The sequence below is a fragment of the Tauraco erythrolophus genome, chromosome 13, assembly GCF_009769465.1.
Source record: "Tauraco erythrolophus isolate bTauEry1 chromosome 13, bTauEry1.pri, whole genome shotgun sequence".
Classification (NCBI taxonomy): domain Eukaryota; kingdom Metazoa; phylum Chordata; class Aves; order Musophagiformes; family Musophagidae; genus Tauraco; species Tauraco erythrolophus.
Window position 1 is genome coordinate 4,591,790 of NC_141477.1, and position 72,089 is coordinate 4,663,878.

The following is a 72,089-nucleotide window of genomic DNA, read 5'->3' on the forward strand; positions in this document are numbered from 1 at the left end:
TAAAGAGGCATCTTAGCAGAGATGCGGATCCTAACAATACCAGGGGACTCAGAATCCAACAGCACACAATACTCAGCTCAATAACTCTTTAGCAGTTACTTAAAGAATTGTCATCTTTCTCTGCAAGGTATTCCTAGAGCGCTCCTTATCATCTGTACATTTGAGGTAAAAGTACCCTGGGAGTATTGATGGTATTTTATGGTGTTTGTGGCGTCAAGAAGATTCATCACTGATACTGCAGACTGCCGAAAATTTAAAATGAAACTTAAGAGGCAGTCAGAGGTGAGAATCATGCTGTCTGTTTCTAGTCACTTTTTTAGGTCTCTCAACAGGATAAAATGCAAAATAAATGACTATGTTCCAAAAATATGAGTTATTCATACATGGTAAAAGACAGTGAATTCAAAAAGCCACAGAAGGAAGTTCTGGAAAGCTTCCTTGCCTCTTCAGTTGGGGAACGAGAGAGGTGAAGATAGATAATATTGTCACTAAGATAACTGCCACATCTTCTAGAAGTTGCTTTAGCTTTTGTAGACACCTGTCTCTCCCTTAATGACATCAGCTACCCAACATGCTTTCCAGGACTGCAGCTGAGGTGTAATAGCAGTAATTATTTTGCTGTTGTCAGCCCACAGTCTCATAATTCCTTGTGGAAATTGGCATTTCATGTTCCAACTACCAAGAACATAATTTTCTAACTATCATCAGCTCACAAATCTTCTTCAGTAGAAGAACCTTTTCCAAAGTCCCACCATGGCAGTACTCTAAAACATTCCTGGGTGACTGATTTTGTCAAGTCTAATCATCTTGGAGAAGACAGCTGAGATTTCAATTCACTTATATCCGGGGACTACAGTTTGCTCAGGCGTCAGCTTTCGGCACGAGGGAAGACTGTGTATAAGGGCGTTGTGTTGACTGCAAAGGCTTGGTGACTAAATCACCTTTTTCAGGACAATTTTTACTTTGCCAGGGAGACTCCCTAATCAGTGATCCATATAATTACTTTTCCATGTAGACTGAACTTGAGAACTATTCACTAATGCTCTAAATATATGGATATCAGTGTTTAAATATCTACAATAATAAATATCGCCAGATGCAAAATTTTTCAATGGGTTTTGTTTGGATATAGTGATGTAAAATATGCAGGAATATAAAGTCACTAGAAATCAGAAGACTCCTCGGAAATGGAGGAGAAATACTGGTGGGTGCTGCTACAGTGCTTGATTTCTACTGGGGACTTAAAGTGGACAACATCCCCACACGCTCCCAAAATGAGCGTTCTGTTCACTGGACTATCGGTTGTTCTTACTTCAGTGTTTTCCAGTGAAAGGAAAATTTTGTCACAAATATAACCTATAGAAAGTAAAATACTAAAATAATTACAGGAGAAAAATGTATAGATATAATGAAATCAGCAACAAAAAGTCTAAAACCTCCAAGTCAGGTTTTTTTTCCTCCCTGGACAGACACTTTCAAAGTGTCACAGGTTCCCTGTGCTGAGCCCCAGAGACAGAACGGTCAATCGGAGAGGCCAAAGTGGCAGCCCGACAACACTGTGTCTTTCCTTTTAGGTCACTGCTTCTGAAAAACAAAACACGTTTTTATGCAGATATGAAATAACATAAAAATGTTAAAAGCTTTATGAGAGATATGTCTTTTTTATGTATGTTTTTTTCTTACTTAGCATCTCAGTAAAAGAAGGAGCAACTACACGAAACAACGGTAGACTTTTCAGTACTGCTAATATACCCCATGATTATGTTTGTCCGTTTTTATCGCCAAAATAACTCATTTGCCCCTGTGGCCAGTATTCATTTTTATCTGTACCTAAATAAGATTTTAACTTGAGAAACAAAAGCCTCTACCTTGGATTGTTTATGCTGTAAAAGACTATCAACTGGTAACTTTTTCATATGTGATAGGGACCTCACGCGATATATTAGTCCATGCTCAGTCTGAGACCATTTACATGTCTGATGTGGTATCCAGATTAAATGATGGTATTTCTAACAGTTCAAATATTCTAATATTGCTCAATTCACAGCTATTGAAACAAAGCACACAGAAATCGTATACTCCTCTTGAGGGATAAAAACCACATTATCTCTGGTAACAAAACCAGTAGAGAAAGTAGCGTGCACTTTCTACACTTAGGGATATTCTGATTATCAAAGGTGCAAACCACCACCATTTCGTTTACATGTCAATACCAGATTATTTTGAGAATCTAAACTTAAATGGTATAGAGGTCATATTTTAGTCCTCTAAAGGGGGGTAAGTTTCACTCTCGGTGACATCCTGAATTTAAAAAATGGATTATTGCTTCAGAAGCTTCAGCAGAACTATTATTTAAGCTTATTGGCTTGGTCTTCTAGCTTTTATGTGTGCAAAGTAATAATACAATGCCATCAAGTGCAGTTCTAATATGCCTGGCAATTATGACACCAAGCTCTAATTACATTGTTATTGTTATTTTTTATGATGAGCATTTCACCTTTCTTTTTTTTTTTAGTTCAAAGCAATAGGAAGACACACAGAAAAGCATGGTCGTGAATTTTAATTGCTGAGCCTTAATCACAAAAAATAGTGAGAAAGGGAATTAGCTAAGTAACATGCAGCAGAAAAAAGTACTCCTATCTATGCAGTTTATCATAACGACATCTGGGACTGTCAAAACTGGCAGCTGAGACTCTACAGGATGAAACTTTGAAAAATATGTACATTCTGAACTCCAGCTAAGTTTAACAAATTTTCTGCACTTCTAATTTTCAATACCAAAGTCTTTGCAGTAGGTTGTAAGACAAAATAAACTCCCTCAAACCAGGCTGGAACTTCAGCTGATGAAAGTTCCCAGTCTGCTGACCTCAATGGATAATAGAAAGCAAGTAAGATTCAGACCCAACTATAAACATGGAGTTTTCCAGATAATGTTGGCCTAAATTTGAGATGCAAGATGGGAAGTAACAGAGACCAATAAATGGTTCCTATTGCCAGAGTTTTAATTCATTCGATAATACTTTGTAAAAGCATTCTTGTTTTTCTGCTTTTAACATGGTGAGCTCCTTTCTGTGAACACCAAAACCTGAATTGAATTGTAGCTACACAAATGTAAGTCTGCACCCGCTATTTCTATGCAGCATGTCACTTCACATTTTTTCCCTGTTACATACTGAACTATACCAAAATTAATTTTAGGACTGTGCACATTTTTAAACAACATTTTAGAACCTTAACAGCTGACAACCGTAATTCAATTTCATTTTTCACATATTCTAAAAACGCTAGAGAAAATTTAATTCGAAGTCCATTTCCTGCAAATTTTATCACCTGCTTTTCTCAGAAGGATGTTTTTTAGGAGCAATCTCCTTGGTACTGTTTCCAGAGAATTCTCTGGAATTCAAAGCAGATTACAAACCTCAAGATATAAAAAAAAAACAAAAACAAAAACCCACACAAACCAAATCCCACCCCCCCCCAAAAAAAAAGCAAATCCTACAGTAAAGTCAAGGAGAAAACAATAAAAACAAAGCCAAAAAGGTATAAAGTCAGGCATTATAGAAATGACTATAGTTCCTGTGAGAGATATGTTCTCCAGATGGTTTAGTACTGAAGGCAATACACTACTGTTTAGATGTACTTTATGCTTCTTCAAAAAAAGAAATTCAGTGTTTCCCCTGCTTTCTGCATTGCCTGTTTCCCCAAGAGTGCTGCTCCATGAGTAGTGCTCTCAACTTAGGAGACATACATAATTGGTCCTCCCTCTCTCACACTTGCTCGCATCCCTCTTCCATCCAGCACATTACCTCCATAACTTCCAACCATTTACTGACTCATCAAACGTCTTGTCAAGCCTCATAAGTCTCACCAGAAGTAAACTATTTCCTTAGTACTCATTCAACCTTTATTGCATGAACTGGTTTTTCCTTTTCTTTATTGACCTGAATTTGGAGACACAGACAGTCATGCTATTGCAGCATACATTATTTCTCTAATGCATTTTATAGCTAAGAGGTGATTAACTGCTGGAACATTTCTACATAAAACCGCTAAGAATTTGCAAACCAGTATTACTATTATGGCTGTAATATCCAGGATAAAAATGCCTTAAGGAATTTTTTTTTGGTTAATTGTTTCACAAAAGGTCTGGATTTATTTTTCTTTCCCTAAGTTTATACTGTAAAAGTGAAAAAAAATTACTTATGTATCCAAATATTCTTTACTCTTTAAGTCATTAAAAGGTATGTGGTTTTTATTAGTAGTTTGACCCCTTTCAAAGATTAGCAAATACTGAATTTTCCTTTTATCATCCTATAGTATGTTAATAGAGGAAATACTTACTATTTCCTTGTTCTGTCAAATATTCTATATGTGAAAAACAAATAGAGGTAAAAGGGACAACCTGAGAGGTCAGAGATGAGACAACAGTACTTACTGGTGAAGCCTGAGTTGCGAGTCTTTATCCGGGCTGCTGCTATCTAGAGTTTATCCTGTGTATCTCGAACAATTTAGTCTTCCTTACTGTATTTTTCATACATATATTCATTACAACTATTTCACTGTGAAAAAGTCACTGATGATGAAGTCTTCTGTCTCTAGCAGACAGTGCAATCTATTATATATCATCTTTCCTAATGCTTAAAGTTTACTCGTGAGACAAACCACAGTCTTGATGTAAGCTGGTACCTAACCCTAAAATTAAATCTAATTTCAGCTGCATACATGAGAGATGAATTGAAATTCAGGTGTACTAAAGTGCAGCTAAAGGAAGTTTGCTGCGCAAAATGATCAACCAATTTCTTTTTATTCTTTCCCAGCAACTTTTTTGGTACACTATTTCTAACCCAATTTGGTCTTACTTTTTTTTAAAAAAAAAAACAAAAACAAAAACAAAACACTTTTAGTTCTTACCAATATAGTATAATAATAATTAAAAATATATATTATTAAGCTGGCTTCAGATCTACTTGGAGCTTTTGTTTCACCTTCTGCACTTCTTTTGCTTCTTCATTATGCACATGTAACAGTAAGCCAAATGCTTAAAATTTTCAAAGATGTTAGTCATATAATTATACACTAGAGCATGACAGAAAACACACAAAGAAGAAAATCTCCGAAGAACTTATATAAGGAACACAGTTTCCAAACTTGGCAGTATTTTACATTACAAGACAGTACATTAATGACATGTCACAGGTGAAGTGCAGGTGAAGAATTTAGTTTGGAGGGTTAATAACATCATTTTCACATCGTATTAGGCAACCTCAGCCAATTTCAGTTGTGTTTGTACAGCCACAAAAGGTCAAGTATTTTAGTTTTTACAAATAATCAAACTCTAAACACTGCTCTTTCTTCCTCTACATGTGAAATTCATACAAGAAAGGATGAAGTATTTCCTATGGCTAACTGGGATACTGTGGGAATACAAAACTGTATCAAATCTTTCACCTTCTCTTTTCTCACCGCCAGTATAGTAACAAACTTTCAAGTAAAGGCCTTTGCATGGAAAGACATATCTCCTTGGACTGCAAGTGATTAGGAAAAATTGAATTGTCCCTGTGCTACATCTTTCAAAAGAATCCAGAGAAGATCTGAAAACATTCTGCACTGTGATTATTGTAAAACAGGCCACAAATGGGACCTTCCAGGTACAAAAACTGTTTTCACTCCAATGAGGGGTGGCATCACATTTCCAGTGTGATGACACTTTTGCTGAGAATGACAAAGCTTTGAAGAACTGGTCTTGGTTCTGTGATTCTTGCATAGTCTCAGTGCTCTTCAGGGGCCAAACCTTTTGGCCCCGCAGGTAAGGCAGCAGCACAGGACACCAGACACCGTACCTCCTGTCTAAGCTCTGTCTCACAACCAGCACCCGAAAACTCATTCTTCTGTGCTGCAGCCCTCCCAGCTGGAGGATGGGAATAAGGGTAACTAATTTACTGTACAAAATGCCACATTACCAAACGATTACATCAAAATCTGAAAAGCAAATAAAACTAATCTCACAGCTAACTTCTGTATTACTGGTTTCAGCCTGGTGATTAAAGCCTGCAGGGTTAGAATGGGAATTGTTCTAGCTCACTTCTCTAGAGACAACAGTGAGCTCTACCCATGCTTTTACTAATTTCCAGATATTTATACTGCATTTCTCAAAAAAAAAAAAAAAGGTAATAAGTGCTTGGGCTTCAACAGACCACAGTCAAATTTCAAGCTCTATGAATCTCAGCACAATTTTTATCTACTTTAATTCAAAATGATTTTATTAGGTCAGCGGAGTTCCAATCATTTTCATCAACTATAAAATGCTGAAGGACAAAGCCAGGAAAAAGCTGCAAGGACTTTCAATAAGTACACAGCTATAGCAAGCCACACATGTTACATGGCCTCACTGCATTTTGACAAGAGTTGAAATTCAGTCAGAAGAGTCACTTACAGGTCTCTACTAAGCAACTGTAGTAAATTAAGGTGAAGGATCACATTAGAAAATGTTGGATAAAAAAGTAAACTGGAAGAGTACCTTTGTGTTAGCTCTGTTCTAACAGGGCGCATGGAAGATGAACACAACATGAAATGCTGGGTGTAAGAAGTGAGACAAACGTAAAATAGTTCTTCAATCAAAATAAGTAAGCTATGCTGTTTTGCTGAAAGTACTCCAGCAGTCATGGTGGGTTTTCCTGTTATCTGATGCCATAGCAACAATAATCCATTTAAAAAATTGTAGTAAGAAGGTAATATATTATCATGACAGCTGTGTTAAATGACTGCCTCTCCTGTGTTATGCTCTTGACTTTACACAACAATGTTAAGATGTTTTTTAACCAAGTTTTCAAGATGAAAATAACATGGTGTCAAAATATTTTTTCTAACTAATCAAGACTATTGAATAACATCACCGAGCTTTGTGTTTCCATGACAACTAGTCTCAAACATTACAAAACTGCACCAAATTTACTTGCAAAGAAGGGTTCTCAAAAGAAAAATTGGTTCACCTAACATACTATACCATACAAAGTTACCTATATAATATATGCTCACAACAAAAACTGTATTAGTGACATTTAAGTTCTCTAGATTTACATTTCTTGTAAGAACTTCCTGTATTTGGTAAGGACATAATATCCTTTGTTTTTTCTCTGTTTTAATAAACTATAGATTTAGCTATGGATCATTGATTACCAAGTAGCTGCAAAACCTGCAAACACAATCATTTGAAACCATTACTTATTTCCATCAACCAGAGCGGGTGCAATTTTGGCCTAGATGGACAGCTACACAATTAAAAGAAAAAAAACTATTATTCTAAAATTTCCCTGTGTTTCTCCGCTGGGTATTTGCACCACCATCAACAGCTGAGAGATTGAACTTCATTGCTCCTTCTAAAGAGAGCTCATCTTGTGATTCCAATGATTTGTGGCTAAGAAAAATAATCCCCTTAATATACTGGCAGAGATGCCTTATCAAACAGTCTGCTACGGGATTAATGATTTATTATCAAATCTAAAATCACTCAGATTAGTGGCATGGTGTGATTAGTGGAATAAACATCATCAGAGTATTATAAACCAAAACCTAGATTTCATTTATAGTGGATTTGCAAATAACCAATTACAATTTACAATCCATTTACAATGGATTACTGTGTACTTTAAGAGAGGTTTTTTTATTAATAGTCGGATAGCGAAAAAAAATTATTTCCAGTACTACTCCACCTACTCAGTTAGTAAAAAACTCTTAAAGCACACAGTAAAATAACGACGACAGTGCTTAAATTAGGTATGCTTCGACAATTAACTTGAACTTCCAATAAAGTAGTGCTATCCTTTTTCAGTAACACTGCGATATGCATGTTCAGGGACTCTGAGAACTACAAAAGGAATCAGAAAAAGGGGGGTTATAACCTGTATGAAGTGAACTGGAAAGTCAAGGATTTAGAATAATGATTAACTTCTAAATTGTTATAGAATATTCTTCTAACTCACCTTTCCACAGATGTGACTATCTTTTGATTAGAAAAAAAAGAATTTTTATGTCCCTAACAAATGAGTTCAAAGTCAGTCAGAATCTTGGTTTTAATTGGTTGACATAACCCAAGCTGGTACCTTATTACGATATGGACATCAAATAAAAAAAAAAGCAATGACAGTTGCTACATACTTGATTCTTTATTAATAGACTTTATTACATCTGTCATTCTTGTGACCTCCACTAGAAATGTTAAAGAATTGTATTTTTCATGACTAAAATAGAATGAGAAAACTCTGAATTTGAGAGCTTTATCCAGAGGTTCATTCTGTGACTGGTATTGCTTTGAGTACAGTAATCAATCTTTCAGAAAGTGCCTTTAGAAAGTGATGGTTACACTCCACTCTGACTACGATACTCTGGGAAAGATTGCTGAAAACCCTATCCACATTTCTGAGCTGTTGCAGTCATTCCAAATGATTTCTACGCAAATCATTACATGAAAAAAGATTCCCAAATCCTCACGTTTTCAAGTGATTTGTCTGCCTAGTTGGCAAGTTATGGTGAAAGACAGTTCTATGGTAAAGAAGAGAATTCTACAAAGCACAGTGTGATCAATGTAAATGAAACATGAAACATAAAATGTTTCTCTGCATTGATTTCACTATATCTTGCAATAATCATTCCAGCCTCCTTGACTGACTTAAAAATTACAGTACACGTTTTTCAGAGTGACTTGCCTACACCATCAAATGAGTTCTGGCGCAGAGTACCTGTTAATAAGTATCCTTTAGAAAGTCACATTAAACCATCATTAAAAAAAAACTAGATAAGTTCTGTCTGGATGACAGAAAATAGTAACAAACAAACAAACCTCCACACAAGATGAAGAATTCTGAGGAAATAGAATTGCTTTATAAGGATAAAAGGAAGAATCTGCTATTGTACCTTGGCTTCACGGTAACCTGACAACTGATTTGGCCTTTCTGTGAGGTGCACACAAGACCCTAGTACTCACTCTTGGCAATATTCTTATAAACTTATTAAAAAAATAGCATTAATTTCTTTCTATGTAAGACTTACAGTCCACAAACAGTTCATTATTTACGAACTAATTAACTACCAAAACAGTCACTGTGAGTTAGCTCACTGTAACCATATGTGCTCCACAGATGGAAGAAACAGGTAAAGAAATCTAAGCCCGCTTTTTTGCACATGATGACAACATCAGAGAACGGTGAACTTCATTTTGACACTCCTCAAACTGAAAGAATTCTAGTGAAAACAATTTCAAAGTTTTGCCTTTTTCTCCAACTGCCCCTAACTCCCCAAGTTCTTTGGATGCCAAAACCATACGAGCATGGCTTTTCTTTGACTGTTTAGATGCAAAAGCAACCTCATTCACTCCTACACACAAGAAATCAGTCAAGTCAAGCATCAACAGACACCTTTCAGTAAGAGCTCCTGAACCACTCACACAACGTGAGATACTTTCCATTTTGGGGTTTGAAAAGATAGCCAGTAACTTCTGAAAAGGCTTTTTAAGAAAGCAAAATTATTTGGTATTTAAAAAAACAAAACGAAAAATCCCTGACACTGCAGAAGCTTTTAACCCTAAAAGACCATCTCAAAAAAAAAAAACCAACAAACAAACTCTAAGACCATGCAAAATAAATATTCAACCACTGAAAACGATACAAAAGTAACAAACAATTCTGCTGGTCAACTCAGCCTTCTCACTGCCCTTCTAGTGCATGGGATGATCCCATTAAAGCATACCAAGGATGGCAATGTCAGTACATAAGCACTGAGTCAGACTTACAGGTTCCTCTGTTCTGTCCTCAGCAGTGGCAAATTGTGGATACATGTCATTATTGGACACCATGGCTGCAGATCAAGGTGTGTGCAACAGCGTTCTTCTAAAACAGGCCTCCCAACCTCCAGGGAACTGCAGGACAAGGAGTTTTTCAGCCAGAAGATATTAGTTAGCTCTGAAGAGCTTTTTATGTATTTATGTACACCATCTTTGACCTATGTAAAGTTTTGTCATGTTCTTGTGGCAGATTTTCCCCGTTTGAGCACACTCTTTTCCTTCCCCTGAGCCCAGCACCTGCTAATTTCAGTTGTCACGTCCTACTTGTCTGAAAAGCGACAACGAACATCATTCCCAAGGGGTCTTTTCCATGTGATGCATGGCTTGGAGACCTCTATGGCATGTCTCAGCCATCCTTTCTCCCAGCTGAAGCATCTTGGTGTGTATTGTTAGTCTCTGTACAAAAACCTTTCCACACAACTGAACATCAATTTCAGCGTTCTCTGCAACTTTCATTTTACTATACGCTTTTTTAAAAGGCAAGAAACAGAGGTGCATGAAGTATTCAAAGTGCAAATACACCACAGATTTACAAAAGAGCTTAATAATGTTCTCTGTTTGGGTTTTTTTGTTTGTTTGTTTTATTATTCCTTTTCTGATAAATCTTAACATTTGAGTTTCTTTCGGGGCACTTTTTGAAAACTGTGTTAAAGTTCTTCCAACATGCTTCAATCAATTAATTCACTTTATTGGGTTAATGATTTCAACAACAAAAATGACATTCTCCAGAATCTCCTATGGCAACATGACATCTATTCTCCACCTGCACTGCCAAGAACAAACATGTTGCTGGGTTTAGTAATGTTACCTGAAGCAAAATGCTGGCCTCGTTGCCTCCAGCAGAGGGGCATGCCAAACCCACAACAGAAATAACTGTATTAACATCTTTGTCTTGTTTGGATCTTCATTTCAGTCAACGTCTCCCTTCAAAATCCGAAAAATGAACTTAACTAACTAGCTGATCACTAGCTGAATACTATTTAAAAAAAAAAAAAAAAAGATAAATTCCTACTGTTCTTTCTCAGCCTTTTCAGTAAGAAATTCTCTACCTTCACCAATACATAAGCAAGCAACAAACTTCATTAAATCTCTTTTATATGCAGGCTATTTAACTTTCTTCTGCATTCTGAAATGACTTCACTCCACCTGAACTCTTGCCAAGCACTAAGACAAATTAAAGAGGGAGGGACACATTTTCTGAGAGACAGTTCAATATATTCTCATCTTTGCCCTGTGCAAGACTTTTACCACCTTCTCACAATTACTCTTGAGGCTAAGACAGGAATAGAAGGAAGGCTTGTTTTTTGTGGGTGGTTTTTTTTTTTTTTGTCTGTACAAAGAGCACTGCAAAACTTTTTCATTAGTTTGGCCAGCCTGGTCTCTACTCACTGGTATCTAGGATTACATTTCAAATATGATAATTAATTGCCAGAATTACAACCACACTGACATAAAAGGTGAAGCCAGACGCTCCCTTAAAAATTATATACAGGATCACGTTCACTGCTGTCTGCTGTCCAGACTTTTCCAAAAGGTTTGGGAGGACTACCCACTCCAGTGACTGCCCGATGCCACCTCATGAAACTTTTGGAGCAGAGATGGAATTCTGCAGAGACACAGAAACACACATGGAGTAGGCTGAAATGAGCTTAATGCAGAAACAAATGTTTGGCAGTTGAAGATGATGATTGCATAGCTTTTTCTGCAAATTAAGCACTTCTCAGGGTTGATTAAGGCTGTATTTGTAGAGAATTCATAAAGACACTCATGAATAAAATTCACTGGCTGGACTTTGGTCTAGGGCAATCACTGGGTCTCTGGAGACACAAGAGCAGTAGAAGCATGAAATCTTCTGGAATATCCTATGTTAAGCATCTTCAACATTTTAAAACTCAAAATATTCTTAACCTCATGTGTAGAAGCAGACCCACACTGAAGTCACTCTTCTGCCTTTCTTTATATATGGTCAGGCAATTGAGAGAAAACAGTTTCAATTAGAGCGATTTTTACAGGCAAGTTATAAATCTCTGAAACCAGGAGTTTATAATAGCAACACTGACATAACTGTAATACAGCTTCACTATAATCAATCAGTCGCTTGTCCTGTTGGTCACATCTTCTATAAATTAGAAATTTGGCATGTAAATCTCAGCACTTGTTCATAAATCAGCAATACGGATCAACACTAGGAATAATATTTTGGCAGTAAATAACACTTGGCAGAGATATTCCCCTCTGTTAGTTCACTTAAAAATTGCTTAATGTTGTATTTCAGGGATTCTGTGAGTCTCCTGAACATATGTGGCATAGCCAGGGCTAGTCCAGGCCCACAAGCACAACGTGGGACAGCTCTGACTGTTCAGAGTAACTCTTTGTTAGTTCAAGGGGGTGCTTTGTAAAGATGTTTCTGCAACTAATATTAGTGTCACAATACAGTTAGTACCCAAATAGACACCTGAGACTTGATTAGCAGCCCAGGTTTCTGCACACTCTTGAGTACCTACTTCAAAATCCAGCGCTCTTGCTAAACAGCTGAAGCCCAAACAACCATGTTCCCACCACATTTAGCGTCTGAGCAGGAACAGGAGGCACACACACAGTCGCAGTGATACCTCTGCTAGTACTGCAGACCTGTCCCAAAAAAGAATTTCCACCTGAAAGGTAGACAGGCACGAGGACAGGCAAGGGATGTATAAGGAAATGTATGTAATAGTGTAACACAATGAGGCTGAAGGACAGAAATATGCTGTCACTGGTTTGGGGTCATTAGTTACTAAGCAGCTTAAAGCTATAGCTCTTGTAACCCCATCTCTTCATTAACAGCTATAATTTTCAAGTACACATCAAAAGTTTTGCCTTAAAAGGCAGAAAACAGCATGAATACAAGTATTCTGGTTATTTGCTGTTTTGCCAGTGCAAATTTGCTGATAGTTTTCTTTAAAACAAACAGACAGAAAAACTGTGAAACTCAATTTCCAGCTTGTAAAACCTTTTCTACTACAGTGAGAACAGCGTTTTCTAGGTAACACTTTCTCACACACGTGTTTAATGTGAAGTGTATTTCTAAGTAAAAGCAATTTATCTCTTCAGTGTCGTCAGTGAACACATACACCCATATGTTCATTTAGAGCAGTTTTAATGTTCTGTGTTTACTGAACTCAGGAAGGGTCATCAGGGTTCAAGTTTAAGTTTTTTTTTCCCTCCATCCTTTGATATACACAGAAAGTGAGGGAAAAGCTACTTGTCCTCTCTTACTGAATTCTGTAGAAATTACTGTTGAAAAATACCATTCTGCATCAATAAATAACAAAGAATAACATAAGTTTCTTTCCTTAGAATTATTTCTTGCCTCTAATATAAAGCAGTGCAAACACTGAGAGTTAGACAAACTTTGTTTGCTTTCCTAAACTACACCTAATCCTATACTTTCTATGGATGTGAGATGGCAATTTCTCCTGTGGAAATATATAACTTCCAAAAGGTATACCTCATACTGCTATAGGAGATAATGCTCCAGAAGAAAATAGTTTCTATTCTTCACACCGTTGTTACTTCAGTTTATAGAAACAGCACCCACATCCTGACTTCATAACGGAACTAAGTTACACACCAAACTCACCTCCTCTCCATCTACTTGCAATTCTGGTGGCTAAAATGAGAAAAGAAATTAATGCCATTAAAAACACACCTCCAGATCTCCCAGGAACTTCGTACGTGCAGAGTGAGATTCCAGGAGTGACAAAATGTTTGACCTTGAATAGCATACAAGAAACATGCCTGCCACTGCCTTCCCAGGGCACTACAGATGTAACTAAATGAGCAAATAAAGGACAGGGGGGATTCTGTGGAGATATTAATCTTAGTAACATGGTTTTGTGCAGTCAACCAACAACTGAGAAGGCCTGATATATTCCTTTTGCTCCAATATCTTCTTCCAAGGCCTTCTGTACAAGCACATATTGGGCATAATATTTCACGACAGCTATCAGAAAAGAGGAATTTAGACCATATGCTGCAGTTCCCCACTCAAATCAATGTAGGCTCATGCTCTGGAGGTAGAAGGAGGATACTTCTGTGGGATTATGGACTATGAAACACAAAACTGGCTTATCTAGAAAATTAATACACAAAATAGAGAAAGATAAATTAGCTATAATATCATGTAGAACCCTTGTGTAATTACAGGTTCAGATAGCAAGACTGATAAGTTTCTAGTTAAACAGTATTTTCATATCAGATTTCTGAGTAGCAAACTAGCGTAGTTATGTTTTGTTTAAAAATAAAATCCTCTATTTTTTCTCTAGTGACTTTCAGAGATGTGGTTCAGGTTCTAGTATTTGTGACGTGTTTGTAAGAACATTTTTAGATAACACAGATTGCCTACGTTTGAACAATTGTACCTTCACAAATAACTGAAAAAAAAAGGAGTTAAAATGGGAAATATTAAGCAAATTTAGTGCAAAGCTTGTCATGCTAAAATGAAGTAATTTTGGAGTATTTATAGTTTGCCTCCACAATAAGCAATTTCAATCGCAAAGTTTGTGATCTAACAGGTGCTGCTGCCTATTACTTGCTGAGAAACATTTTCTATGATGTTGCTGGAACTTCCTCCTGGAGCATGTTGCTTTATGGAACACGGAGAAGGAGATATGTGGAAATGGAACAAGCCCTGTAGTAAACAAATTTTTACATAGCTCAGGTTCATACAAATTTTTATATGTCAGCAGTTGTGTCTGTGTCTTTGAATTGTTTCAAAATATTTTGAAATGGTATTAAAATCTCTGCCGAGCAATACTTTTTAAAGATTCACACAGTCTGACAAACTGTAAAAAAAGTATTCCAGAGAATAACCTTTGAATCCAAAGGGAATTTTGTAACTGTGCAAAGGAAATTGAAAGTATTTGGTAGTTATTTGTAAAGAACAATGTCCAGGATTTTAATAGCACGATATAATGCAGATAAAATATTTCTGCCATATAGGTATTTCCAAATAATCTCTCATGGATTCTCAACCAATCTCCAGTAATTGAAAAGATTATAAAACTGTTTCTGAAGTGCAATTGAAAACTGTTAAATGCATGCAACCGTGAACAGGTAAGGCAGATCCCTTTACAAACTTATTCCTCTAACAAAGGTTAGATTGCTCCAGTGCGTACTGCCTTTTGATACTCCAGAGGTGGCTTTTTTGAATCCAGCATCTAAATGAAAAAAAAAAAGCTTTCATGTGTATGAAGGAGAGGACAAAAAGGGTAACAAAGGAGAGGGGTAAATCCATTGTCACCAAGATGTGAACTTGAGCTCGTATTTTTCTTGCACAGGTAATTTTTTTGGCTGAATTATTCATCCAGTGGATTAAATAAATTAAATACAACTTGTAGAGGAAAGTAAAACAAAACATGGAGAGACTGCAGCTTTCTGGAAATCAGATATTCACTTTTTTCCCCATCTCTCCATGGCTTTATTGTTCAGGATCGATTAGGCTTTTGAAATGTAATCCACATAAAAAGATAAGGATTGGTGAGGTCCATTCTGGAAGTTTTATATTAAATTATAAATAAAACTCTGAGGCAGATGCAACTCACCTTATTCTCTTAATGTGAAGTGGGATAGGTAAACATTGGTAAATGTTACATATTTCAAAACACACAAAGTTTAATCAAACTAAAGCTCTGTTTCACATTTTTTGGCTCTACTTCCAAGGAAATGCTCCTATTCTAACTAGCTGTATATTTATTTTAATATACAACACTGCAAAATATCATCTTACTTCTGTTATTTGCCTGAAGGAAATTCATTTCAAATATGAAACTTTTACACAATATTTACTGTTCCAGTATTGCAGCTTTTATTAAATGGGGCCAGAGAGGATGCTGAGGGATTTAAAGATAGAATTAATAACAACCATTGCTAATTTAGGCTTATGCACTACTTTGTTGCAAAAGCAAGGATGAAGATAGGAAACCAGGGATAATCCAATGGATACTAAACATTTTGAACCTATTAACTGCATTTGAACAACACGTTTTTAAGAGGAAGTTTACGTAGCTAAAATAATCCATCAGAGATCGAACATAAAATTAATCTTTTCGTTTGTGTAAATGTAGGATAACAGTATGCAAATCTATCTTCCTCACCTTCATACGATCTCCCGTGATTTCAGTGACATCACCAATATATTAAAATAAAGACAAATGAAAAACAACCATAATTCACATAAGCTCAAAAAACAGACTTCAATTGACAATTCTTTTAAAGAACACTGGAACAAAACCAGAACCACGGGATAATTCAGGTTGGAAAGGATCTCATGAAGTCATCTAGTCCAACCTCCTGCTCAAAGCAGGGCCAACTCATGGTCAGACCAAGTTGCTCAGGGCTTTAGTTATTCTAGTTTTTAAATCTCCAACAATAGAGATGGCACCACCTCTCGAGTAATCTGTTCCAATGTTTGATTGTCCTCATGATTAAAAGTTTTTCCTTAAATCCAGTCAGAGATACCAAGACTGTAAAACAGATGTAAGGACTATAAATTTCCAAAGAAAGATATACTTCATTTATATAATGAGCCAGGGTGAGAAATAAGTCTCCAGTTTAATTTCATAATTTAATGAACTAGTCTGCTATTATAATTCCTCTGTACAGAAAACAGAAAAGGTAAAGAGAAACCCTAAGTTATTGGAAATCCATATCATTAAGGTCTTTCTTTCTTGTTCACTAGACAGGGTGGATGCATTCTTTTTAAATCAACATGTGCAGTCTGAATTCAAGCCAAATTCTATTGACATTATACAACAACCATTTTGACTTAACTTATCCATTCCCTAGAGTTACTAGTAATTTGTTAAGTGAAAAAACAACTTTGTTTCAGTGACATTTCATTCAAAACCCAGAGAGGTCAATAGATTAACCTAACTTAAGTATCTCATAAAAGGAATATGTGATCCTATTGATGCCAGCAGGAGAAAAAAAATATTTGGTCCATATATGAGTTTGAGCAGTGCTTCTTACCCATACAGATGATGCAATAAAAAAATCTATTGTATGTAAATAAACAGAAGAATGTTATGTAAAATAGATTTCATGGACTTTGACCATTTATGTTTCATGCTCAATTTTTGTCTTTGTTCTTCAATCGATAAAATTCAAATTTCAGAACAGAAAGCCAAAGCAAAAACAGATGAAAATGAAGAGGAGTCAAAATGAAGCATTCAAAAGGCATTCAGGTGTTTGCAACGTATATGGATCTAAAATGTTCTGATTTTATGAAAATATTGACATAAAGACAAAATATTTCTCACACATTTGTCACTACAAAATTTCTCCACAAGTTTTCCTAATTTAAAAAGTTAATTGAAAACATTCAAAGCAATCTGTAATGGATACCTTAAGTGAACAGTAACTGCTAGTTCACCACCACTTCTTTGCTCAGCTGACATTATGCAGCTAATCTAACAGGCTCAGTACTAGTGCCATTATCTCTAAGAGAGCATCTTTCACATACATAATTCTGTGTATAAATGCATGTTTTATATACACCTTCCAAGCATCTTCCAAATATGTTAAGTAATTAAATTTGTAGAATCAAGCACTCAAAAATTAGTGTGTGACAGAATTACACCGTTACTGCAAAATTAAAGGTACAAATTATAATAAAGTCCAATTCCACGATCACACACCATTTTTCCCCACAGGATCCTTGCCTCACTGAATACAAAAATACAAAGTTATTTAATATTTACTTTTAGCTCACCACACAATTCATGTTTCCATTTCTAATGAATTGCTTGCTTAAGTCCACTTAAACACAAAAAACAGTTTCTCTTGCAAGGTTATCTGTAATATTCATCAATGTAGTATCTGAATGGTTTACAAATAATCAGTTAATTCATCTTCATAGCACTCATAGTCCATTTTAGAAACAAGAAACTGAAGCACAAAAGTACTACAGTTACAAATCTTCACTCATTTTCTGTGCTGTATTCTGTTTGAACCTCAGTTCCCACTGCCCTGCACTGCAGAAGACCCCACCTCTGCACAAAGAACTGCAGGAGCCTCCCAATGAAGTAGGTCACCGTCATCTTTAAATACCCCTTCTCTAAAGAGTGGAGACTATTCCTGATGGGAATGGACTGTTCAGACACACCAAAATGTGTTCTATATGTAGCCCTGGAGAGCAGCGCTGCTTCAGATCCTCATCGCCTTGCAGCTGCTACCCCTTTCCAAGTTTATATCCCTGTGCCACTTCTTTATCCTTCTGTGTTTAAGTCAAACCATTCCCTCCTCCAGCAGAGAGAGCGTAAACTCCTTCCCTTTAGTTCTCACACTTGAAACTGCAAAAGTCTTTCATGTTTAATGGCTTCAGAAGACAACAGACAGGTTAGTAAGCAGGTGTTTCGCAGGATTAGAATGTGCTTAACACACACTAATTTTTAAATAACATACTTTTCACTCACTCTTACAGAACACGTGTGTGATGAAGTGTTCAAAGATGTGCTAGCAAACTTGCATGGTTTCTTATGGGACCAGCAAAGGGCGTGTCCCTACTCTAATTTATGATCAAGTTTCAAGGTCGTTCTGCAAACTATGAAATTTTCTCTCTCTGGAGCACAGTATCATAGCAATGTAACACCCTAAAATACTCGAAAACAGTATGCTTTCAAAATTCTCAGAATCATACTCTATCCTATTATCCTCAAAAATGTTAGACTAAAACCCTCAAAAGGGGTGATTCCTAAACCTACTATAGAACCTAAACTGAATGTAGTAACAAAATTTTCTGCCTGTATTCTGTGCAAAGCTTTTCTTATGATGAAAAGAATAAAAAAAAAATCCTGCCAGAAAATAAAAATAACGGTCTACAGCAGAAACATTGCCACAAAAAACAAAGTCTTCAGTGTGATTTTTAAAGCCAGCACCAAAGATGGAAACGTATCACAGAGGGAGTTAGGAAATCTTCACAAGTGGAGTTACAGCTCCTTTACAAGCGGCGTGTGAATACAGCAGCACACATCTATGATCCTATGGCCATTCTATAGGTGATTTCACACAGAGCTGTATAAAAACTGACTGTAGTTAATGGCAGATAAGACAGACAAGAAAGACATAGTACTTTGTGTTCAATCATGTATTTCAACAAGGAACTTCCATGACTTTATCAGTCAAACAAAAAGGTGGAAAAACAAACAACTCAGAGTCAAGCTACTGAACTTCAATGTAATCCAAAAACTAATATACACCCCCTTCCCCCAATTTTATTAACTAAATGAGAACATAACTGTCTATGTACGTTTCTTTTAACTAACAATCTAAATAGATTCAGTAAGCAGTTAGTAAAGGTATTATTGATAATAATTGTATATCTGTTATTTGTTATTTATAATGCATAGTAAATGTGTAACATACTATAATGCAAAAGTACACAGAAGATATACAAATATCCTTGCACTAAATAATTTAAAGATAACCATCATCTTAAGTCTATACTACGATGAAGAGATTATTTAGAAAAATTTGTGGTAAAAATTATTTATGGAACAGACAAATCTTACGTATTGAATGCTAGAACTATGAGTTTTATAACAAAGCTGTACAAAATTAACTACAGTAGATGACAATAAACGATATTAATTACTAATAGTTCTAATGATCATTATCTGGAGTTATGTTTGAAAGGTTAATGAAGGCATAAAAGATACCCCAAGCAGTAAGAAAAACAGAAGCTCAGACCCCTGTGCTTGGGAAGAGTGGTGTGAACTGCTCTGAGCTTATTTTGCAAGAGGAAAAGCCACATGCATTGCAACTTGTCACAGTCTTGTCACAAAATCTGTAATTTGAGGCCTCCAATCTGTAAAATCTGAATTCCTACACTAGATAAAGGAATCTCAGTTTTTATTATTTTAAGGTCAGGTTTTAGTTGTTCCCATCTTACCTAAAACCTGTTCTTGGGTAATTTGCCTTTCCCATTCATCTTTCCAACTACCACCCTATTTTTTTCTTCTCTTTTTATCCCCTGTACTCATTGAATGAACTATTTACAGTTGCTCTCTGGGAAACAGACTCTTCAACTCCATTCTAGGGGTCTCCAATTCTGCCTCTGCTCCCTGCACTGACGCAGCTTTTCACAGTCTCTAATTCCATCTCACTGGTTAGACTTCAGAATCGATACTTGTTTTATCCTGACTGACCTGTCAGCCACTTCTGACACCCATCAGCCACTTTCTTTTTCATGATATCATCATTAACTTTGGTGTTTCTATCCCTCACAGACATTCTTCAAGCATTCCCACACCAGTTTCCTGAGGGCAATGAATACAACTCTGGATTTTGTCCCTACTTTTTCTCTGTACCTGGCCTTGGAGTAATGTCTCAAATAAATTCTCTGCTTTATGTGGCTACCACAGCCCGAATATCTCACTCCTCTGTAGTAATATCAGCTCGAATTCCATCACCTCTGCTTCACATTAGTCACATGCATTATTTTCTTTATTTACTTAGAAAAGCCTCAAGCTCTCTGATGCAATTTGTGGATGCCCAGTCAAAAGAACAACTTCAGCTTTTCTAAAGCTGAGTTTCTGTTGTTCCCCAAAGCTTCTCCAAATACTTAACCTTTGGTAGTCATTGTGGTTTCTATCACCGCTCCCATTAACCCTCTGGTTAATACTACCCTGTTCCACAGACCCATAGCACGAACACATTATTTTTATGACTCCATTCTCTCTCCATTTGCAGGGTCCTATCGACTTTTCTTCCATAGCACTAAATACAAACCTGTCCTCACTGAAAGTTTGCCAGAGTAGGAATCATTCTCTAACAGTAACATGACTGATAAAATGGGGAATATTGAGGAAGATGAAATTATCCTTACCCCACCACTCCACAGAAAGGCTACGTTACAGCAGATGTAGCGCTTTTTACACAGAGGGATCACTGACCTTTTAAAAGATCTGCACATTCTCTCATTTTTCCTTCCTCTTGATTAAATGGCAGGAAGGTGCAAATACTTTTCTGTAATCCGAACCAAAAAATCATACTAATACATGAAAACATATAAAAACACAGTACAGGCAGGTAGTCCTCCACTACAATGTAACAAAAAAAATAACAAACCCAAACCAAACAAATAAATGCTCACCACCAAACAGATCAAATGATTCCCTTCTCCCCAGCGACTGCCAGTTCCAAACACTTCAGATGAGTCAAAAATAAAATGAAAAACTGTTAAACAACACCGTGATCACCATCATAGGGGATGGAAATCCCAGCCCTCTTTAGGAAAAGAACTGCAGTGCGCTCTTGGGTAGTGCCACTTTGTGATCCTCAGGCCAAGAATTTCTTAAATGTATATGCAGTTCCCTATGCAAAGAAATTCTCTAGATAAAGCCACAGTCAAAAGATACCGTAATCGAAATGACCAACAACAATTATAAAACTCTTCTCTTACATTACCACTCCCATTCCACAGCCTCACTTCAATTTTCTGAGTTTTTTACCTAATGAAACTGAAAATAATTCAGTTAGAAGCGATCTACTGTTCCAGCATCCCTATCCCAAAATGTCAGCTTCTGGTTTCTCAAGAAAAAAATTTAAGTCTTCAGGATGATCAGACATTTTCCATTAAAAATGTAGCTTTGCTCAATGTTCAGTTTCCTTCAAAATGTTTCAGTGACAAATTTTAACCAAGTTATATCTAGCTCAGAATATGAGCGGAACATGTTCAGTGAAGACTGAAAACTCGTTTCATTTATAACTTTCCAAAAATAACCTGTGCCAGTTCTTTGCCATATTAACATTAACAACAATACAGGAAATTTGTATTTTGACAAACATACAAAAGCCCTATGCTTTTGCTGACTAAAATATTTTCAAGAAGTGGTCTTTAGAAGCATAAACTTTCCTTCTTTTGATGATTTTTCTAAGCTGCTGTCTTGTATAGATGGTAAGTTATAATGGGTGGGATTATATACTAGTTTGAGCCGTTTATATCTCAGATCATGAATCAAAGTGCTGGTGCTCTATAATGAAGGATCAATAGTGTTTTTGTAGAAAGACCCTATAGAATTTGATAAATAATGAGCATTTGGTGGAATGCACAGGCAACAGAGAACGAATTACACTTTTCTACAGAGGGGTTTTTTAAACCACACCTCAAATGTGATAAATGTAGTGTGATGGAAAAGACTACAATTGTTTATACGCTGTGCAGCATAAAGCATTCAGAAATCAGAAGCCAGTGCATTTACTTTCTCCTGTTCAATGGTTAAGCAATCATTTCATCAAGACATTTTCTTTTGTTACAGTCGCACTGGGTCACAGCTAGCATTTCTCAAGATTTTACAGACAGCAGCAAAACAATCATTTCTTTCTCCCCACCACCCCCCCCCCCCCCGCCCCCAAAGGTGTTGATCAGGGTATTTTAACATACTTGTAGTTTGCCAAAACGCACTGCATGTGAAATATGTAAATAGCTTCACAAATTCATTACACTTTAGTCTTAAATAACGAGGTAGTCTTCAGCCAAGACACCGTCTGAGAGTCACAGAAACAGCTATTACTGAGCTTGCCGCCCCGCTCTTTGGCAGGAGGGCTGTCGGACACGCGGGCACTTCGCCAGCTGTGGAGTGCAGCGGGGTGCTGGGCAGCACCTCTTACTTCTAACAGCTGAGGATATAGGTTGAATATCCTCCCTTCTTTCTAATCTATAGCTCTCTGCTGTTGCCATCACTGTCACTTGGAAGTGTTTTGGATGACCACATGCACAAAGGGCAAAAAGCTCGTCCTTTCTGCCTCTCTCCTACCTTGCGGGCCTCACTTCCTTCCCCTCTCTTCCCTTGGTATAAAGAAAAACCAGCTCTGACCTTGCTCTGGTCCCTTTTCTTTCCTCTCACAAATGATGCAATATTCCAGCAAAGAACAAGAGAACAGAAAGAATAGAGCTCAGCAGAAATAGGATAGAAGCAACAGCTCAATTACTTCTTCTCAGGTAGAAAGTTCAAGCAGCAGTTACTTGTTACTCTTGAAACCATCCACTGAATCATGCATAATATTGAGAAGCCTTGACAAAACACACTGGTATTATATAACCCACGGCTAAAAACCAAAGTCTGAGCCTCCAACCTGAGCAGTACTGTCTAGCTTAAAGATTTTCCTTCAGTGTTTTCAACACAGTGTGTCCCAACATACCAGTGATACTCACTCTTACATCTCTTAGAAATTGGTCTCAGCAAATACTAAAGTACTCAAGAGGCAAAGGAACACTTGGGAAATAAAAAGCCTCTTCTACCATTTCAATGTTTGATTTAAATAGTCAGTTATTAGTCTAGAAATAGAAGAGTTTCCTCATATTCCCTTCTATACTCTCTTGCTTACTCCAGAAATCTAATATCACGTTAAAAGGGACAGGCCACTCAGTAATTACTGCATGAGATTGCTATTTGCCATTTGCTGCTTTCCAAGCCTAGGTCTTCCTGTCGCTCCCTCTCGGACTGCACACCTCTCCCCCATTCTGCAGTAGGAATCCTGGCCCCTGGTAACCAAAGCTGGACTTGTTAGCTGAGCACACATCAATACCACATCACTGACCTCCAGGTTACAAGTTCATGTTTTCAAACAGCATTTGGAAAGAACTAGATGTTCTCTTTGAGCAGAATTTCATTGGAAAGCGCCTTAGTGGGTTATGTCAGGCATGCAGCCTTACCAGAGTTTCGTTTCAGAGGTATGCTGTCAATCCAGCTTGGAATGCTTTGCTATTTTAAATACTATCATGAAGGTTCAGAGTAAATAATCAGTACCTTTCTATGCCACCACAAATCAAGGCAAATAATGAATAAAAATAATGTTCCACTTCATAAAGTTCTTTATACTCTTCTAATCAACTGTAACTCAGAAAAATCCGAATGCAAAGACTAACTCCGTATCTAATGCATTTGGAAGATTTAAGTGGGGGAAAAAAAAACAGTGGTAACCAACAAACAAGATTTACCTGACTGCCATGTGGCAATGTTATTTAATGTATGTCTGTGTTTAGAAGCTTAGAAGCAGCAGAGAACATGGCATTCTTTTCCTGGTTCTGTGAAGGTCATGATAGCCTTTATGCTCTAGACAGCAGCAGCCCAAAGTCATGCAGTTAGTTTTAAGTTATTGCAAAACATTGATGTTAATTCATCTAAAAGAACACCTATTCATTTTGATTTATTTCTGGAAGGGACTTAGCCTACTTGGAGGCTGCAGTAAGTCAATAAATTTCATCAGCAGTTATAATCTCTTGGCATAGACTGAAAAGAAAAGATGAACTGACAAAAGAGAGTCAGTAAAGTGAAGGTGCTAAACCAGTCTTACAAATCTGCCCATCTACCTGCCTCCGATCAAGAGAGACACAGTGCTCGGTTTAGCGGTTATGAATTTTGATGTCTTTGCTTTGCTGCTCACTGTAACTCATGGGACCTTCTACTCTCCTTACATTTCAGAAAACACAGCAAGCCAGATGTAAAATTCAGTGAGTTAATGAATTTTAAAATTAACTAACCCTAGTAGCATGAGTGTTTTGTATTGATATCTCTCTATGTATATTTACATAGGGAGATAGAGATACATGCTTAGCAATGAAAATATTTAAGTGAATAGTTTTAGTTTGCATATACAAAGTCCCAAGGTCTGCTTTTTTCTTATAGAATAAACAAAATTTTACACAATGAACAATATCCATTTACTTGATTGCTTCTGGCCACATATTAGCAAGTGCAATTGTTTTTTTCCCCTTTTTCAAGTTTCTATTTTAACAATAGTTGTCTGCCAGTCAGAAGACTTCCAATCTATGGACAAAAAGTTTCTTATTCTGCCTGACAGCGAGCTGGACACTGGTTACTTATCAAAGTATTTCCCTCAATCATGGCTCAACCTGCTCAGCCTGTTTCGTTCAGGATCTCTTTTTGTTTGGTCCTCATATGATCCCCCACCAAACATGCAAACAACCAAAATTTCTAAAGTTGCCAGTAGTGCTCAGTGCTATTCTGTGATACTCATGAGACCAAAATGCTTACATTTTCCTCTTATAGAAAAGAAAGCTGAAAGATATCTTCAGTAGATAAATAACAAACAAGCATAGGTGTGGTAGCACACTTTAACGAAGAAGTTCAGGTTTAAAAGAACTACAGATTCGAGTTCCCAAACCCTTCAAACGCTAACCAGACCAATGAAGTAGCTTCTGTCATGCTGCTTTTTACTATGCAAACTGCACACATTTCTGCAACACTGCAGGCTAAATTGCAACAAATCCATAGAAAATACTCATTAGAACTAGGTATCAATAGAGACTTTCAACTGTTGCAGTATTGCAATGTTTACCCATGCTCTGTGACAGAAAATTGACTTTACTGTCCATTAAGTACTGACTGTCTATTCATGTTGTTGATTCTTAAACCACCAATACTCAAGCAGGTGCCACGTGGATGTATCAGACAGCTTAATTGGACCTAAGGTAAGTCTTTAAAGAGATTGGGTCTCTATACTCTTGCTTTACAAATGCTGCTCTTTAGGACTGTCATCTTCAGCAAAACAAGAAATCACATTTGTTTAATGGAAAATGAGTAGTAAAGGCACTAAGAAAGCAGTAGGGGAGTGTCTTTATTAATGTTGCTATTACCAGAACAGTACTCAAAGAATTTGGGGAATTTATTTAATTATGTCCTGAATAATTTAGTTTAGAAGAACATATTCGCAAACCCCCACAAAAAAAAAGCGCATTTCATTATTTTTAAACAAAAACAACATGAACAACATAATGCACAGGAAATTCTTATCATTGTTATTACATCGTTTTTGATATATATTATTTATTTTATCATTCTGAAGAGCCTGCAGGACAGAAAAACATAAGAAAGGGTAGAACGGAAATTAAATGTTCTGATAGGCAATAAAATTCTATGTGGGAGACTAAAATTCCATTATTCCACAGAACAAAAAATGTTGTTTAACCTGAAAAACAACAGCCTTTACATATCTCATCTCTTCAGGTCTAATGCTGTTCTCACTATAAGATCCTTTGCCAAGTTAGAGCACTTCACATGTATTTTAATCACTATACTACCAAGTACCTTTTGTATTTTAACTAATAGCAATCAAATAATAATAAAAAACTTATTAAGATTGTTAACTTACTGTATCAGTTCCAAGTTACGAAGGTTGAGAAAGACACTTGAGAATGAAAGTTGGTAAATTTTTTTCTTAAGATTAGAAGCTGCTGTACTCAGCACACAAAGCTGGAATTATACCTCTGCTTGCCTCAGTGATTTACCAGTAGAATCAGGGTCTTGCAAATAAAGACAATAATATCGTTCTTCTCCAGCTCTGTCTTACTCTCCTTCTCTTCCTTTCGTGTTCCAAGCAGTCCACTAACAAGTGGATCATGAGAAAAGATTATCTGGAAATTCATCTATAATTTTGTACTAATGTTGTGGTTCTACTAGCTGAAAAAGTAGCCTTTCTGCTATTTCCAGGGCAATTGTTCCAATATTTTAGAAAGCATTGCATGTAGACAGGGAAAGTTTCACCTCTCAAACAAAAATATGGCTCACATTTCAAAGCTGTATCTCTCCCTTAAGTGTTGAGTGCATCAGTCACTCCTGAGAGTGCAGTAAAATTCAACAAAATCTATGTGGCTTCATAATAACAGCGAAAAACCAATAAACAGTCTCCAATTACTATTATATCTAAGAAATATATTCTTTCAGGAGATACTTTATCACTTAAAGCTATAAGAAAAATATAAAGATGTTTTAATGCCTGAAAGGAATGGATGCATAACATGCATGTGGCATGCAGAAGAGTTAATATATAGCAACCATTATATTTAGACATTAAAAATTATCTGCTTAGAACAGGTAACTAACCCAGTAATTATACATACATATTTAGGTTGGACATTTAGCTTTCAAGTTAATTACCAGCAAAAAAATTAACCTGGGGTGTCAGCAGGAAATTAAAAAACCCTGATGTGTTAGAAACACAAAGCAGAGCAGTCTGCTTCAAGGCTCAGATCAATTTAATTTTTTAATCACTCTCTCACACATTCATTCTATTATTCATACTCATAATTTATTCATCCCAAGATGCATCTGTGAAACTGCTAGATACTGAAATGTTGGTGTATTAGCTTTTGAAAAGGTGGGATATATTTACCTCTGAAAGCGTATGAAAAATAAACCATTACAAAGTTTATCTGTTCTGATTTGAGTGGTATGCAGCTTTAGCCAGCTACACTGGTATCAGGTGTTACACATTCTGTTAAAACCTTTAATGATTGGAGCTGTTTCTCAACACACATACTCAAATTTACCAAGTAGTGGACCCAAAGCTCCTGAAATTAAGAGTTTTCAGCTGTCTTTCCATCCTGTAATCCATAAGCATCATCAACATCTTATGCAAGTATCTGTCACTCCGAGTAACATACCCACTGCATCCTACTTACTTCAGCTTACTGTGGTACAGTTACTTTCCACTTGCTCATTTGACACAGCATTAACCAAGCAGATTCTATGGACATGTTCATCCCCATCTGTGACTTTACTCCAACTCCTTTGATTTGCTACCTGTGTTTGGAAAAAGTTAGCTGAGATGTATCTCGCAGGCCCTTTCGTTTTCTAAATGTGTTAGGATTCGAAAACCAGGACATCAGATATGTCAACAAAGTAAAAAGACAGACTAAATTAGGCCTTTAACCCAAACTAATCTGCTTCAAGTGACATTTACTTTTAGTCCCAAGATCCTCATGCAACACCTTTATGCAGCAATCACCTCCTCCCTCCCCCCTTGTAGTCAGAATACTTCAAAATCACACACCATTGTGGCCTGTACTTGGGATTCTCCAAGGTATTCCAAGAGTAGTTGTACAAAAATCATGCCAAGTAAAGGCTGAATGCTGAGAAAGGGCTTCTCCACAGTTTATCAAGAACAGATTTTGATGCAGATTATGCCTATGGGTTTTTCTTTATTCCTCACAGAAGTGGGAGATCACAGACTCTCTCCTCATACAGATAATGAGTGCTACTGTCCACTAAAAAATAGTTTAAGATACGTAACTTTCTTTTTATAGAATTCTTTCTTTAAAAACTAACTTTTGAAAAAAAAGATAAGAAATATTTATGGTTTAAACAGTAATTTTCATATAGTTTGTAAATAAAGGCCTTAAAATGACCCAATTTTGCAGCAGAAGTATGCTCAGTTCAGCAAATGGAGATCCATCAGAGATGTGAATTAGGAATTCTTAGATTCTGATCTTCTTTTAAAAATTTTGATCTCCCAAAGGATGCATAACTAAAAGCTTGGAGCTATTTGAAAATGAAGAGAGATAAATGTAGTTAATCAAGTCTGGCAATAATTTCATTGAAATATCACATCTTATGTTTTGTCATTCATTAATGTTGTCAACTAAGTGAACCAAATTATTGCTTCTTCCTTCTTTTGATATCAAATTTTTTTCTTATGCTTGTGCAGGTCAACTGCAAGTGATTATTTAGTTTCAAAGCATTTAGTGAACAACCAAGACGAAGACTGCTAGCAATGATGTGAACCGTTTCAGTATTTCACCCTAGCCTACTGCAAAAACCAGGAGGAGTAATCTTTCACTGGAATCTTAATATTCCTCAGTGCTCTTGCAGAACATGTTGACAAAGTTTAAAATCTTTGATCTATAAGCTCTTGAGGTACCATCAGGATATAATAAAGCAGAAGCCAGAAGTTTTGAGGAGATCTTGCATCAAGTTCTGTTTGGTCAGTCCTCTTTCTCTTGTACGCATTCAAAGGCCTTCATGTGAACAGAGACAACTGTGTCCGGCCAGCACAGTAGCCAGCTCTGCAAATTCCCTTCTGGCAGAAGAGGAATACAGCACTACAAGTTGAGAGGTTATTTCATTGACTAACCATACTGATATGTTCTCCAGAGGAGAATAAGGCTCAGAACCTGAAAGATGGATGCACAGTGTGAAGGCAGGATAGAACCCACCAGAGCCCAGAAGTTCCCTTTGTACAAGTCAGCATCACTGTCCATGCCAAATATTAAGAGGTAAAAATGTGGCCAGAGGCTACACAACTGTAATTCATTCTGCAAAGCTTTGTCACATCTGCCACTTAAACAGAGCACTTAAATCAGTAATTTCATCCGCCAACAGATTCTTTACTGGAGCTACAATGTCAATGACAGATCTGGATTTTGCATCCCTCCTTTCATTTTTTCGGTGTTGTTTTTTTTTTTTTTTAAGGGAAGGAAGTACATTACACTTTTAGATTACAATTCTATATTACTGAAATATGTTACTCAGGAACTGGAGTTAGCACCCAAGATGAGAACGTATTAATTCTGCTTCATAGTTATAATTAAAATGATACAGAAGCACGACTCCATTGAGAGCACTGAAAAGCTTATCTGGAAAATGTATTATTAAACATTCCAAATTGGGATTTCCCGCATTTGGGTGCATTGAAAAAGTTGGAAATAACAGTTTCCTCACATTGTGATGCTGTTGTAAAGACACTTTAAATATATTTAATAAGAAGAAAGGGGAGTCATTCTTTGCATACCAGAGTTATAAACGATCTTTCACTTTGTTTACTAACCATTATCCATTCTAAATACTGAATTTCTTGAATGTAAGACGTGCATTAAACAACTAATCCATTATTGTATTACTCCATTACTGTGTAACGACACAATTAAAAGCAAATTGAGAGTTACTGAGTTACTATTAGCCAGAAATGCATATTAAGGGAAAAGTGTAAACATGATTATCACAGATGTTTAACATACGTGTTCATCACACAACTGGATTCAAGAATAGTTCAAGAGATGCAGATAGAGCTTGTTCCACTTGCTCAACTGACTTGACTTTTGAGTGCTTTTTAAAATATCAGCTTTATTATTCTCTAGATACTTTTTATTTCATAAAGACAAACCTCGTCAGCAATCAAGGTGCTGAATCATTCACTCCACAACCAAATCTGACAGAGAAAATTCTTCTGCCCATATAGCAGTAGATAGAAATAGGTCATGTTGAGGTGAAGGCTCAATATTCTATTATAATAAAATAATGCCAATATTTAGTATGGCCTTCCATCTCAAAAGAATTTTAGAAACAATTATTAATTTTCATACTTTGCTCTGAACCTGCATGGACTAAGTGAATAATTCCAGTATTTCTTCCTTTTTGCATTTCCTATGTCTTAGGATAAACTTAAAAATGCTATTAGTCTGGTGGAGAAGCAGAAACTATAAATTTTTAGAGGTATTTTGGATCTTCCAGCTTTTATAGCAACACTACCGGAAGGCCAGATAAAACCTAAGGTAGAAAGTGTCCTGTACTTGTTCACCTGACCGTCCTATAGTTTTGATATTAAATACTGAATTAGAAGAAAACTAATTACAAAAATGCCAGCATAGAACACGCTTCCATAATCCAGTAAAGAAATGAAATAAAAATCCAGCAAAAACACCTTTTTATTGTCAGGCTTTAAAATTTATAGATAATAAAGTTTTATTATTTAAAAAACAGGAGACTGGTAGGAATGCCTTAACATCACCAAAATAACCAGATTTATTTTTTTGTATGAGTTTCCAAAGATATTTCCCACATTTTGAAAATAATTAACTGAATTTTCTCCAAACGATAGAACAAGCAGCAGTAGTTTAATTTCCCTGAACTGTAACAGACACCCACCCAACACCAAAGTATTATATTTCAAAGAATTTTAATTAAATCTATGTAACAAAAATGAATGTTTCACATCTTAATTGAAAAAATCGCCAGCTAGAGAACTGTGACAGTGAAACAGTCTGGAAAGCACTGAGATATAACTGAACAAAAGAAGAGATGAGAATATTTCAAATGGTCTCACTAGTCAGCAACTAGCGTAAATACTGCAATTCAAATAACGGCGTTTTAGTGATGAAGAGAAGAACTAATTTCTATTTTATTGCTCCTTTGCTTTGAGAATTATACCTGATCTTTGAGAATCCCCGACTGAACACAAAACTCCATCGTGTACCAAAGCAGAAGGCTTACTGTTGATACAAGCACTTTACATGATAGAGTAAGACACCAGCCGACAAGCAATACGAGATCAGCAGGTATTTACGACCACTTTCGCAGCTTTTATCTGCTTTACAAAAATCACCACCTTCTGAGGGTCCTTTTGAAAATATTGGGAAAGGTAGGGAAGAGACTCTGGCTTTGTATCAGGCCATTGGTTCTGTGCAGTTACACGAAGTGAATGCTCCAAGAACGAGGTAACGGTTCAGCTTTAGTCCACGATGTGAAACGAAGTGGTTAAGTTCTAAGATTTTGACATGGGAAACCTGCCAAGGCCAGATGGAAATCTCAGCTGTCACGAGCAGAGGTCATTCTGTCCTTCTCAGCACAAGGTGTTGCTGAAATCCTGTGTACTAGCCATGCAAGTTCATCATACCTATCCTTTTTAATTACGAGCTAAAATGATTCATGTTATATATGACTTTCTTCTTATTCCTTGTCTTTGTTTGGTTGTACTTTTTAATTATAAAAGTCCACCAGAGATGCCCCTGAGGTAGCACTGATAACCTGCCTTTATATTTCTAAAGAATTTGTTCAAGAGAAGCTTGGATAAGCCTTAAATGGAATTTTTGATAAGCCTTTGTTCTTTTAAATTATTTTATCATAATGCAGCATTTCCAGAAAGGGCAATTCTTGCTGAATAAAGGAAAGGTTTATTGATGACACTTTTATAGTGAAGTTTTAATGGAACTGCTTCTAAAATATTTTTACAAGGTCTATTTAACCCTCTGAAACTATCTATAAACAACTCTAATGACTGGACATGCTTAATGATGATAATGTCCACCAGAGAAGCATACAGAAATATCTCTGATATAACTAAGCATTATAGGATGGTTTGTACTTTTTTTTATAAAACACAAAAATCAAGGTTTTTATTATAATGAGCTGAGATAAAAACACAAGTAGCAATGACAGTTCAAATTCAAGTGCTGATTGAGACATAGGTAAAACAGTGAAGAACATTTCAAACAATACCACAACCAGTGGCGCAGCACATGAAAAAGTGCATTTTAAAGAACAGCAAAGAAACATTAGGAAAAACATTAGAAAAAACTATTTCCACTAGAAATAACTAGGTAGTAACTAAACACAATTTAGACCTCCTGAATAGATTAAACATACTACTGAAGTAATTTTAAGTCCTACTCTCTATGTTCAGCTTCACGTGAAATTATAAAATCATTCCTAGATTTCAGGAGTTTTTCCATACACTTATTTTCCTCTTGACTTTTCTGTAGGTACTGTTGCACAGTAAAAACAAACTACAGTGTGACAGTCACCATGTGCTGCCAGATATTAGAGTTTAGAGTGAAATCCATTTAACAAACTAGCCAAATAAAATCGGTTCGAGATTGAATTTCCAAACCCAGACTGGAAGAATCCGATGTTACTTCATTGTGCTTAAGGGGAAGCGTTTTGTATGCTCCTGCCTTACAAAGTTACTGATGTTGTCTGCAGGGGTTAACAAGGACATTGCCCATCTTTAAGCTGTATTCCTTAGACATAAGTCCTTTACCCAAAGGCTGTCAAGGCAATTATGCAGATGTAGGAAGAAAGCTCCCTGCATAGAACGCAACTGCTAAAGGCAGAAAACAGACTGGGAGTTTTCAAATTGAAGAGAGGACAATGTGGAGTCGGTGGTAGCTCAGCTGAGGCCCACAAATCTTTTGGGGCATGGAACAGGTGGGTAGGAACTGGCTGTTTTCTGCCTTTCAGTACAGAATCCAGAAGGCTTTAGAAGGCGGCAGCATCCACTTGGTTAAAAAAAATAATTAAAAAAAAAAAAAGAAAAAGAGAAGAGGGGCTTCATCACACAAGTAGCACACTGACCTCTGGTACTTCTGCTGAAGGATGATGCACAAGTTCTACACGTGTTCAAAAAGTCTAACTTCTCCTTTCATAAAGTAACTAGATACACAGAAATGAATTGAAGTTCAAAATTAATGCGGTGAAATGAGACGTAAGATGATTGATATCAGGTGGATACATCACTTATACTTGCTCTGTCTTCCCTTTTTCCTAGACTTATGGCAACTTTCAGAGACAGGATACTGAACTTTATGACCTATGGTGACATTTGTCTGTTTTCAGGTTTACTTCAAATATTTTTGCACAAATTGCCTAGCTTAAGTACAATTTTTGCTACTTCATTTTTGACACATACAATCTGCAATTATACTCCAACTACTATCTAGAGCTTAAGCAGTGTAAATACCATACAAGGACTATTTCTACACTAGTTCCAGCACTGTGACAACACACACTTGAACAAAGTACAACCCAGCCAAACCCATAAAATGTTCTCTACGTTCTGCTATCAATGTTCAGGCCATTTTTCTCAGTTTGCACTAAAATTGTTTTAAATTGCACTAAAACTCCTTTGCAAATTAACGTGTATTTACTTAAAATGTTAGAAATCAATGAATGCTTTGAATAACTCTGAATTCAGATTCTTGGGTTCTGTCAAAAATCTGAGACCAAGTTGATTTCAACTTTCATTACATGAGACCTGAAAAGTTCCAGCAGTTCATTGTAAATGACAGGGAAAAATAAAATCCTGTTGAGAAATTAACTATTCGCTGGTTATCGATGGTGATATATTTACCTAACGCCTGCACATTGCCATATGAAATTAGTGTCTGCCCCTCCAGGTGTAAAGAAACACAAATCAAATTTCTCTGTCTGTCCTGCTATCTCACAGATGAAAGGGAAAGATTTTGAAAACCCACTGGGTCAAAGTAAAAAAGGCAATTTATCTACATGAAGCTATCCTGTCTTTCCTACCTCATATTCAGTAACATCAAAGCACGTTACTAATTGCAATATCAAGGAAGTCTTCATATTGTCATCAGGGGAAGAGAAGGAAAATTACTTTGTAGAAATTTAAAAGCGCTCACCACATGTTCTCCTATTTTAAGCATTTTTTCCACTTTCCTTCTGTCCTCAATGCTGTATTTGCAGCTCACCTAATTAGGAAGCTGCATGGTTAAGCACCCGACTTGAATGCATGGATTAGTTTGTAATAACAAAACGTATGGCATTTTTCAAACGAATCAAAAGGCTTGAAGCATACTATATTCTATATCCTGAAGAGAAAAAAGGGGAATGACCTGGGTGCAAAACCTTCTATTAGTATCAAATTTACTGCCAAACAGTTTATATACCTACATCCAGCTTGTGACAATTTGAGGTGCCTGACCGACATCAGGTAATAAAAGATAAGAAATTGTATCCATTATCACAACTGTCTATCACATAGTCATCGCTGAAGCATCATATCAGAATCAGAATGAGTGATCCACAGCATAAGCTTAATATTTTAACCATAATTAATTTCATTGTTTCCTCCTTCTCATTCCTTTCCTATGCGAGCACATGTATCATCATTTAAAGAACGTAAGAACACGTTATTTCACAGAATTTCTAATTATAAAAAAAAGCCAACAGTCTTCCCTGCAGACTAACACAATGTAATGTTCTGCAGAGGGCACCCTCGGTACAGTCAGAACAGATCACCTTTTTCCACTGCATCTCTCCTCCGCAACCTTAACTACATAATATCACATTTACTATTGTCAGAAATAGACAATAGCAAAAAGGTTTTCTCTGGTGGTAGCATTACAAGGTATGACGTGGGTCTGCAAAAAAGAACAAAGCATACCTATACAGAGTACAGTCACTTTTCTTTTCAAATATCATCAATGTTTTTTGGCTTAATAACTTAGCATGAATTAATTTGCTGCCAAGAACTACATACTTATACTAAAGACAATGTCTAACTGCTATTATTACTTTTATTCCATTTTCTTCTCTATTGTTCCTTTGAAGGCTTGTATCTATTCAGAGATACAGGAAGAAACTTCTCCATTAAGTGATAGGGGGACTGTAAGCAACATGGTTATAGCAGCACTATTCCACATGGCATAACATTAAGACTTTTCACTATTTTAACAATCAGTTCTCATAATCAAGATGAAGCTACTGTCTACATTGGAGGTGAAAGGAAAGGCTCATTTAAATGTTATCTCACAGCACATTCTCTGCATTGTCTTACTGCTCAAGCCTTTCATACCCAATGCATTGTTCTTTCTGCTGACGCAGCTGCTTCTTTTCCAACCCTGCTGCTCATATGACCTTTTTCCTTTTTTTTTTTTTTCCTCTCCCTCCTTCAAAACCATTTCTGGGCAGTTTCACAAGAATTTTGATTGCTGTTGTAAAGTTTATATCATTGCCATCTGACAGTTGTTTGCTGGCCTTTGTGAAAAGAGTTGATGGTCTCAGTTCATTTCCTCCCAGGCAGGTGTTCAGAGCTTAAAACCAAAACATCACCTCCATTGGCACAAAGACTTGTGGCCAACAAAGAACGTGAGCATATGCTCAGCAATGGGTAAAATACACGCTTAAAGTGAAACACACTTTTAAGTGCTTTCGTGGGGAAGGCTGGACTTTGCAGACAGATTAAAACCAGAAAATGAACTCTGGTAGATAATCCTATTACAAAAGATCAGGACAATACTGTGGGATGACTCATGCTGAATATACCAATGCCAGAATTTCAGTGAAAGTGTATGTGGTGACAAAAAATGTGCTGGTGCAGCTAAATCTGTAGATATATAGTAAGACTACTCGTGATCTAGAGAGAAAAACATATGCAGAAGAAACAAAACTTGAATACTCATCTACATTGGGAATCCTTACCTTGCTAGCTACTCCAAAATTAAAATCATAGAATGGTTTAAGTTGGAAGGAACCTTAAAGATTATCTAGTTCCAACCCCCCTGCCATGGGCAGGGAAACCCTCCACTACACCAGGTTGCCCAAAGCTCCATCCAACCTGGCCTTGAACACTTCCAGGGATGAAAACCACTTCACCGCGAATTAAAAGATATCCTGTAACAAAGCAATCCATAAGGCTGTTCCATTTTTCCCCTATGCATTTTCTTTACTGATTTAAAGATCAGATCCTTTGAGAAAACAGGAGAACGTTAGTTAAATTACTTTAATTCACTGTGATAAGGCAGTTTATGACTGGGCATATTATAATCATTTGCCATTAGGAAACTTACTAACGAACAAATAACACGTGGTATATATTATTTAAAACATTTATAAAAACATTGCAATCTGAATCTTTGAATCCAATTAAAATCTGACCTTTCTTCTGGAAACGGTCAGGAGCAGAGTTTAATACCTCTATAAAACTACTAGGATATGTGAATTCAGAGGAGTAGCACAATTTCCTCATGAGATACAATCATTCAGTATTGTGTCGCTGACTCCTTTTTATTTGAAAATTAAAGTAACTTTACACTGTGTGCAGAGCATTCTTCTCAGAGTAGCTACTGCTAGTTAATTTTATTTCCAGTGCATTTTTCTCAGATTCAAGGAAAATTACTTGCTCTTACTTTATGTTGATTAAATCATGTCAGCAAGTGTTTTAATTTATGTGTTCTAGCTAGCAAAGTAGAAAACAATTTTCTTTTCTGGGCAAGCATAATCATAATTAAAAACACATTAGCTGATTATACCAAACATCCATTCTAAAAAAATATTCTACATCATGATTTATGAGTTATAATTTGTTAGCTAACATCTTTTGAAATTATATAACTTTATAAGCTGGTGAATGGTTTTGATAAAACCCCAACTACCCAAAACGGGACAGCTAAGGCCAGACACTAAGAACTCAAAAGATTTTATGGTAGCCAGATCAGGGAACAAATGCAGAGAATATTCCAAAAATACTCAAAAATCTAAGCCAAAATCTTCACAAAAATTAATGAGGATCCTAAGCTGAGATTTCTGATTTCCATTAATAAATAACAATTTCCCGTATTTTCTACAGCCACTGTTACAAAGCTTTCAGGAGAGAAAATTATCTCAGGCAAAGAAAGCCTGAACTTTTCAGTTCGAGGTTTTGGTATTTCAAACAAGTTTGGACTCACTGCTAATCTTTAGTTATAATTCAAAGTTAGCAGTGTTAGAACACACATGAATCTTTATTTTCAGACATTCCTACTTATCTTAATTTACTGCATTCTTACTGCATTCTAGTGTCTGCGCCCACTACAGCAAACAGCGTTAATGGTGGGAGAGAAGGAACTAAGCCTGTAACACTGCTGTGCCATGTTGTAAAATCATAGAATAATAAATATCCCAAGTACCAGAAGAAACACAAAGTTCTTCAGCCGTTATGTAAGTAAAACGAAAGACTGGAGAGGCATATGTCAAAATGACAACTTACTTTAAAAGATCTAAAGATCTAAATCTTTTGAAGCTTGGGTGATGCTTTGTTGTCCAAGGATGGAGGACTCTCCTCTAAAGCAGACTCACTATTTTCTATTTCTGTATGATAAAAATATCTTACTGCTATACTAAGGAGCTTCATATTTCTTCATGTATCTCCTCACTTGATCTCATGCTCAATTTTTTGACATCTTCCACAAGCAAGCACATCCCATATAGGATGTATTGTTTAACAGGTATTCATTTTACTGAGCTCCACTGTAATTTGTTAGGCTTACAAGATGCTTCACACATTCTAAAAAGGAAGCTAAAAGGGAATAATTTGCATATATTATTTAAGTTGTACATGCTGTAAATATTGATCTGTTGATAGAGAAAGTAAGACAAAAAAGTTGTTCAAAAATTAGCACTTGCATTTCTACGTTTTTTCTGAATCGTTTTCAGGATGAATTTTTAAACTTGGTGAAGAGATTACACCTCTGCTCACCACCACTGAAGCTAAAGGCTACTCGACACTCAGCTTCCAGTCTGTGACATTCAATGTATATTATGTCAATATTTTGCAGATCATGAAAGCTCTTACTCTTACTCTTTCGGAGTTATTACCAGCTCACCACAAACAGTTCAAACCTCAACTACTGCCGTCTGTGTTATGCAGAATGAAGCCGCATTTCCCAACGCTGACCTGGTATTTTAGCCAGCTCCCACTGACTCTCAAGGATGATGCACAGATACTCTTGTGTAATGTTCTGAATAACTTTGAAGCCTTTTCTCCTCTCAGAAGTGAGAAGCTGTAATTTATCTAATGCCAGAGAACAAAAAGCAACAATAAAAAAGCCTCTATCGTACCTTCATGACAACCTCCACAATCATTATCTAGTTTGGACAAGTTCTGGCAGGGAATTACAAGTCTCAGGAAATATGAATAAGCATAAGCAGGGTTCAACTAGAGAAGTGATCACGGCATATATTAGCTTGGAATAAAACATCAGTCATTTAAAATCCTACTGTCAATAGTGACAAACACGTGAGGCTTGGGAGCACATGTTCTTTTCCTTTCACAAGCATACAGATCACAATTGTCAAGGCCAGTGTACCATTCTGCTTAGCAATGCAATTATCAATGCTAATAAAAAGCACGCTAGATAAAACGTACCAAATATTCCATGGATTGCACACATTGCATCAGTATCTTAATCACAAGGCATGCAACAAGGAAGTGAAAAAATATCTTCAGAATAAACACCTATCTCCCAAATGGTAAATGGCTCCTTACCATCAGCCCATGCCTTTTCCTGGCCCACTGCCACATACTTTTTCTTTTTTTCTCCTTTTTTCCTTCTATTCTTCCCACAGAGTTTTCTGGCTGTCCTCATATTTTCCATGCATGACTTCTCTCTTCCTTAAATAACTGTCAATGCTGAGCTTTCCTAACACCTCCACAACTCCCAAAAGACGACCTGCCTTGTTTCTTCATTCTCTGGCAGGCTCCTTTTCTAAATTCTCTTTCTCCCGGAGTAGGCAGCTACGCAGAGTAGGAGAAATGTCCTCCTAGTTACCACCAGGAGAAAGAGATTAAGTTTTGAATTTAAATTTAAACATCAAAAATCAAATTAAAATCCCAACCATGATAACCTTACTCCACCTCTGGCACGGCCACACAAATAAATTAGAATTAATAATACCCAAAGACCCTAAAGAGGGTGAAAGCCATTTTAGAAGAAAGTCACATCGTCCTGAATCCACAGGATTCACCTCAACTAGTACTAGATAGGTCACTAAGGTGCCCAGAGAGAAGCTGAGTCACCATACAACTATTCACTAAACAGAAGGCCCTGGAGAGGACTCTGATCTTACTGATGTATCTACTGCCTGAAATTGAGTGTGATTCTGTATCTCTCTTATCTCTTTTAAGCACACAGAGAAACCCTATCTGAAAGTCCTGACATTTTTACCTCCAAGAATTGTCTATATTCCATAAATTAGACAAACATCATACTTTCCTCTGAAAATAGTCAGATTTGTCCAATTTGATGAAAATCTTAATACGTCATATTATCAATAATGAAACACCCCTAGGAATAACTAAAATTATGAGTGACTCAACGACAAACTACGGGGCTGGGCAGCAGTTGCATATTCCCTTACTTTTGTTTTCAATCTTTGTTCAAAACACAGTACCTCTTTGCTGAACATGTCCAATGTGCTATTTCACATTATAACATAACAAAACACTTTCTCCTACCAGAGAATACTGTTGGGTCCAATTTTTCATTGCTGGATTCTTTATTTTTAAGGTTTTTCCACCCAAGCAAATGCTTTTGCTCTGACAGCATTTAATAACAAGTTTGACCTTGGAGTGTCTAAGTTTAAATGATTTCAGATTACACTGCAGCACAAAATCGGGGGCCAGGGATTCTCTTCCTTATTTGAATTTTATTATTTTGGGAGAAAGGGGAATCCCTTGTTTCACAGAAGAAATTACTTTTGAGCCACAGTGTGAAGACTTTTTGCATGAGTGCATGAAAAGCCACAACTTTTTATGCTTACTGCAGTTGATATATGATTGTCACCATCGCCAAAAGTAACTTAGCTATCTCCTTCGGGGAATATCCCTGCAAACACAGTAAAGAAAGCTGAGAACAGCTGGTTTTTATTTAGCATGCATTGGAGAAGAAGTATTATCCTAACAGGTAGGACAGCTTGAGCATCATCCCTTCCTGACAGTCCTGTGAGCTGGTACAGCTTAAAGAAGTCTTGTGAGACTGCAACTTAGCCCTTTATGTTTCTAGTGAATTCATGTCCAGCATTCCCTCTCTGGAGCTCACCCTCATTATCAAGCATCATTCCCAAGAAAGGTACAGGCTGTAATGAAGAACAATAATTGACTACAGTTTGCTGTATTATATGTGGGGATTGAAATGTATACAGTTCTTTACATCTGAAGGGCCAAATTGCAAGTATTTAATATAGATGAATAAACTATTCATCAACAAACAGAATTGATGCTATTCATGTATTTTGGGCTTTTTCTCATTTCTCAATATCCTATAAACACCACACAAACTTCAAGAAACTTTGAAAACACTGAGGAATTCATTTTTATGCTACATAGGAATGAAAATTAACTTTTGATGCTGTATAGAAAAAAGCTACTGTGGTGTAAAAATACAGTGGATATGTTTGTCTGAGTTATTACATAATTCAAAGATTTTATTATCTTTAGCTTGAGCTGCGTTCATCTTTTTTTCCCCCTAAAATAATACCATCCCAAGTACAACAGTGTAGCTACAACAGTGGGACGTGGTTCCTGACAGTCTAATCATTGGTTCATCTAATGATATTCACAGGGAGGCAAAACGTTGCTGTTAAATCACTGCTCTTCCCTATTCTGAAAAGCCACCAGGTGAGCTGTTTCACTGGTAATAACAATTGAAAACACCACAAAAGAATTTATTGTCTACAGATCTGCAGAGAAAAGCAACACTGCAGACAGAATATTGATTGCTGTAGGAAAAAACATTTCAGATGTACTCTGCATTAGATGTATACAAACCCCCCTATGTAACGTAGAGTGACATTATATTTTATAGACATTCCATTTTCATGAAAAAATGCTTTCTAAATTTATGGATTATTAATGCTCTGTACTGATCTAAAGCAATTTGAATGCATAGGACATGTCCATTATGGTAACTATTATACAAAGAAAAGGCACTGATCTCTGTATAGGATCCCCTTTTTTCACAAATAAGCACAAAAAGATATACAAAATCTGCAAAACATTGTTTTCTTAATGCATCATACAAACTCACAAATAGGAGGGAAAAAAACACAACAACAACAGAATCAAAGATAAGTCAAGTAATTTGACCTTTTTGTTCTCAGTCCTGGAAAATAAAGATGACTAAAGAAATTATACTCCTTTAGTTGTTCATAAATCATCCTCTATTTGATAATGACATTTCCCATTCAAGCCTCTCAATAATTGTGATTTACATTGAGTTACAGTTTACCAATGACACTCAGAAATGGCAGTTAAAGGCATCACATTTATAGTGACCATCACTAGAGATTTCTGTTTGTAACAAAAGTATTGTTTAAAGAAAAATCCACTACCTGTGCTCTTAAAAATATCAACATCATTACAAAGAAAAAGCCATAAATGAAACAAAGGCATCAAAACCTTTGGTGAAATTCATTACTTTCTTGTTTGCCTGTTTTGCCAGCCTGTCAAGATCACTTTGAAAAGCACCAAAACTACCTGGTGTATCTTCATTTCCGACACACGCAGACAACATGCAAGTCTATGACAGTAATGGCACTCAACTTTACCAACAAGCTTTTCATCAAATAAATATTACTTTCTGCAGCAGAGATAATTTACTCTTTGTGTATAATTGATTTGTGCTTGCACTTAAAAATGTCTTTTGAACTCCATATTATAACTAATACTGTCACATAATAAAAAGCAACACTTTTAATTTTAAGTTAATTATTTTCCATTATTCAACATTAATAGACAAGGCAAGAACTCTAGCTTAGTGCCAGAACATAAAAGAAGTTATTCTGAACTTATAATACACGGGTTTAACAGCTTAATGTCAAGAAGCAATACTGTAAATTAAAAACTAAGTAAAGGGATTATAGTATCTCATATTTAGAAATTTCACATGACTACAGATAATTAAGGCAAGTGAAATATTTTTGCAGCATTGTCCTGAAATCTTCAATTATAAATAATTTTTACAGTAATAGCACAGCATTCTGTAATAACACTTCAGACATAACATAACTATGGCATTTGAGACTTATTGCAATATACTGCTTCATTTTTCAAGGTTTGTAGGAGGTATTTCTATTTCTTTGTTCCTTTTATCATCACTACAAGACAGCTTGCTTCACCTAGATTATCTAAACCCCAGTTGGAATTGGTAAAACATAGGTAAGAGAAAGGGAACTTCATTCACTGCACATATGTCAAGGTGCTACTTTTAAGGTCTCTTTCAAGTGACTGTTTCAGAAATAGAAACCACGTGTGGGCAACACATGACTCTTTGCAGCTAGTTCAAATGTGAAGAATGAAAACTCTTCATAAGACATGAGCAATAATTTGAGTGTTGACTTCATGGAAATGCAAAAAGTTTTCAAAATAAAAAAAAAACTGGAAATTAGCACTATCATATTTTTTAAGGTATTTATTCACTGAAGAAAAATCATCCTCACAGTGGGCTAGAAGACAACTAAACTTTACAGATAAAGAATTGAGATCTCTCTCTTATAGAGATTATGGAAGAAACTTAAAAGATAGTTTTTCAGTCTTTGTGTATCCATTATGCTTATTCAGAAACCCCTGTCAATAGAGTCACCCACAGGAAAGAGCTCCTCTGGAGAGTTCCCATCAGAGAACACAATTAGAAGTACTCCATGATCTGCATTCTCATGTAGAGATTTGCACTTACCCTTTTTTCCAGCTTGGAAAGTATTGGGGTTTATGGTTAGTCGTCTTTTTGAAGTCTTTGGAGTTGTCCAGATGACTAACATCCCCATCTCCTCCCAAGAAATATTCTGCTCTCTCCTTAAACAGATTATCAGGCACTCTCCTAATGAATTAAAAAAAAAAAAAAGAAAGAAAAAAGGTAGTTTCATTGACTTAATTACGTATGTCATTGTTAGATTAAGAGTCATGTACAACAATTAGCCCCTTCTCTCAATAAGATGTATGGCATTGCTCCTCCCGCCCTTGCCCTGCCCCAGTTGCTAATGTTTGGCATGTTTAACTGGACCTTAAGCGTCCTCTCACCAGTTTGAACATCGAAGACATACATGAAACATGTTCACAATTATATACACACCTCTCATTACCAACTCTAAACTGAGGGAAGACACCATGGTGATTAACTGCTTTAGGCTGCCTGACTGTAGAGCTCTCATAGCATTAAGGGCTATTTCAAGAAACCAACTCACATTTACTTCTGCCAAAGCACAAACGCCCCATTCCACAAACCCCACCACATAAATCCCTACGTTTGTGGCATATGGTTGCTTTTTTTGACAGAATGTGTTCAGATTTATTCAGTCACTCAATCAATTCTCCCTTCCTAGTGCACAGATTGTAATCATTTGATAGCATCATATTCTACAGCTATATACCATAACTGCTGATTAGAACAGCCCACTCCAAAAGATTTTCCGTACACACACACACTCCATATACAGTTTAACAGACATTGGCAATATGCTTAAAGAACTTTCAATCACATTAATTAACAACAACTAAACAGAGCAGTTACATGCCTACGGAAGTCATAACATCTCTGCATACAGACAGATGAACCATCGCATCCAAGTTCCTTCAGCAGGCACAGGAAGTTTTCAAAATAATTGCTCTTTGGTCATTACCAGATTACTTTTATTTTAATGGATGCTGGTGTGTAAAAGGAGAATATAGAACCAAATTTTATTTCAGAAACGTCTGCATCAATAAAGGTGCCTAATTAAGGTATTCATTAAAGTATCTAAAGTTAACTTAACAGGAAAAATCTAGACAGTACGATTACATTTCCCCATTAAACTAATTTAATTTGGTTATACCGCAAATTCTAATAAGATGATATTAACTAGTTCAATTTCAAAATGTCTTACCATGTTTATTTTTATTATGTTACTAAGCAGAGTAGCAATTGACTTAATTTATTTTATTAAATAACATTTCTCAATCCATTTAAAAAGGGACATTGGCCTATTTCTTTCCTGAGGCAGTTAGCATGCTGCCACTTTAAACGTGACATTGTAGTTAATGTTTTCACCAATTTCAGACTGGCATTCCAAACTATGTATACTTTTTTTACTCGAATCAGTGATTCAGTCTGCAGTTCCATCATTTGTGAGTGTTAATATCTATTGTCACTTACAAAAAAGATAAAAGATCTACATTTCAGTTGGTTATCTGTTCATTTGGGTTGTTATTTTTTCTTTCTTTCAGTTTTTACAAATAGACAACAGATATTTCTATTATGATTTTAAATTATTATTGATGAAAAACGACAAAGCTATGTTTATCATTCTTCCAAAACTGAAAAAGATGACATTTTCTTCATAAAAAATTAAGGTACTTTCTGACGTTATCCTGTGATGTTATACTCAGAACACAGAAAATGTGGATTTGCCCCGGAACCTTACATATTACAACACCCTTGTCTAAAATCTGGACAAAGCTGGCTTATATAAAACACTTATGTCAAGTTATGCACAGTTTGCTAATTCTGGGTCTGCAGGGCTGCTGCATTTAACCCCAGGGTCCTCCACATACATTGTGTGTACCACAAACAGTACAAAGCAGCATTTAAAGCAGCAACCCACGTACACCCATCATCTTCAGTGACGGGAAGGAATCACAACCACTGCCAGTTGCGTTATCTAGCAAAAGGGTTTTCAACCTTGTCTGCACGCTCTGGAGCAGGAGCCTAATACTGAGGTCACAAGAAAGGACACGCAGAAAGTTGTAATGCCTGGGAACAGTACCAGATAAATCCTGAACATGCCTCTGTGCCTCAGCAGTGCTAGCACCTCTGGCACCTCCCTTTCCTCCCCTGTTGGTATTAGCACATTCTGCTGTCAACTTCACCTGCAACTTTCTCTTTGCGTATCTCATCTCTCAGCCAACTCTGCGTGGTGAAGCTTTATCATGTTCTCTGTACTTGACCTCCTTTGATCTGCTAAATATTGATCTATTTAACATAGTATATGCATTAGAAAAATCAATCCTGACAAAATTTTGAAGTCCAATCTATTGATATGGTCCAAAACCCAGAAGCAAGAAGGTCATTCAGTGTCAAACTGGTATGTAACCTGGTCAAAACCAAGTAACTTCTGTCAGTAATGGACAAGTCATTTTCTTCCCAAGACCTTAACCAAACAAACAAAATAGAGACTTTTCTAATACCTAATACAACATAAACGTATATTTCTTCTTGAAAACTAAAATAAATATAACAAAACAAACAAGTACAAAAAAATATTTGCATGAGCTGAGGTTGTCCACTATTCCTACATTTCTATTTAGTTCAGTGCAGAAGATCTCAAAATTAGACATTTTGGTCACAGAGGTCATATCAGTTTAAAAGCTTCCATCTGCTCTGCCACATTGATTTTCTAATGCACATAACATGTTCAAATGAATATAGTCAATAGTTCAGCAGACCAGACAAATCAGAGACCAGAAATGCTGCAAAGATTATCCTGATGCTTCACCAATCACAAGTACGGCCTAATGTCAGCAGATTAAAGGGATTTAATTTAATGTCAAGGGATTAGTTTTTATACTTTATTACAAGGAAAGTGAAACTATAAGCACTAAAATTTGCTATGAAATACATAAAACTAAGAATAATATTTTTGAAGACAATAGTATTTTAAGTTGGAAAGCATGAATCGACAATTAAAATCTCGGGCAATGCCACCTGCACCTCCCCTAATTTAGCAGGCAAATGGGGAAAAGGCTAAAACTTGAACAGTAAATCAGAGAACAAAGATCTCACCATATGTAACAAAACTTCTCAGAATCCTGTTCAATGAGTCAGGCATAATATTTCTAGATAATCTGGTAAATCTACTGTGGCTTGTGAAATACACAGGTTATTTATTGTCAGAATTTAATTTATAAAGAGATATGTAAAAAGCCAACATTATGAACTTGTTTCATCACAGAGAGATACCTTTTTTCTGTTAAAAAAAGTAATTGATAATTTTAAATCTGAGAAATGTTACTCAAAACAGGCATTATTTTGTTGGTTGGTTTTAAGGAAAAAGGCTGCCAGGGCCAGTGTTTATGAAAAATGACCCACCACATCTGCCTGGCATTTGGACAGAAAGCTCTCGCACACCCTCCTTGAAGGGGAACGTGGACTTTGACAGGCTTTATCAGCCTGTCTGCATAAACAATCCTCTCAGCTTATTTGCACATAAATGCCAGAATAAGAGATTTCATAGCAGTATTTATTACCAATTTAGTTTTGCACCTGTGGGAAACAGCTGAGAATTTTTCCTCCAGTGGAACTTATACTTTTTAGGTGTCTTTCCCCTATTGTTCTCTAGTAGCTCAGAAAAACATAACATAAAACACACTTTCCTGAAATACTGGTTATTTGATTATACAAATTTCTTCTCATACTCTTCTTTAAGTAAAGACTCCAAAATAGCAATTTAATAAACTAATCTATAAAACACACATTGAATGAAAGCACTCCGAGACAATGAAGCTCTGCAGTTTCAGAGACTACGTCCATTAAAAGAGTGCAATTCTTTGAGCATATGGTCCTAAGTCCTAATTTTGGAAGAAATAGTCTGTGTTCCTTTTGGTTGAAAGATGGTTTTGCTATCAATTAACTCTCATAGTATATGATGACTCTTACAGTACCTTCCCATATTTCTTCTCATGTATTAATGTATGAAAGAGTAATGAGAGAAATTTGCTTGTTGATGTGTTTATCTAATAGTTCATTATCATCATCAGAGGTCAAAACATTAATCACCCTCACGTACTATGAAAAGAAAAATCACTAGTTACACAAAGTAAATGCCAGTAATTAGTGACACAAAGATGAAGTACACGGATATACAGTGAAACACACTCTTGTTCCACTGAGACAGGTGTAAGTATCAGAAACTAGTACCTACTTACTGAATTTAGAATAAAGAGCAGCATCAATGATATTAAGTTTAAAATTAGAAGTGTAATTAGAAGCAGCTTATGTTATACATTGGCTGTATGTATCGGCAGTTCAAGCATTTGTCTTACGACTTCAAGGCAATATTTCTAAACTTTCTCCTACTGCTCTGGCTTGTCATAAATACTGATGCAGTGGTCACTGCAGATGCAACTCTTGTTTTTGCTTTTTCCCCCAATAGACAAGCAGATCCACAATTTGAATTTACTTCAGAACACAGCATAAAATATCTGAATGAATGAATACATAAGGTAAATCAATTACTCTGTTGTTGAACAAATACAGGAACAACTGTTCACCTCTGTGTACTGCATGAGGAGGACTTGTTTTTAATGATCTCTGGTAAGAAAACACAGACTTATTTGGTTATTGTGCATAATCAAGACTCCAATTAGTTCCAATGATGCAATCTACATGCTCATTTCCAGGAGTGGTAGAGCGAAAAAATTCACTCACAAAAATTCATTTGTGTGAGCCAGTGATGGACAACACCCATCTATCACAGTGCTAGGTAGTTAAAACCTTAGAAACAAACGGTGGAGTCTATGAAATACTACAACAAAGCACTGATAAACTTTAATGCTAGAATGCTGCAAATGTTGATTTATTTCCACAGAAGGCAAATTCAACATAGAATATAAATGAGTGCATGCAAGGCTATATGAATGTCAATTTTCCAAAATACACAAGATACAGCCAAAAAAAGTGGAACTACTAGTATATCTTAATCAGAGGGTTACAGAAGTATCAGTTCTACCTGCATCCTCACTCTGAACTCTCATTACCATCAGCAGGACTGGCAGAGGTGCTCATTAACACCCCACTGACTGTACCTGTATAAGCAATCCATACAATCTGGAAAAGAGGAGAGCCAACAGATTGTCTGGCGGCTGGGGAGGAAGAGACTGTCTATTACCTAATGAAATAGTAGTAATGCTACTACTATCGGCACTTCTCTCAGCTTGCTTAGAAGTTTTGCTGAATTGAATGCTGCAGATCCAATTCTGATTGTAGAGATACTGCTCTAACTCAAACATTTTTATTTGGTGTAATACAAATGCAGTTCACACAAGAACCAGATTCAGTTTGTTTACAAAGGTTGTGTAATGTCTTCACTGTTCTCTTATAAGACAGCTCCATTCTGCAAGGCCAGTAAACGTCTTGGTGAGTCAATCTGGTCTAAGTTGCTTGGCAAGTCCAGTTTCTTCTTGAAGTACTTTAACCAGTTAGATAAAATACCTTTTAATATTCAGTTGTTTTTTTGCCTACGAAGTATCTACCATCTACAGAGTTGGTGTGTTTTTTCTAAGCACTTATCTCGAAGCAAAAAGCCCAAAGAAATGTCTCTGCTTGCAATTTAAAAGAACTGATCAAAACATCTCTTCTTTCCCTCAGCATTCTCCCTAGAATTTTGCCCTGTCTTCATGAGTACTGGGGAAAAGTACTCGAAAATAGTAACAACGCAGAAAGGATTTTTTTGTTGTTGACACAGCTGTCAAGATTTCTCAATAAAAAAGGGAATAATTCTATCAAAACAAAAAGTATCTTTAATAAAGCTATCTACATTGGAAAGTCACTTCTTAACCTTTAGTGAACAATTTGTTATGGAGACTTCATGCTCCTGTCTTAACTGACACTTTTTTTATATCCAGTGTTCTTCTCCCTCTTTGAATATATCCTGTCAGGCAGAAGTTACATACAAAACAAAATATTTAGCTGAATTTCTAATTTGATTCTGTTGATTAAAAAAAAAATTCTGTCAGATTATTCAAACCATTGTGTCAAAAAAACATCACTGGCTGCTTTCAGATCTTTTCTGTAGAGCCAATTTGCAAAGCCATGTCTTTTCTTGATTATTAATTCATAATTTTAAAATGTATCCTTCAAAAACATTATCTCCTAAAATGTTCAATGCCTTTGTTAACACTTTCAACTCCCTCTGAAGGCACAAATGTGAGGGAAGTTGTGCATTTTGCAGGTTCATATTTCAAGCCATCACACATCACAATTTGCTGTCACACACTGTCTCTTAGTCTGTCTCCAGCATTTCTAACTTCTATTAGATATATCATAGAAAAAGGTTTATCAGATGAAATCGATTCTGCTTATTTATTAGTAGCATTAAAATAAAAAGTCAGATTTACAATTGAGATACAAAAATCAGAACAAAATTTTACCTAAGAACTAAGCATTCTTGTAAAATTTAGTAGACATTCTTTAGCTTCTCAAATTGCTGAGCAAGATATTTAGCTTTGGGCCAAGCAACAATTCTTTGTTATTTTACTATGATAAAAAGATATTATAAAAGTGCAGTTGCAACATATTTTGTGGAAACACAATTTATTTATTTTTTTCACTTTAGCTTTTATTTCTGCATCAGGAATTCATATTTAAGATAGAAAATGATAGCCAAGATCAATGTTATGATAGTTTCACAAAGCGTGACTGTACTATTGGAAGTAACTATTTTTCTTCCTAAAGAGGAAAAGTCTGAAAAATTAAGTGAATTCACACCCACTTATAACACAGGTATGGTGTGTCTGCTCAAGACACTCACTGATGCTTCTAAATTTTTAAATTTTTTTATACACTAAAGGAGATAAGTTTGAAGAAAATATAAAAAGGAGAATTGATTGCACAGTACACGGAAAACCTCTGCAAGCAAGGTTCTTTATGTCTATAGCTTTTTTTTGGCACAAACGTAAGTATATACGATATGAAGGTACCTTACATAGTTTCTAAAATTACTGCTCAGCAGTTAGACTTAGTTGAATGTCCTGCTATTTTTTATATTTTTTTTACTGTTCTTTCTTTAGATTCAAGTATAGCAGATACAGCTTAATTCTGGCACTGAAAGGACAACACACGACCCTCCAAGAGCAATTAAACTCTTAAATTAAAGATATGCAGTCAATTCTCATTGGTAGGTATTATTTTCCTTGTTTAAGAACAAAAGGCCCCTCCACACAGTCTAATGAAAGCACACACACCTGTGTGCACATATACTACAGTATAGCAGCGAGTATTAACCAGCACAGAGCCCAGACTGCCAAATAATTCTCAAATTCCAAGTACAAGGAATGAAAGAGTGACTTCAATCAAGGGCATCATGGTCTCCATACCTATTTACAATATCGACTCTATACATCATACTACAGACAAAAAGCCAAAACTCTGTTGTTTGTTTTTTCAAAACCTCTTGTCTTCTTTTTACAATAATATTTTTGTTGGTTTATTTCCTAAATGATTAGGAACACAAGTGGCATGAGGCTTCCATTCACAAGTCTGTGGACTTATGGAATGCAACTGCCTGTGCAAACTACATGTACTAGAAACTTCACATTCTTGTCAAGCTAGTTTCTGTCAGCACAATGAATCCTTCATAAAAAGAAAGAGCCCTCCAAACAATTGTCAAGGAAAAAAATTAAAAAAAAAAAAAAAAATCAACAAAACGCCACACCACAAACCAAAACCAGAGCTACTGTGATAACAGCGCTACGTAAATTGAAGTTGTTCTAATGAATTCAGTGGAGCAAATCCAACTCAGGGAAGTTAAAGATCTGTTCAAATATATTGAATAAATCAATCAAAATTGAGTGCCATTGTTTTCTTACACATCATGACAATGTGATTTTAAGATCAGCTGATCTATGCACTTAATTTAGCTATATCACAGCATCGCACAAAACATGTTTTCACTGGGAAAAAACGGACAACTATTGATCATGAGATGCTGAGATATTGCTAGTATGACACTTGAGGCAGTTTATATTCTCCCACTTTCACAAAATCCCACATAACTCAAAAGTTTTCTTCAGGGCTTTACCAAATCCTTAGATCCCCAGTACGGCTCTGCATACCCTCAGCAGAAGGTGTTAAGGCTCAGCAGAAGTATCACACACCCCTTCACCAAAAGCCCATCGCTTATATGTTCTGTCTGCAAGGCAAAACAGTGGAAAACAAATGCTCTACAGAAGACAGTTCTGCTGTTCTCTTCATCCTCATCAAACTCAGAAAGAGAAGACATGGGAAATATGCCAGGAATTCTCTAAAGTACGATTGTGGTCAAAGTCTTACATGGTTTAAACCATCCTGTTTCTGGCCTACTTCTGAGAAGCTCAATGACTGTTGTCATATTGCCTACAACATTACAAGTTCAAGGTAAGAAAATCAGGGACTTGCATGATATTTCTTTCACCTTGACATCTTTTTATTTCAGGATTCCTTATGAATTTTTCTCACTGCTTTAAAATGTAACGAATCTAGAATTATTTGGTCAACAGTAACTGTGGCAGTTTTCACCTCTTTAGTCAATTTATCAAAACACTCTTCAAGAATATATTAGAAGTATTTTTTGTCTTCATCAGGCTTAGAGTTCTTTGCTTTGTCTTTTTAATTATCATCATCAACTACATTAATAATGTATCACCAGACATCACGTAATTTGCAATAATTCAGTAAATTTAGTGCTATGGCTGTGCTGTAAGTCACTTCTTGCACAACAGCCGCATTTATAACTGTGACACTTCATTCACAGACCAAGGACTACATTCACGAGAATTTACACTCCTACCTTCAAGTGGCTTCAATTTAAAGATAAGGGATCAAAAATGGCAAGCATTTCAGTAAAAATTTACAAAATACCAGCCAACATTTCTCATATTTCTTGAATTTATTGCTTGAAGCTTATTTTTCTCTCAATTCTGGGATGCAGAGAAGGGCAAGAAAAAGCAACCTCTCTATTCCTGTGAAGAACTTCTTGCAGTAACTGAAACAGCTTCAAGGGTTATAGTGGAGTTCAAAAGCTGTAAGTGTAGCTCAGAGAAATAACATTGGGTTTACAGTTTCAGACTTCATGACCAGAACATGTCAACCTCACATACAGTAGACAATGATCTCACTAGTAAAAGACTGAACTCTTTGAGAAGCAAAAAAAACAGTCAGAGAGAAAAGGAACAATATTAAAAAAATAATAAAATTTAAAAAGAAAGAGAGAGTCTTCATTTATCATACAACTAAAATTACTTCCATTCACTGAGTTGAGGGAATAGAACTATTTAATTCAGTGGTGGGAAAAAAAGGCACAGAGTTTTGATTTTCCAAGACACTGAAACTTCAGGCATCATTTATTTTTGTTCAAGCTGGGTTTGACAAGCCCATCATTATCATCATCAGATCAGAGAAAGTGCAGAAAAAAACCTAGGGTTTCCCATATACTTACAATAGCTTAAATACTGCAGTATGAAGTCTGATTGTTAAAATGTACTTCATGTAAAAAAGGAAACAAGAAAAGAAATTAAATTTCTTTTACAATATATCAATTCTTTACTTACTATAATGATTAGCTGGATCTAAGTCACTTTTTAATCCAGAATACCAGAATCATACCATTCAGTATAATTTCTAATCATGCAAGTGACTTTGCACCATATATAGCAAGATATTTCATGCTCTGTAGAGTAAAAAAAATGTAGGTCAGGACCCACAGGCTATAGTCTAGCTATGCTACTGTGAGTTTAACATATTATTGTTCTGAGAAAATAATAAAACAAATTTAATTTCACACACGAGCATGAATCATCTTCAAACATTCCAATTTCTTAAGAGTAAAAGGGGACTGACATCTAACACCTGACTGGAGATCTCAGGGGGAAAAGTTGTGCACATCACAGAGTTGCAGGACAAATCATGCTATGTTAGGGAACATATTTTAGAGACATACTACATTGATATGGCTGCAGTACATTTACATACAATACCTGATAATAACGTATTCTTATTTTATCAGCACTATCCCTGCACACAGCAGGAACAGTATTCATAGTATCTATTCCACTACATTAATACAGAAAGGTGACAAATAACATTTTGGATGTGTATTAGTATGCAATACCCCCAAGGCTGCTCATCCAAAATTACTTTAGTCAGGGGTCATGGTTGTCTATTTAATTTACAGTTTCCTGCAACTGTTCTGGCCATCCCATAAATGAAATCTGTGAAGGATCAAAAGAGGTTTCTGGTTTCACCTGTGGACAACAGAAACGATTCTTACTTAAGCAAGACTCCCACTAACTTCCCAAAAGACTGCCACACACAAACCAAGGAACCGACCCATCAGGGCAAAGCCCTTCTGAATGTGATCTAATACTTCAGTGACTGCAGTCAAACCGAGGAACAGGTTCACTCATCATGAAGCTGAAACATGGCCTATGAGAGGACAACCTGCTGTGCCTAAACAGAGCAGTTTCTTGAGAGTTGCTAAGAAGTTGCAGGCACATGCATTGCAGACAGCTTTAGACTACCCAAACCATTAAGACTAACACAAAACTTGCAGCCACACTGTTTACTCCGTAAGCTTCTTTTTGGCCTCAAAAAGGCTATTTGTCAACCTTCCTTCCTAACATCCCAAAATGCTTAAAAGCTAGTGATGGATTATGGCAGCACTACGACTGTCTTCACATGGGTCACACAAGTTGAGCCATACAATAGCAATCAGCTCAGAAAGACAGGGCATTAAGGAAATTTTTGTTATAGAAGATCCATTCAGATTCTGATTCATAGTCCTCATCGGAATCAAGCAGATACAATGCAATCTAGACAACTCGCCTCTTAGTGAATGCTCAATTTCATCATCAGACTAGGTATTGGTGAGAAAATCCTCTTCAAAGGAACTTACACTAGCTTTAATTCCTAATGGAAAAAAATTAGCAAAGAAATTGAGAAATATGTAGTGACCTAACTAGAAAGGTCGGTTTGAATATACAGATTATAAATTAGGTAGTTGTTCTGTGATGATAACTGTTATAAAGCTTAATGGAAAACAGAAGCCTGTGTAAATAACAGAAAACATTTGAGTTGAACATTCTCCCATGTTCAACATCCTCAATAATTTTAAATACGCTTGCTTTACTTGTAAACTCTTGTGGTAGACTTTAAACTAAACCTCAAAATGTTAGGATTTATTTTGATCTTAAATCAATAGCAGTGCAGATTATAACTGAAAAATATAAACAAAAGCACCATGAGTGCAAGTAAGAAAGGCACTGAACACATCGACAGTGGCAAAAAGTCACCCTCTACTTGAGTTTACATTAGGGCTCATGATTTAACTAAATTCCCACCTTTCTTAGAGATCCCGCAGGAAAGAGAGAGGAAAAGAAAGGAAGATCATCTGAAAAACGGATGGTCCTATCTCCTCTTTTTCTTCAGTTAATGGTTAAATTCAGATATCTTGTCTGCGATTCGAAATTCCGGGCAGTTCCATGTTACAAGTGCCAGGCAGCACGGGCTGGCTACTGATGAGAACGTGCCACACTAAGTACAAAAGGTTTTCCTGTGCATCGTTCAGTCAAATATTGCAGTAATTTCTGGAAATCAGATGAAATTAAGCATATTGCTATTCGGCCATTAAAACGAACAAGCTTCCCAATCTATCCACCCAGTAATTTAAAGCCACTTCATTACAGCCATGCCTTTTAAAAAGTAATAATATTATGAGTGCTTCTAGTTAAACTATTAGGTTTGTCTTTTCGTCCAATTAAATTTACTCATTTATAAAGAAGAGATGAGCATATCTGAAACTGAAATCATCCCCGTCCTAAGGACATTTATACAGTTTCTTTCCTGAGAACATATTTTAACACTTCACCAAGAAAAATCTGCTCATGTGAAGATAAAACGCAACACCAGAGCAGCAAGAACATGTGCAAGGTCACCGTTCTTCTATGATTCAGGCAGAGCACTGCAAATTATTTGCCTAATGTGCAAATTGCTGAGTTGCTAATGGCAAGATTCTTAACACTTCCAAGCACTGCAGAAGTAGATCTCCAGCTTCCCCAGCCCACGAGCCACAAACTGCAGTCAGATCATTTTCACGTATGCCCAAGAATTTCAGTTGCATATACTTTAGTCCTTAAAACACAACAATTACTTTGGCCATTTTCTGAAAGTACAAGTTAAGAAAGTTTAAAGCCTCAATTTGCAAAATAAAGATTATAAAAAGGAAAGAGAAAAAGAAAAGAAAGGAGGAATGTCTGAGGAGCTCTTGCTTTAACAAGCTAGGTGACTATGCTGTTACAAATAACAGGCTGTACAGATATTAAGTCCATTTTAAACCTCCAAATCTTGTCTCGTTGTTTGTAGTAACAAAAATATGTTAAAAAAACATTAAGTACATCTGAGAAAAAACTTGACTTCCCTTTTAATTAATCTTGCCTTCAGTCCTATTAAATTACACCAACCCCAATTTAAATGCTTTTTTATATTTAAGAATGCTACTTAATCATATTTCTTTCGTAATACAGGTGCATTTTTCGCTATATATATTGCACTCAACACTTGGACATAAACGCCTTTGCTCAAAATAGCATCAATTATGTATATGTATTTATTTAAAATGCTGAATACAGTTAAATTCACAGAATAATTATCTAAAAGGATAATCACACGAGAGCTCCAAAAATTAATGGTTACTATCTGAAGATCTGACAGTATAAATATCAAGTACCACTTTAGGAACGTAAGTATTTTTTTTAACGATGGTTTGGAATGCCAGTAAAACTCCATACATTCTGTAAAGGACAGAACTTTTCTTCCAATATTTTTCAAAGCGGGATTAGCTTCATTTTACAACAAAGGATGCTGACATGAAGGACATTATATGACCAAGAAAATTTCCCATCACTAGTCAGTAACACAGAGAAACAGAATCCAGTTCTCAGGAACTTTCATCTCCCATTCAAAATGGCCATTTATCCCTCATGAACATTAAAGGAAGAGAAAAACATGTAAAAAAAAAAAATCAAGCATTAAAAATGTAGACAATAACAAATAGGATAAATAAGTTTCTCCAAGAGGCAAAAGGTTTCTGACTTGACTGAAGATAGGATTTCACTTGTGTTTGATTTATAACACAGACATTTACCTACAGTCACACAAAATAAATACCATATGTAACTGTAGAAAAGGTTCAGGATATGGATTTGCATCAATATATGGAATTGCAAATAGTCAAATGTACAAAATCAAGTGGTTCCCAGCCTTTGGCCCTGAGCTTTGCAGAAAACAGAACCCCTAACTTTAGGTAGTCTACATAATGATGAGTAGATAGATGTCAGCATTTCAAGTCTTAAGGCAGTACTAGCAAATGAATTGAGAATATGTTATATATCCAATTTGGTCTTTCTGAACATGTTAGAATTAAAATACTGGGGAAGTAGAGATGAGTCAACTACAGAAAATTTCACTTTATTGTGGCCTGAAATCTTACAGCCAAGTTAGTTGTTTATCTAAACAGGAAAGATCTGCTGACCACAGCATGATTTTGTCTATATTCATTATATGTCTATGTAATTATTGTCTAATGTTACACAAATACCTATGTTTGTCAGCAGAAACTGCGATTCTTAGTCTCACAACTCCTTTATTCTCTTATTTATAGGGTCTACTTGTTCCAGCTAGAAAAGAAAAAGCAGACTGACAATCAGTTTATTCCAAGCTGTTCCAATTATGTAACCACTTGATTCCAAGCATGAATAGTTTGAATATGATATAAGAAAAGTGCTGGAATGGAAATAGCTGTTGACAGGCTCCCACCTATGGGAAACAGGAAACATATCTACCGTTTTAGGGTATTGTCATTAAACAGTCACTCAAGTCTCCAGAGACTCTTTCAAGATTCCAGGGAAATATTAGAAGGCTCATACTTTTTCTCCGAGGTTTTTATTAGAAGAAATTCATTCAAATTCAAACACTCCAACAAACAAGCAGACAAGCAGAGTTAAGTAGCAAGTCCTCAAGGTACTACAAACCAGGCAAGTGTTTAGTCTGTCTTGAAACTATTAAACTCAGCATAGATGCATTCTTTATTGTAATGTAATGCTTGATTACTTATTTTTCCAATGCTATGAATATCTTTAAAGAATACATGCCCTAGAAATTTCTGTTATAGAACAATCGTTATCAAATACTAGTTATTATAAACCTTTTGTGGCTAACCGATGATAGTTGAACTTCAGCTGTATTACTTTACACTATTGACTACTCCAGACACTTATGAACAACATTAATTTAAGCAGCTATGTACTAAACAAGCATGTTGAAACAGATGTCCTTTAACAGAAACCTGGCAAATGTTGGGCACGTTTTGAGACCAAGGCATCCATTTAGTTTCTAGGCATATATACTAATCAATGTCCACCAAACAAGTATCTACAAGTCCGAAGGTGTTTGGCTGTACTGAACTGTGAAAGTTGCTACCTGTAAGACTGACATTAATTATTTATTTCTACGCAGAAAATTTCAGTAAATTGGTTCATTGGCTGGCACTTCAATTTTTGTTTACATATTTGAGTTATAAAACATTAAATTTAACATTTAACTGTAATCTTCATATTAGAAGTGAAGAGGAAGATGATGTTTCACCTTCCTGAAAAATGAAAGACATCTGAAACGGCTAAAAACACTAAAAACAGTAGTTAAAGAAACTGTACTAAATAAATACCTTTTAAGTACTTTCAATGTTTTTTCATAATAGACTCCAGATGTGGATTGCTCAAGAACTACAAAACACTTTTAACCTTGGAATGGAAACATTTATGGGTGATGATCCTCTCTGCCCATCAGATTACTGTACATGTACAGGAGGTAGGTGGCTGAAAAGCATTTGTGGCCACTACCTTTTCTACTAGCATGACTGGGATTTTATTAAACCAAGAGGAAAATTTTTTTTGGGGAAAAAAAAAATCTAAGCAAAACGTCAACGTGATTTTACTCATCACATATCATTCTTTTAAATGAACTCCTGCACACCCAGCTAGAGGACTGCCTCCTTGCTGGACTAATGCCTTGAGGAACCCCTCGAAAGGATGCAGGATGCAGCAAGGGGAAAGTGGATGGGGCAAGGACAGGTCTGCAACACAGTGAAGACAGTAAAGAGACACCATGGAAAGGAGCCTGGAGCAGATACACGGGCAGACCTCAAAAGTGATGGAAAGAACTGTCTTTAGGCCTAAAAGAGAGCATTTATGCAATTCATAAAGCCACTGAACATTGCAAGCCTGAAAAAGTGGGAAGTAGGCAAATATTTAGGGGGGAAAAAAAAATCCTTCTCAAACTCTTTTTTCTATTTTGACACTTACAGAACTTGTGGTTCAAGTTTGCATCTTAATAAAGCTCAGCCCTTGAAATTCAAAATCTTTCAGTATCTTTAGGGAGCTGGAAACAAGGAAACTTGATCTCAACACTTTTAGTTTCCAACTTCCCCACTCGTAACAGCTCTGACACTGGATAATCAATTGCCATTTTGAGTGCAAATATGCTTTTACCTTCTCATTTAAACTTGCTCTCTAAAGGACAGCAGTTCACCTACAGTCATCACTTCTACTCTAACCAGAGTGAAACAAAATAAAAGAAAACCAAACTAAATCTCAAAAAAAAAAAAGCAACGGATCTCTCTCAAGAAAATATCCACAGGTAATAAAAAGAGGAACTATAGACCTTATGACAAAACTTCAACATCAACACTATAGTCCATTCTTTGTAGAGTTTTTCTGCAGCCACTGGCATGTCTCAAACATTTGATTTCCAGTTTTGTTCCATGTCCTCCCAAGGATAACAATGCAGCAGAGCCATTGCTCACAGTAACTGTTCTCACATTGCCAGGTCAGTTGAAACCATCAGGAAAGCTGTGTTTGAAAATTGCCACTCTCTCAACTTTGCAGAGCATCCTAGAAATGAATACTTAACTATGGCCATACACTATATCCAGATCTCCAGAGCCCCTAGAGTAGCAGCTTCTGTTTTTTTAAATCAGGAGTGAAATGCAAATACAGCAATGTGCCAAACTCTGGAAATAGTTATTTACTCATGCATAAATGGCTTAACTGGAAGCTGGTATGTAACAGGCTTTACAAGCAACTAAATCACTTCTCAAAGTTTAATATGATGGTGGCAGGGAGGGCAGAAACCAGACAGGAATTTGTCCACAAAGAAACATCAGTTAAGATATGTATTTTAATTTTTGCTGACAGTTGTTCAAAGGGTCTTATTTTTTGGCATTTTGTCACACCAGAGAGGCACATTCTGCCATTGGGGTGACTTTAGTTCAAGGAGTAAGAGGTGCCCACCATGGGGCCATGGAACGCCATCACTGCACCGATACACAGGCTCTCAGGGTTGGTGGTTTGTCTTTTTTGCAGGGACTTTGTAAAGGGCCTTTTATCTGCCCCACCAGTCAGAGGCATCAGAGCCAGAACATCACCCGACTGCAGTAGGAACAAGGAAACATTTTAAAGAAATGGGGACACGAATTAATATGCATAGAAATAAAACACTGAAATAGGCATTAAGAAAACTACTTTATACTCAGTAGGACATTTTGCTAATAAATAAATATGTTTACTGTCCTACTGATTACAAAGCATCTCTGCTGATGTTTCTTCTCACTTGCTTGTTTTTCATTCTACAATTGTAAAACGTCTGGCACAATGGGGTTCTGGTCTCAGCTGGGGCTTCAGCACTATCATCAGAGCAATCTAAAAAACGGTGACAGAAATGTTCTCAGTATCAGTAAGAATATATGTGTGTGTATATATATATTCCATTTTCCTGAACCTTGGTGACCACGTCACCTTGATGACCTCCTTACCTCGATTTCCTGAAAAGATAGTGTCTCAAATGTGCTTGTTTATCAATAAAAACCAATGATTATTTACACTTAAAAGGCTTGTATCCAAGGTTCTCCAGGTATCAATAAAAATGACTCTTACAATACATTAATGAAGTGCACCAAGAAAGAACCACTAAGCTGTTTGTCAGGTGACCTTAAACAGAACATTCTTCCAAATATTATTAGTAGGACAGATAGAATCATGAAACTGTTTCTACTTACGAAACAAAACACATGGAAATTTTGCTTTTAAATATCTCCTATCTTATTCCTTATTAAAAATTATAAGTATCAGTAAATGAAAAACCTTTTCACATATAAAAATCAAGTTGAATTAATAAGCACTAAGCATTATACTGATTAGAATGTCTGAAGTAATGTATTTAACTTAAAGTTTTCATTAAATATTGTTTAAAAAATTCCAGCCAATACACACAGTTCAATCATTTCAATAATTTTTTCACTAAAATATTGCATTGATATAAGAAATTCATAAGGGTAAAAACGAATTCAACTTCTATTAGTTTTGTCCCAAAGTCATAAAACCAAGCAACAACATACACTCAGAGAAAATGTTTTTCAATAATACAAAAAGGTAAAAGTGGTCTTTATATCAACTCTTCTCTATCTTAATTAAATAAATGTTTATACATTTTCATAAGGAAGTAAATGTACGTGTAAATAAAGGTCTTTTACAGATTATAGTGTGACATCATATTCAGGGATGCGCCGCCCTGTTGGCTCCTACTTAAATAAACATTAAGGAAAAATTGGAGCTAACTCAGTATAAATGGGAGCAGTGGTGTCACACAGCCATGTCAGTTCAAGTGTCTCCACACTCCATCTGTTTGGATGACAAATACTCAGAATAGAAAATTGCAGCCCAATGAGGAAATTGTTGACACCAGCTGGGAACCACATCTGTGCTCAGAAGACAAATCTAGAAATTAAAGAGGTAAACACTGATCAAACACCTTCAAAACCCACAGTGGCCGTTTGCCACGGTTGTGCCTAAGCAGTTACTATCTCTCACCAAACAAAGCCCTGAATGAGCTTAAAGACCAACAAATCTACACACAACAGACCATATTGGGCAGGGATTTTTCATACAGCTTCATGTTTACTGTAACACCCAACCTCCAGTCCAGGTTCTCAGACATTACCATGTCCTACACAGTTACTACCATCAGCCCAATTAATTAAACTTCTTAGTGGCAGTGATCTGACTGTGCACACTACTGATGGTGCTGGTTCTTAAACTACGTCCCAGCTAAAACTAGAAATGGATTAGAGAGAGGCAAAGTGGTGGGAAGGCAGAGTCCCAAAACAATACACTTACATATAATGCCGTAACGAAACAGTAAGGTGCACTGACTCATTGGCCACAGCTGAACAAAACACACAGTACCTGATTTCTTGTTCCCCAAATGATTCTTTCACTTGTTGCTTTCTGGAACATTATTTCTATGATTTGGCTGGTCATCAAAGTCTTTATCTTTTTAAAATTTCAGGCAGAGCCCAAAGCCAACTGAAGTCATTTGTTATCCACAAAGACTTTCTCAAGTCTTGAATAATCCCCTTTGTGGACAGTTATTCATTTTACATGATACTTTTCTGAAGCAATACCAAATGAATGAAATTACATCCTAATATATGCTGGACTGAAGAAAGCTGGCTGCTTGAGTCAAAGAGGAGATAATGACATAAAAGAGAAACCTATGCTGCAGGAATAAAAGTCAGAGGCTCAAGAAAACACTGCCTGAATTACAACATCCGAGTTAAGAAACCAAAGCGTGGAATATCCTATATGTGGGTTTTACTTCGCCATTCCACAGAAGTGCTTCTTGTTTTCCATAAATTCATTTTTCTGTTGTTCTGTCTAAAGTAAAGGATGAACAGATTAGCAAAGCCTGTCTCTCTATGGATTTAGTTGTCATATAGCCCTAGAAAGGACAGATTCTAAAGCAGAATATCTTTTTCAATATGTTTGAGCAAGTGGAAATCTTGAGAGCATCATAAACTGGTGCAGCAGTCCTTTGAATCGTAAACTTCTATGTCGATACTCAGCAACTGAGCTGAGACAAGGGAAACGTAGCACCTGTAATCTGCCCACAACCCGGGGGCCCAAAGTAGATTTGCTTTTTTGGTTTATGGTACAGCAACCTGGTGATGAAATCCAGAAGAGGAATGTTTATTATACTAATATGGTAACAGAAATATCCGTATTTAACACATTAAGACAATAGCCACGCATTCATCACTGCTTCCTAACTTGGTAAGACGAATGTTGTTTGGTTGATCACAAAAATAAAGGCAAAAATATCACCAACATAACTCTAAAAAGACAAATATATTCCAAATACACAAAGGTATAGATCCAAATTTAATAGTCAAAAATGATAGACTAAAATATTTGTAAAGTACTTTCCTAATCAATCTGGATCTTAAGACCTAGAAGCCTCACTTTTCTGCTTTTCTACTGGTAAGATCTGAAGGTTAATTTTGCAGGATACACAACACTGACTGTTGACTGTACTTGAGAGTACTCATAATAACCTATCCTTTCATTTTGCACAATTTTGCATCTAAAAAAGGCACATATAATTCGATAACATCATTTAAATATAAAGCCTGTAAATTCAAATTACAGCACTTATGCATAGTGCAAATGCACATACATTAAAAATATATCATAAAAAAGACTGATACAAATACATCTAGACTAACTCAATTGAATGATCATTTACTATATTAGAAATCAAAATGAGTACTCTTAAATTTTGAGTATGAGCATCCTGGTCAAGCTTTTAATCACTCACAGCCCTTATGTCAAACATTGGTATCAATGTTTATGTAAAAAGGTATTTGTTAATAGTTCAGGATCAACTTTTCCATTTTGTTCATGGTTAACTAATATCTGCATTCTAGGTATCTTACACCACCACATTGAGTAATAATATTGTTGCCAATATTTTATGTGAACTTTCTTTTGTTTTGGAAGAGAAAATGCATTCTGTCTTCCATAAATGTCCTTTGACAATCAATTTTAAACATATGTTAAAATAATTTTCTATCTTATGTTTGAAGCTTCTGTGTAGATAATGTTAATCACACTTTCTCCACTACTTTCACGCTATTTTTGTTCCCATTTTTCAATGACTTTGCAGCAGATACTTTCTTTGATATGTCATTTAAGTGTATCAAAGCAAGACAGAAATCCATAAATCAACAGGTAGAAGATTTTGCAATATGTTTTTTCTTTTGATTTTTCTGTATTGCTTTATGTATTTACAGTGATTTATTAGTTTTTCCAACAAAGGACTTATTGATAAATTGGCTATGTACGTTTGAAGATTAATTAAATAAACTCAATGTTTAATACAATAGAAATTAATTTAAGATTTTTTTCTCTTGGTGTAAACTCCTGAAAATCATTATTAGAGAGATAGTAAGATAAATTAAGTATAAATTTAGAAAACACAAATCTAGTAAGCATGTAGATATCATTGGTAATACTCTTTAGAATTCATTCTGAGTTGTTAGAGCTCAACCAAACATCTTGATTTCTTTCACAAAGGAAACTTCCTCCAACTCAAAGTTTGAAATCAGCTGAAATTAGCAAATGCTCAGGAACTGAACATGTACTTAGAAGAAAATTTCACAGCTTTCTAGAGTCACCACATGCCTACAACCCAGGCAAGCCTGCACTTATTTTTTCCCCACCATGAGTCTCCATCCCTGGTCTCACTCTGTGATGGACCTTGAAGTAGTTTCCCACAACAGAGAGCAGTCGCATGGGGAAACCTGCAGCCCCGTGGTTTTGTTATTTATCCACCCTTCTTCTTTGAAATGTTACATTGCTTAGAAGCCACTATTTCTTGCAGAAAGACATTCTAACTGACACGTCCTTTTTTAAGCTACACTACTTCAGTAATTTTTGTTCTGAATACAGTCATGCACTTTACCTACATACTATACACAGAGAAATAGCGAAAACTGGTTCTCCACACAACCAGTGATGAATTGCAGAATCCAGAACTCTCCTACTACGGGGCGAGATTGCTAACAGTGCTTATCAACTGCCTGAAGCATGGAGATGGCATGGGTTACACTTAGCTTCATGACACAGGTACTTAATTTTTGCTTTTGCAGACATAACTTTCCATCCTGTAGCACTATAAATCTCTCCTGAATATCTTGGCTTCTCCAACTACCATCCACTTCGGTCTGCTTAGAACTAAAAGGCAATGGCAGCAATTTGGCTGTTTTCAAGGTAGGAATGTAGCTCAAGGTAGGAATGTTTCATTGATAGGTTAAGCTTGTAGCTGAATGAAGTAAACCAAAGCAACTTTGTTTTACACTTCTGTCTAGATACGCTGCTCAGTCTTGACTGCCACAGGCTTTCCTACGGTGTGTTAGCAAAAGATTTCCTGTCAATAAGTTTGCTAAAATCTTACTGAAAGCTGTAAGTTAGTAGACAATATAGCCATATGGTAGTAACAGCTCATAGAAGAAGGATGAGGAAAACATGTAAATAAGGAAGAGAGAACAAGATTAGAAGAGAGTGGTTCGTGTATGTATCTTGAGTAACTTGTACGTAATTAGAGTACTGAGAGTACTCTAGAGTACAGAAAAACAAAGACTTACAATAGTCCTTCCCCCCTCCTCCTCTAAATTGATACTTCATTTTATCAGGTAACAGATGAAATACTTAATAATTGCTTTTCACATAACTACCAAAATGCTTTTAATCTAAAATAGCTTTCTGGTCATAAATTAATAATTTTACAAAACAGAATAACTTTCATCATTATTAGAGGTGGATAACCGTTAAAAGGTGAAATTAATAATAAAATTGTATTTACTGTTATCTTTGCAGATTTATGTGAACAGGGCTATCAGGTTCAGGTATTTATTTAACAGGCCACATACAGAAAAAGTCAATTTTTAGCCATTTTCAAATCCCTACATTACTCCCCAGTGTGAAATTAATTAAGAGAAGTCTAAGACAGACAGTAATTGTTGGCAGTGTCTAACAGAGTGAAAAATGTAAGGCAACACTGGGATTTCAGTGCAATGTTTTTACTTGCCTATCTGTTGTTTGTAGCATCTGTTTTTACAGACTTGTAAATAACTACCCGTAAATCTTAAATCTACAAAATAATACCATTTAGCATTAATGAATTTTAATACTGCATAATCGATAGTTACTACAACTCAATTGAAAACTAAGACAAACTCAGCTTCAAAGATTTTTTTTAACCAAATTTTTTTTTTTCCTGACCAGTTACTCACACTAATAAAAGGATTTAAGTGAAAGCTTACACAAGAACTTGATCCAGCTCCTTGTTTCACTTTGGGGCTCTGCATTTACTTCATTGAAATTAATACAGACACATTCCACCCAAAGGAAGAAAGGAAAAAAATAACCCTGAGAAAGCCACTGTCAAAAGCTTACTTGTGAAAAGCACTTGACTGACACAATACTGTATTTGGAGAGAAAATAAAAGCCTTCACTACTTATATTTTAAAAAAAACCACTCAACTCCAGCAACTAAAACTTATTATTAGATTCACCTATATTCCTATACCATATTCCTTTTGCTCAAACGTTTGGTTTCAAGCAATCCCACCCAGTTTTGCTTCACCTCCACTCACGTGAGCCATGAAAGAAGCACAGTCTGTCCAGGACAGGCTGGTGCCACTGAATATGAAATGCAGTACCAAATTTGACAGGCCATAACCTCCATATGAATTAGTGTCCTCTGCTACTGGAAATGAGAAAATCGTTCTATGAATGTCATATAAATGATTAACATTTTTTGGTGAAATTACATACACTGCTGCAGTATTGTAGGCTTGTACAGGTGCACTAAGCTTTACACCTGAACTGTGCAAACATGATGTGGCCTGAGCTGTGTTGGTATCTAACAGTGTGCATTAGTTTATAGCAAACTGCGTTGCAAGAAATGGCATTAACCTTAGAATTTCAGAGGAACTTGAAAAAAGACATGTTAGACTTTCAAAGTGTCCTTCTAGTCACTTCCTAGGGCAGTGAGCACTTTTTTCTACTTCAAGTAGAAACAAAAGCTTTTTTTATTTTTTCTTTTTTTCAAAAAAGTCACTTGTATAGAACTCCTGCAGAGAGATATTTTTGCTTCAAATTTCTTCCCCCATGGCCACATACATGTTCAGACTGCAACCAGCTATCTGACATCCTGCTTTCTGAGTACTCCTTGTTAGGCATTGTTCTAAGTCCAACTCTCCCACTGTTACAAGTAATCTTTATACCCCTTTCTGTGGTTATACAGCACTTGAGCATTACAGAAGTTAGCCACGGAACAATAAGAGCCTCCTGGAACGATGCAGAACTCCCTAGGGCTTGTTTACACATGAATATTGAATTGGAGTAACTCAAGACATGAATCTGAACCATTACAGAAAAACTAGCAGAGTAAGATCAAGATATTTTCCTATTTTACTGGGAGCAGCTACAAAACAGCTTTACCTACATGAAAATTACTAAGTCTAAAAAAAAAAAAATCTGGGTGCCCATCTAGAATACATGAGTCCACAACAACGGTGGTCAGTACCTAGCTGGGGAAAGTGCGAAATGGAGCTCATGGCTTATTCAGATTGATTTGAACTAGTTGGAGAATGAGGCTACTGGGAAGCCCATGAAGTCCAACAGAGGTGAGCGCAAAGCCTTGCAGCCAGGATGGAACAGCCTGGTGGCAGCAGCACAGGCTGGGCAGTGACGGGGAGCCTGGTGAATGGTGAGTTATCCATTCTCTCTTCGTTGGTCTGCAGTTCGACATAATATCCGATTTCTCTCTCCTGCATGCTTTTCCTGTTCACTTTGTTACTCCTAAAACTGGTTATACTCTGCTCTCCAGGTTGCTTTCGCTTAACAACCAGTCATTGACTGTAAACGTGAAACATTTATAGCCCTGGGGCCTCTGGTATCATCCTGTGCTTGATAATGGGTCAGCCCAGAGTGTACCACAATAAATGTCAAGGTACATGCAGCACCTCTGCCCTCGGATAACCATACAGCAGAAATAAATCTACCAACCTACAATTTCAGGTAATTTTACCAACTTGAAATGAAGCTTTTTTTTTTAGCATCTCTGAATTCAGCCTTAAGCTACAAAGGTACCTTCAGCCTCTGAAGGAAGTTTCCCAACCCAGGAAATTAACTTACTCTGACATCATATTCGAGGTGATGCTATAATTTTTCTCTTCCTTGCATAATGTGTGGCTGATTATAAAGTCCCAATTACAAGGGTAAGCAAGAACTGAGGGCACTGCCTACCCTTAGGTGTCACACCCAAACCAAACGTGACAATGTATCAAAGACTAATGCCATACAAAGAACGTGAGATAGTGAGAAGGACAAAATTTACCTAAATCTTCTATTTCATTGAAGATATTTACAAGAACAAAACACTTTGTAAAAGTAATGGAAAGGGAAGGTAGGACTGTTGCAAAGGCAGAATTTCAAAATCTAGTTACTATCGTGAAAAAGGGTGTGGGGGTTTTTTGTTTGTTTTTTCCTATTCTACTCGGAACTGAGAATCCAACAAGTACTACTCCTATAAGAAATCTGAATCATAAACACAGTATTTTGTTGCAGGTGATGCCATCTGCAAGATTTTCTCTCATCTACCTTGGAACTGAAATTTCTGTCAAGAAGACATTTGTGTAGTGACTTGGGATCTTAATTTGATACAGTGCATTCTAGAGGCATTAAAGACTGGGATGAGCTCTCCATATGCTAGGATAAATTCCATACTGGCTTTAAAATTGCTAAAATATAAGGTCTTCTTGAAGTATCACAAAGCTATTTTTAGTCTTCCTCTAACATAATATAGCTGACACGATCAGTGTTAGGACTAGAAAAAGCATACATGGGCATATGTGTACATCTGTATACATGAAGTACATTTAAAACACAGATTGTCACCATTTCAGAACCATCAAAATTTCATAACTTACAAATGTTCACTGATGCTTTTCTTGCATCTGAGAGAGAACTAGCTAGCTCTGACCTGGCGCTTCTTATAGGAGAGCTGCTTATCATGATCAAAATTATATTTAAAAAAGTAAATAATTAACCTTCTAAGGCTTAAAACTGCTATAAAGAACTTGATCTCAACAAGAAATAAAATCCCACTCCTCATACCTGAAACTGTAGAGCGGAATATTATGTTATAGAATTAGTTTCCCATAAATCTTTTAAACACACACAAAAGCATTCCTTTTTTCTCCATTTTACACGGTGACAAAACAGCGAGATCTACTGCATACTTAGTAAGGGATAGGTAGAAAAAACACACTTCCATTGAAACAGTTACTATTTCTTTTTTAGAAAAGGGGATTTTTTTTTTTAAATATACAGAATCCAGAGCCAAGTGTACTGTAAAGCTTTTGTCAGTGCTTATTTCAAATGACCTGAATAGCTCATCACAGCTTCTTCAGTACTAAGCAGCACACCTATTCCAACAGTTTGTTAAAACTCTTTATATCACACAGCACTATCATACATTTTGTATCAACCACCTCTTTCAAAAGCCCAGTTAGTAGATAATAACTACAGCTTGGTAAAGGTAACAACGCCTTTTTTCCCATCATACGTCTATGAAGATAACAATCACACTGGGCCAAATTCCACAGGAACTATGCCATAAATAGCCTACAAATCTCACTATTTCAGCTCTTAGTGTACTAGATTTCTTTAATAAATTCAGAAGTTTCCCACCATTTGTGTCAAATGCAATATTTCAAAGCAGCCCTGCAGTACAGAGCAAACCTCCAAAAGGAAAGCATACTTCCCCGTGCAGAGAGGAAGCCAAGACTGCCTAGTAGAGACTGAGCTGGACTTTGATGTAGTTTTATGCACTCCTCTCTCTCACTTACCCAGAGTTAACCAACTGATAAACAGAAAAAAAAAAAATGTATCCAGGAAACTAAAGATTATTCACTGGGGAGAACAAATTACAAAACTGTTCTTCATGCCAAGTAATCACTTAAATCACAAATCATTAGCAGCAATCACATTGATCATATAAAACAACTTGCAGCCCCAAGAAGCAGCTAACCGTAATCCTTCAGAATATAGACTGTTAGCAACTGTGAGATTTAGTATTGCTAATAGATAATGATTTAAAATAGCTATCGAAAGATAATATCAATAGCCACTTTACTATGAAGCTTTGACCTTTGACTATTGAGCAAAGCAGTATTTTAACTAAACAATTTCAATGAAGCTCTTTTTCTTAGGTAATGATGGTTTGTTAAGAGTTTAGCATATACATACTGCAGGGACTTTGAAAAAAAAAATCTATTGACAGAGAAAACATTCAGCTACAATTTTTAAACAATATGTTCCACCTGAACATAAAATACTGGTGATCAAATCACTATTTAATTCACTGCCAAAATGCATACACGTACAGACATGAAATTGCATATTACTTTGAGATTCTCAAAAAGCCAGAGGATGCATCCATTGCCGTTCATTTCAATGTGATCAAGAACTTGATAAGTATCCAATGAGATTCTCCTCAGACATCCTTGAGAAATTCAGAGTTTCACTGCATTACTGACTTTCTGTTCTTTGTATTGGTGGAATAAGGAATATAGAAATATCCAAAAAGGCTACTAGAATTTTTAACATAACAGGAAGGAGTGTTTGTCTATTCTCCACCTCATCTCCCTGTTCTGGGTGCCGATAGCATCCATCTCTGCAGTAGGTATCTGTTCAAGTACTCTTAACTTAACAGCAACACACTTGATCAAAAAGGAAAGCAAGAAAATGGGCCTCGGGAAAAGCCAACATAAATAAATACAACTATAACTGAAAAACAGGGAAAAGAGAAAGGTCAGAAGAGAAAAACAGCAATGACAGGTAAGCAACACAGTGTTTGGAACCAGCTGATATAACTACAGAAAGCATAGCAGGTTCCTTTATATTTCTTTGAATACTTTTCAAGTACTTTAAATTAAGGTCTGGCTTTCCTGCAACCCACCAGATACAACAGATATAGATGATTTGACATCATTTATTAATATGGTATTTCAATGCTACATTCAGACACACATGGATATGGAAAAAAAAAAGTTGTAGCACATTAAGTTAGAAAACCGTAAAATAATCCTTAATGGTAGAAAAGTAGAAACAAGAGGTTAGATGTAGGAAATCCTACAAGTCCATAAATAATAATCATAAGGCTCAAAGTTTAATTTACTATCTTTGACATTTCTCATATCTGATCCTGGTCCTAGACTGCTCTACATAAAAAAAAAACAGAATTTAGTATTAAAGATGAAACCAATAGCCATCTATAACTATTTTAAGTCAAATTAAATTGGTATTTCTGTACTTCCTGGTACGCAGCCATTTGTTGTGGTAAGCGATTGCAAATCTACATGGCTGAACACATCGCGTTCATTTGCCTTCGTAACACTGAGAACAAGTTGATGACAGAAACAGATACTCAGTTGATTTATCTGGAATCCCCCCAGAGTACGACCTGGCCTGCAGGATGGGGAAAGAACCCTGCGACACAAGTGCTTTCCAGACGGAAACGGCAGAAGTCGCCGAACCCAAAAGAGAACAGGGGCAGGAAGAGAAGCCACTTAGGAGTGCCCAGGCAAGCCTAGCTATCTGCAGTTGGTTTCCCTCATACACTCCCCAAGCATCAGTAATAACTCGATTAGCGTTATCCATGCCCATTCTTTCCCTTCAGCATCTGTTCATGGGCTACTTGACCAAGAATTTCCACAATCCCCTTTGTTAACCCGCTGAAACTGTCTCCAAAATCAATGCCAAGATCTCCAGTTTTCTCTGTGAAAATACTCTACAGTATCTATTTTAAATAGATCTCTTAACAGTTAACTCATGCCTCCTAGTTCTAATATCAAGATTTGGTGAGTAACTGTAAAATTCTGTATTAACTTTACTCACTGCCTTTATGATTCTATAATCATCATATTTCCCCCGTTTCAGCTTTCTGCTCTACAAAATGAATAATTTCAGCCTTTTAGCCTCTACTTACAAGCTAGCTTTCTCTAATCTCTTGATATTTTATCTGTCATCTTCTACACTCTAACTCTACTTCGTCCTTCTAAGAGTACTAAAGATACGGGCATAAGGTTTTTAAATCACATTTCTCTCCTTCTCGATACTTTACCTGATACACCAAAGACATGGAGGGCTTTTTTGAGAACAGGTATTCAGTGAGCCAGTAATTTCAAAAACTGTTAGCAATGACTTCAAGTTCTGCTTTCTGAAGTCTGTCAGCATCTTATCAGGTTTAGATAATTTAATCAATCTGAAGAAAAATCTTAAGTTTATCTACACTGAAGCTCATATACCACTTTTTTGCTCATTTGTTACATTTTTTGTAGTCCGCCTGGCACAGCATTAGACTACCCAAAAGAGCTTGTTCATCTGCAGTCTTGGAGTCTTCACTGCATACAAAATCACTAGAATTTAATTTTCCTCCTTCAATTCACAGTCTGTTTTTCTGCTAATTTTTATGAAAGGCACCCACTGAAGAGAGTCTTCAACATTTTCCACAATTATGTCTACAGATTAGAATATATTTGGATTGGAGATAACATTTGAGGTATTTAGCTGCTACTTAGGCTACTAAAACTAGCTGTAACTTGCTATTCGCGAACATTAAGCGCTGCAGATAACCAGAATATTTTATAAAACATCTAGTTCTTAATTTGAACCTCAGAGTGTGAAAATTATGACGAATAATGAAGTGATATGTGCAACTTTTCCCATAGGCATTCTGTGGCTGAATTCTAGTGACAGTGAGGCCTCAAAAATATACGAAGTTGGGTCAAGGCAGAATCTAAATAATTTGCTGAGTATCTAAAGCACATCACAGCTATCCAAACCTCTTCAATGAGGAAATCAGTCAAGGTATATGAGCACGTGATTTTTCAGGTATCATTTTTGTTGCTGTTTTCTGGATATTTAAAAACCTTTATAATGGTTACATTTAGGATTAGAGAAGGTAAATACGCATGTATTTGTTGAGAGAAACTTAAAGGTTTTGAATTGGATAAGTAAATCCTAACAACTTCACTGTTTTTTTTTCTCCTCTCCATGTTCTGAATGTAAAAGAGCTTCTGATTTTGTTTTGGTTGGTTTGTTTGTTTGTTGGGAGTTTATTGAGGAGGAGGAGAATTTATTAATCATGTCTGAGTCATTCCAAAACCTCATATTTCAAAGTTTTTCACTGTCTTAATTCAGTAAGGAAGAGGAGTATTACACTGAAGATTTTAGCTCCACACACATGCTCAGTAGTCATCAGTGGTTGATGTTGCAACTCAGCCCAAAAACAACTACTCAAAACTTAATTCAGTCCCTTTCACAGAAAGGACTCAACTCCTCAGTTCCATAAGTGCCTTCACTCTTATGATCACTGCAGATTTGGGAACACAGTCATGTTGCTTCCCTTGGACTACAAGTAAACCAGCACACAGTGAACAACAGAACGAGCACCCAGAAAACA